At 46.7% G+C, this 72089-nt stretch overlaps 1 long non-coding RNA gene across 1 annotated transcript; it reads left to right on the top strand.

Moving 5' to 3' along the window:
- The first annotated feature begins 19765 nt into the window (after positions 1 to 19765).
- Positions 19766 to 41254, top strand: LOC122231693. Its single transcript, XR_006208915.1, has 3 exons — positions 19766 to 20104; positions 20885 to 21043; positions 40795 to 41254. It is a non-coding gene; the product is annotated as an uncharacterized LOC122231693 (long non-coding RNA).
- The last annotated feature ends 30835 nt before the right edge of the window (positions 41255 to 72089 follow it).

Here is a 72089-nt window from a genome sequence, read left to right as displayed (position 1 = left end):
CCCGAAGACACTATCGTCCTGTGTTACAAATGGCCCCCACCCGTCACCCAAGTGCCCGTACCCAGGATGGTCCTCAACTGTCTCCAAACTTCCTTCTGCTCCTGGTTCCCCAGGTATCCTGGACTCCTCTCAGTCATTGTCAAGGGAGGTCAGTTACAGCCCTTTGAATCTATTATCACTTTGCTTCATCTCTGTTCCCACCATTCACTATCCCCCTTGTGAACCAGCTGCCTCCCTGGTGTTCCTGCCTCCAGTCCCTCCTCCTCCAACACCCTTCATGCCCATCATCCTAAAACACAAGGCTCCCCATGTCATTTCCTGTCTCATCTTCAGCTTGGCATCACGTCCTGGGCCCTGTTCTGTTCTAGGCCTTCCTCCATCCTCTGTACCAGATGCACCAGGATCTCATGCCACGGTGTCTTTGCACATCATCTTCTCTCCAAACGTACCCTGGACCTCACCCCTGCTGGGACACTTCCCTTGCACCCCCCACATGCACCCAGTATCCCAAGCCCCAAATGCTTCCCTCCTTTGGAACACCTGTCTCACTGTTACAGGGGCCTATGAACAGGCTGGCCTCCCCCTCTGGAAGGTGTGAGCCCCTGAGAGCAGAGACAATGTCTTCTGCCACGTTATATTGTGGTACCTTAGAGTCTGGTACATGTTCGGTACTAAAAAACCTTCATGAATGGGGCGTCTGGGTGGCTCAGTCAATTGAGCGTCCGACTTCGGCTCAGGTCATGATCTCGCAGCTCGTGAGTCCGAGCCCCGCGTCGGGCTCTGTGCTGATAGCTTGGAACCTGGGGCCTTCTTCAGATTCTGTGTCTCCCTCTCTCTCTGCCCCTCCGCCACTCGCACTCTCTCTCTCTCTCTCCTTCAAAAATAAATAAACATTAAAAAAAAATTGAAAAAACCTTCATGAATGAATGAATGAACGAACGCACGAACGAATGGAGTCCGACACCCCAGTAAGCTCTACGATGAGGAAACCCTCCTACATATCTTGTCCCCACCAACCCCAACCACGAGATCTTATCTAAAAGTCTGCCTCTGTCGCTGTGTCAATCTTCCAGCGCGGCCTGAGCCTCGGGGACCCATGGGTAAATCATTCGCAGCAGCCAGAAGCGCCCTTTAGAGAATGAGTCATGTGGTCATTGCAGGCACAGGCTGGTGACCCGCAGAGAGTTTGTCTGCAAACACCCTTGCGGGCAGCCATTCGATTTCCTGAGCCCGAGGAGGCTTTTATTTCAGATTCCAAACTTTATTGCAACTTCTGAGTGACTGCCTGACCTCATTTGTAACCTTGCAGCGCTTACCATGATTCATCTCTCCAGGAAACCAGGTCTCCCCTGGGTTTGCCCAGTGCTATTGGGACAGGCATGCCGGCTGGGAGTGGGACTGCAGCGAGGGGAAAGGCCCTTCGCCATTTGCTGCCTCCTGAGTGGCCTCTGAGGAAAAGCCTGGTGTCCGCAGCCACAGAGCAGAGTAAAGGTCGAGGAGGTGGACCCTGGACCCAGCCCAGCGGGTAATCAAATGCAACAGCGAAGCTCATGGCTGCGGTCCCCATGGCCCCTTTCCAGTCATCCGGTGGTTCCAAACCGTTTTGGTTCAAATCTTTCCATCTTCTGAACCCAACACTTTGCGCCCTCAGCTCTCCCACGGTAATAGGAGGCAGACGATGCGCAGTGTCCTTTAAAAATGACAAATTCTGAAGCAAAGAGCTGTAATTTTTAAGACTGTTTGTGGAAGAATAACACACATACCACGAAGTACACAAATCATAAGTATGCAGCTTACTGAGTTGTCTCGAAGGCACATCTGAGGCTGAATTCCCACCTTAGCTGCCCAGACTTGCCAAGTCACATACCCTCTCCGAGCTTCGGTTTCCTTAATTCTCAAATGGAGTTAAAAACCAGTCTCGCAGAGAGTCAGGCTTTCATTACAAACAAATCTGAAATCCTATCCACTTGCGTCCCCCCCCAACCCCTGATCACGCTATCCCCTCACCCTGGCTTTATATTGTTCTTCGCAGAACATATCACCATCTGACAAGTTATTTGTTATTTGCTTAGATTTGCTTATTTTTTCACTCCCCATTAGAAAGTCAGTGGAGGGAACTCAGTTTGCTTGCTCCTCTGGCCCCACAATCACATCAGTGCCTGTGCGTTGGAAGTTCTAAATGAATTTTTGCTGAGTGCATGTAGACAGAGGTTTTGAGGACTGCTAGAGCGGTGCCTCAGCATCTGGGAAATGCCATTAGGACGGCTGTGGTAAAAGGAAAAACAAAAGCAGAAAATAACCAACGCTGGAGAACTCGTGTAGGAATTGGAACCCTTGGGCGTTTGTCGGTGGGGATGTAAAATGGTGCAGCCATTGTGGAAAGCAGTAGGGAGGTTCCCCCCACCCCAAATTAAACATAGACTTGCCATACGATCCAGCAACTCCACTTTGGGGTATATACCCGGAAGAATGGACAAAGAATGGAAAGAATGGAACACAACAAGTACACGCACACCCATGTTCATAAGCAGCGTTATTCACAATAACCCAAAGTAGAAGCAACTCGAGGGTCCACTGATGGATTCATGGGGACACAAAATGTGATGTATACATCCACCAGACTACCACTCAGCTGTAGAGAGGAAGGACATGTTGCCCCACGCTGTAAGATACGTGAACCTTGAGGATGTTGTGCTCGGTGAAATCAGCTAGACGTTAAAGAACAAAAACTGTACGATTCCACTGATAGAAGTTCCTAGAATAGTCACATTCATACTGATAGACAGTAGAGTGGTGGTTTCCAGGGGCTGGGCCTGGGGGCAGGATGGGGAGTGGGGAGTTATTGTTTGATGGGGCCAAAGTTTCAGTCTGAGATGAAAAAGTTCTGGAAATGGATAGAGATCATGGTTGCGTGTTACTGCCCTTGTACTCACTGCTACCGAACACTTCAAAATGGTTAAAATGGCAAATTTTAGGGGCACCGGGGTGGTTCAGTTGGTTATGCGTCCTGCTTCGATTTTGGCCCGGGTCGTGATCTCACAGTTCGTGAGATGGAACCCTGTGTTGGGCTCTGTGCTCTGACAGTATAGAGCCTGCTTGGGGTTCTCTCTCTCCCTTTCTCTCTGTCCTTGCTCCCCCTCTCTCAAAATAAATAAATAAACTTAAAAAAAGTTGAAAATGAAAATGGCAGATTTTATGTTATGTATATTTTGCTGCAGTAAAAAATAAAAAAATTTAAAAATGTGAGAAATGTGGAGTAGTAACCCAGTAGGCAACCCTAGTGATTTTGCACCCCTGCCCCAGGCCCAACTAATTTCAGAAAATCTTCCCTAAACCTCTTAGTATCAAGACTGCATGTGGGGGCTCCCGGGTGGCTCAGTCGGCTAAGTGTCCGACTTCGGCTCAGGTCATGATCTCACAGTTTGTGGGTTCGAGTCTCGTGTGGGACTCTGTACTGACAGCTCAGAGCCTGGAGCCTGCTTTGGATTCTGTGTGTCCCTTTCTCTGCCCCTCCCCACTGGTGCTCTGTTTCTCTCCCTCCCTCCCTCTCTTTCTCGGAAATAGACATTTAAAAAAATTAAAATATAATATAAAAAATAAAAAGACTGCACAATCTTCAGCGTGGCTTTCTCCTGTCTTGCATTCATATCACGTCAAGGAGTCTGGGCTCCCCAGCAAGAACTTAGGGGGAAAAGGAAAAGGGAAGAGACACGAGGACATGCTGAGCACCTACCTCATGTCAGGCGGGAAGCTGGTGGCTTCCCCTCATTTGTCCCCTCATTTCATCCCCACAACAGCCCTGGTTTTCCAGATGAGGAATCTAAATCCCAGAGGGAGATGAATCAGCCTGCTTAGGACCACATTTTATTAACCATTATTGAGCACCTACCATGAACTTGGCACTTTGCTAGGTGCTGAGGTTCTGGAAATGAACGAGGCCAGTCTCTTGGCCGTAAGGGGCTTCTTGTCTTGTGGAGAAGGCAGGCGATGAGGTAGGCAACCACTGTACCGTGTGATGAGAGGTGAGGTGGGGAGGCTAGGCGACATAAGCAGGGCACACACACAGGACAGGCTGGGAGCACCAGGAACCAGAGGGCCCGCACCTTGATCTTTGACTTCCAGCCTCCAGAAGGCTGATAAATATGTTTCTGTGGTGTGAACCACCCAGTCTGTGCTGTTTTGTTATCGCAGCGCTAGGTGACCAAGATGGGGGTCAAGATGGAATTCATTTGCCTCCAACATCCCTCATCTATTTTCACCATGGTGTAACGCCTCCTAGAATATAAGGAGTCAGGCTTATTTCCCTACCTTTTCGTATCATCAGTAATACTCAGTAAGGCCGAGCATTCAGTAGATGCTTTATGAGTCCTGTGGACCAGTCCTGGGGCTCCCCTGGAGGACCTGGGGGGCACAGCACACAGGCTCTGTGGGCACGTACGATGCACGGGCATTGTGTGTGGTACCACAAAGTATGAGAGAAAGGCCATTGTCACCTGTCTCTGGGAAAGGCTCTCCGTTAGTAAGTTTGCCAGTAAGTCTGGTGGCAGTTGCCACAGAATTATCACGTCACAGTTGTAGCTGAGGAGCTGAGGCGAGCAGAGCGGGAAAGGGAGGGTCAAAGCTGTTGTAACTTGATTTGGGGAGCTTAGGCGCTGATGGTCTGATTTGCATTTTGCAAAATTCTAACAGATCCTTACATGCCCACTGCACACTCCTTGCTTGGGTTTACACATTCTCCTCCCCTAAAGCGCTCCGTAAAGAATTTGGCCTAGAAGGTTCTATCTATCTATCTATCTATCTATCTATTTATCTATGTATTATCTATCTATTTGTCTATCTATTTAGTTAGTTGTTTAAATTTGGATTCAAGTTAGTTAACACATAGTGCAGTGTAGTATTGGGTTCGGGAGTAGAACCCAGTGATTCATCACTTACATATAACACCCAGTGCCCATCCCAACAAGCGCCCTCCTTAACGCCCATCACCCATTTAGCCCATCCCCCCCCCACCCATCTCCCCTCCAGTAGCCCTCAGTTTCTTCTCTATATTTAAGAGTCTCTTGGGACACCTGGGTGTCTCAGTTGGTTAAGCGTTGGACTTAGGCTCAGGTCATGATCTTGGCTCAGGCCCACTTCAGATCTTCTGTCTCCCTCTCTCTGTCCCTCCCTCCCCCCCCCCACACATATTCTCTCTCTGTCTCTCTCTCAAAAATAAATAAACATTTTTTTTTAAAAGAGTCTCTTATGGTTTGCCTCCCTCTCTGTTTTTACCTGATTTTCTTTTTCTAGAAGATTCCATTTAGAATCTAGTTGTTACCAGCATTAAGACCTGCATTTCAGAAGACCATGAACTACTTTCTGTTTTGTAGTTCACAGCTGTGAGAGAGGACTCCAGTGCTGAATTTTGTAATAGTCACACCGTAATTATCTGTACCTGTCCACCTACAGATTGGTCAAATCACTAGATCAAAGTCACTCAGGACAGAAGTCCTTACAGAGATCACCACCTTGCTGCAAGATGGGAAACAGGCTCACGCAGGAGATGGACAGGCCCGGGTTACTGGGAGAGCCAACTCTCCAAAATGCACTAAAGCTCCTACTATGTGCTAGGGCATCTGAGATACAAATGATAAGTAGAATACTATCTTCTTATTAACTAGGAATCCTACATGCTCCCACTTCTTGTTAAACAAGACTTGATTTGGATTTAGGTTTGTACCCCTTTGTGTCCTAGGGTAAGAATCCCACATTAGTTGACCACTTGGTCTGTGCCAGAGATCAGGCTGGGCTTTTTGCAACCATTAGCTTGTTCAAACCTTACCAAACTAAGAGCTAAATATTAACATAACCATTCTGTAGTAGATGAGAAAATTGAGGCTCAGAGAGGCACCTTATCTTGCCCAAGGTGGCATAGCTGGCAAGGGGCAAAGCCGGGATTAGAACCCATGTCTGCCTGTCTTCAAAGCCTTTGCATCCTAATCCTTTGTCTATGGCCAGCCATTCTTTCTAAACCCTCCATAGTGGATAATACTTGGCCCTTGGGGGGGAGTCCAGAAACTCTTCGCAGATGAGTCCATTCATGGGGTTCCCAGATCCCAAGAAAATTCTGCAGGAGGAGGCAGGAGCATCTTTTCCTTCGCTTCCCTTACCATTCCTCTATTTTATTTATTATTTTTTAAGGCAGCTCTACACCGGACGGAGGGCTGGAACTCATGACCCTGAGATCAAGAACTGCGTGCTCTGCGGACTGAGGCAGCCAGACGCCCCTCCTTACTATCACTTGATAAGCTCAAGAACTAGCCTCGTGCAACCAGCACCAGGCCAGGCCCAGGGTAGGTATATTGATGAGCGAGACAGCCCGGGTAGGTGAGCTCCAGGGAAGAGGAAGCCATTCTCGAGGCCAGCAGACAGACTGACTCTGAGAACTCTTGTGCTCCAGGGAGGAAGACGCCTGTGGTTAATTGCAGAGGCTGTCCAGTTTGCCTCCCCGGCTTCAGTTCTTTGATTCACAATAGTTTAGCTCATTCCTCTGCGCCCTTCCCTTGGGGTTATGTCACCCAGGTGAACAAAGCCTCTTTTCAAGGACCCTGAAGAAACCAGATTATGTTATGGGTCCCACAAATTAAAGGCCTGGAGAGGAGGCCTCTTATTTGGGGATAATCACCATTCGTTCTCTGTTTGACGACTCACTTGAAGATAATTAGAGCTTCACTTTCTTTACTTGAAACAACCTTTTCTGTCTTCCTTTGTCCTTGGCCTGCCAGCCCTGGAGCCGACTCTCATGGGTGCCGCAGTGAGGCAGGTGACGTCGGGAAATGCACGCCGGGTCCCCACCCTTCAGCAAGAGCTGTCCAAACAAATGCCGCGGAGACGGTCTTTAAAACTGAACCCGAGGGGTCTAGATAAGATACACGTTCAAAGCTTCACGAATTCAAATCTTTAGTGGACACTCGTTCCGCATCTTTAACACAACATAGCTCTAGAAAAAACAAACTAGGGCCCTGCCTCGCGGAGCTTACACTGTAGTCATGGAGACAGAGAAAGGACGCGAGGAGCTAGACTCGCCTGGAAATGAAAATAATTTTAACAACCAAAATAATTTTAGCAATAAACCTTTGTTCAGAAGGTAAACCCCTAAGAGTTGGCGGTTATTTTTCCCGGGTACCAGAGGAAGAGTGATAGTAGCAAAATCACCACCATAATAATAGTAATAATCAGATCTTGTTTAAGGAAGCAATAAATGAGCATGCCAAATCCATTCATTATTACACTGGAAGTTGCTGTGTAGATTCCTGCTAAAAGGAAGTGACCGATAGGCAGGACCTGGGACTATTTTTGGTAAACAGATTTGTTCTTTCGTTGTGTACGACATTGTTGCAGGAAAACAGAACATCTGTGGAATGGGGTTTTCATTAACTGAATTCTCTTTTCTTTTTTTTCTTGTATAACAATCACTATTCATAATACAATGATGATTCATTATCTTTCTGGGCCTTCAGACCATCGTTCCAGGCATTAATGATTCTTCAGTTCAAGTCAATTGATATTTATTTTTCTGAGGTTGGGGCTGGGGTAAGGAGCAAGTGAAAAAATTCATCTCTGTGGATAAGGAGAACTAAGACATTGGAATGCCATGTTCTCGCTCCAGATGATTTTGGGAGTGAGAGTTCTTTTTTTCTTCTATAATAAATCTCAGTCATGTCTAGACTTCTGTTTAACACAATGTTTAACTGTGTGTCCTTTTTTACGACCTCTAATTTGAGGGAATGAATACGTAGTTGTGCAATAAGGAAAAATTTTTAGAAATTCAATTAGGAATTGGCAAGTTCATAATCATCATGGAGATTTTAATATACTTCTCAGTGATGGAAAGGTCTAGAAAGAAAGAGGAAAATAAGAACCATATAGAAGCTTTGACCAACATGGACACACACAACCCCCATCTAATGAACATATATAAAATTTTGCAGCCAAGAAACAGAACATGTATGCATTTCCTGTTCACATGAAGTATATGCAAATATTGAGCAGATATTATGCTTAAAGTAGCTTCAGCAAATACTAAAGAATCAATGTCATAGGGATAACCCTCTAACCACAATGCAATGAAACTTAAAAACGAAAGCAAAAAGGTACAAGTAAACAACATACATTTAGAAATACCAACAAAAGATACTTGTAAATAACTTGTCAAAGAAGAAATTATAATGAACATTGCTAACTAATTACAGTGGATAATGAAAATTCTATTGCTGAAATATGTGAACTCTAGCTAAAGGGACCATTAGAGGGAAATTTATAGCCTTTAGGAGAAGTATTAGAAAACAGAAAGAGAAGTTAGTGAGATAATCTTTTAATTCAGAAGTTTGTAAAAACAGAACTCATTCTTTATGCCTGGAATATATACAGTTTTTAAACTGACTCACTGGTAGGCAGTCCCACATATAAATAAGCTTACACAAAGAAAGGAGGGATGAGTCTGAAGGAAAACTAGAATAGTTCTACAGGAAATCAGACCCTGCTAATATAAAAACAAAACAAAACAACACAAAACCAAAAAATGAAAACTACCTCTCACAACAGAGAGTATAGGAGGCGATTGTTGCATTACAAATTACTTCAAAATTTAGCAAATTAAAAAAACAAACAAACAATATTTCTTATCTTGCCGTGTCTGAAGGTCAGAAGTCCAGGTGTACCTTAGCCAAGTGGTTCTGACTCAGTCTCTCTTGGGTCACATGAAGCCATCAGCTGGGGCTATAGCCATTTGAAGGCTCAAGTACAACTACAGAATCTGCTTCCAAGTTCACCCACGTAATTTATTGCAGGCAATTATGTTCTTCACCGGGTTCTCCTCCCTGGCGATTAGATCCCTTGCCGCATGGGTCTCTCCAAAGATGTGCTTACAACATGGCACCTTGCTTCACCTAGAGAAAATGATTTCAGAACAGAAAGCCAGTCTCCAAGATGGAAGCCATAGTCTTCTACGACCTGATCTCGGAAGTGACGTGCCCTCTCCATCTTTTGTTTATCACACAGACCAACCCTGGTACAATGGGAGGTGGCACTACGCAGCATGGGAATACCAGGAGGGGGGATCATCAGGGACCATCGTGGAGGCTACCTACCACAGAGAAAGTCTCAAAACAATGGAATTTGTGCTTGGCTGCTAATCCTCACCACAGTGGAGAATAGGCGAGAAAAATCCATTCCAACCGGACAAAATCATTAGACTTCCCTTTGGGATTCAAACGATCTTGAAATTCAAAGAGGGACAGTGGCCTCTGGGTTGGGTTGCTTGGCATTTTGATTGGGACTTAGGTGAACTCTGTTATGCTTTGCTTTCATTACGAACCTTTAAATCTACTTTTCCCCCAAATAATTTTCGCCCCCCAAGCCCCTTAACACATTGTGCCAATCCACTCTCCCCATCATTTTCAAGTTGCTGTCTCCTCAAAGGGAAATTTGATTTAAATGTTTTTGATTCCTCTACACGAAAGTACTGAAATCCAAGTTAGCAAGAACTTTTGATAGCCAACAAATCCTCTGATTTCATTTGGAAGTCGCGAGGCTTCTTTTTCTCAAAAATATGAAATCAGGCTTTGCCAAAGAGTCAATAAAACCCTGACTCAATGAGAGTTAAGTTTAACCACCCACAAATCAAAACATCTTGCTAACTTGAGGCCAGACTGAAGGTTTTTGTTGTTGGTTTAAAATATTGAATTGACCACCCCACCCGCTCCTCCCTGTAACTGAATTGTGAAATGATTTTCTGTCTTGCGGACATGTAGACACGGAAAAAAGTAAAATGCTGAATTAAGATAATTCAATTTGTTTAAAGACCTCTCAGAGATATGAGCTCTTTGTCTCGAGTTTCTTCCTACTTCAATCATGCTACCCTGAGACTCGGGTGATTTTTATGGAGACTCCGAGCCAATCTCACTTGTGGCCCCCTGCCACTGCTCCCCCACTGGCTTTTTATTGTAACTTTTCACTACCTTCTCATTATCTTCAGATAGATCCTACCATGGCATTCATGGCCCAGTGTCAACCTCTTTTCCTCACGTCCTCTTCCTCTGTCCCACCTGGGCTGGTTCAACTCCAGTCCTACAAGAAAGCTCGCCATTTTCTCAATGGGGTCATGAACTTGCAGACCCAAAGTCTGTGCACTGGCTGTTCCCTTGGCTTAGATGTTTTTCCCTCACTCACTGCCTGGAACCATCCCATTCCCTCTTCGAGGTACCTTTCAAATGTCATCTTTTTTTTTTTTTTCCCCTGGGGAGTCTTCTCCGACACACCTCCTCCCTCGACACCCAGGAGCTCCACCAACTCGATGAGAAATTGTAAAAATCTTTATTCCATTGGGCAGAACTTGGTTCGAGGCCTCACCCAGCTGCAAGAGAAAATGAACACTACAATCTGTGGTGCACCCAGGAGGAAAACCAAGCAGGCGTAGTGAACAGATAACCAGTCTCATTGGTCATTGGCCTCAGTAAGTTCCGAATATCTAGAAGGAGGGGGCTGGGTCTTCCCTATTGTTGCAACTTTAACACCTAGATCTACGCGTAGCATGTACTTGGTAGGCACTTGTCAAACATGCACATTAATGGATGCCGCTGTGGTTGCTGACATTGCTTGAAAACTTCCTCGACCCTCCACTCTACCTCTGTGGACATAGAAATAGTCTTAGGCTGTAGCTCAAACAAAACGGAGAAATGAATCAATTACCTAGATCATCCAAACAATCCTTCTGACTGTAATGACTGGTTAAAGGGATTTGCCCACCTTCTCCCTAAATAACCGATTTGTCACTTCAAACCATAGCTTTGATGTCTAGTTTCTTTTCATTTGTTTGGGCAAAGTCGCAATAACAAACATGACTTCTCCCTAATGAGCAAAATTATTTTTCAGCATTTGTCTTGGGCATGGCAACAAAGCGTTTCCTATCCACAAGCAACCTGGTAACCAAAGCTTCTGTGCCTAAGCTTCCTTGGATTCTCAGATGGCAACTACTTCTGGAACTTGATTTTCTTATAGAAAAGTAGGAATGGAGGGCACCTGGGTGGCTCAGTCAGTTAAGTGTCTGACTTTGGCTCAGGTCATGACCTCATGGTTTGTGGGGTCAAGTCCCGCATCTGGCTCTGTGCTGACAGCTCAGAGCCTGGAGCCTGCTTCAGATTCTGTGTCTCCCTCTCTCTCTGCCCATTCCCCACTCACACTCTGTCTCTGTCTCTGTCTCTCTCTCTCTCTCCCCAAAATAAATAAACATTAAATTTTTTTTAAAAAAAAGTAAGAATGGGAGGTAGAAATGGGCAAGAGGGGAGGATAAAATGAGACTGCTTCACTCAAAGTCTACTGATCCAAATGTAAACTCCTCTAAAAAAATACCTTCACAGCAACATCTAAATTGGTGCTTAACCAGTTGGTGTTTGGCCAATGGGCATTTGACTATGGCATAGCCAAGTTAACAAATGAGGTTAACCACCATTGCTCCCTTGTCCTTATGCCTAAATACTCAGTTCAGTGGCTCCTCTGCTCAGAGACTTGCCAACTCCCCAGTTGGGCTTGGAGTCTCCTTTGATTGTCCCCAACAGGGCACTTGCTATCAAGTATTTTTGCTTTCTATTTATTCATCTGCTTCTCCCACTTGACTATGAGCTCCTCAACAGCAAGTATTTCCAATAAACGCATACCAAAAAGAGAGCAAAATAGGAGTGTCCTGGCAATACGTGAAGCTTTAGGTATAAAGCTTTGGGATTAAAACGAAAGAAATAAAAAAGAAAGTCCTCCCAAAGTCAGAAGATGAGACCAACTGTATTTTCCAAAGAACACATCCCACAGGTTCTTCTTCTGATGTACCAGTGACACTTGTGCCATTGAGTGGTGGAGTCTATGTTCCCTCCCCTTGAACCTGTGCAAGCTTTTGTGACTCTCTCAAAATATGTGATATGAATGATGTGGCTTTCAAGGCTGGGTATAAAAATGTAGTGCACTTCTGCCTTGTTCTCATGAGACTCTTGCTCTTGGAAACCAGTGCCTTCATGCAAGGCAGTTGGGTAGCCACACAGGCCAACACCAACCACTGGACAGAGACATGACTAATTAAGTCTTCAGATGATTCCAGCCCCCAGTCTCCGTGTCTCTGTAGCCTTCAAGCTGCCCCCTGCTGACACCAGGAGGAGTAGAAAAGAGCGGACCCCACTGAGCATTGTCCAAAATGGAAACTGTGAGAAAATGAATGTCTATTGCTGTCACATATTATTAAACTCCAACAGCAGATAAGTGGAATGGAGAGTCAAATGGAAAAACTGTAAGGAAGGTGGGAATTCAGGGGGAATTCAGAGAGATGTGTAGTCTTGGGGAAAAAAAATCACCAAATCCAGATAGGCTGGACCTCACGTTTCTTTGTAGCCTGGTTTGTTTGATTACTGCCTTCACTGTAACTTTTGTGTATTTCTTTTATGCCATTAACGTTGGTTTATTTGCTTTGCAAAAATATGTTTTCATGTTACCTTAAGTAGAATCTTATTTTTAATCTAATGGTCCATTCATTTCATTTTTAAAATTTTTTTTAAATATTTGTTTATTTTTGAGAGAGAGAGAGAGACAAAGCATGAGCAGGGGAGGGGCAGAGGGAGAGGGAGACACAGAACCTGAAGTAGGCTCCAGGCTCTGAGCTGTCAGCACAGAGCCCGACACGGGGCTCGAACTCATGAACCGTGAGATCATGACCTGAGCTGAAGTCGGATGCTTAACTGACTAAGCCACCCAGGTGTCCCGGTCCATTAATTTTAAATAAATAAATAGGTGATGATTTTTTTTTATAAGAATAGCCAAATCTTTCCTTGAGGCTCAACAAATGATAGACAGATAGATAGACAGACACATACAGACAGACAGGCTTATGTAGAGATAGACAGATCTGCACCTGTAATGCTATTTTGCAATATTTAGGGGGATAGTTTTAAACTTGAGGCTAGCTTCATGGAGCACCCGTTTTATATATGGCGAGCACTCCGTGGAGGCTTTACATGCACCGACTCATTTGTGTCCTCCCCAACATCTTTGCAAGCTTTACAGCCCCTTTTACAGATGAGGAAACTGAGGGTCATATTGCCCAGGCCACACGTCTCAGGGGTTAAGCTGTGTGAACCCCAGGCAGCGCGATTCCGGAGCCTTCCTCTTTAACCACTGTCCTCACTCCGTCCATCTGAAAGGCTGTCTGAACATTATCGGGGGCAGACGAGATGTCCGACCTAGGCCCCCGTCCCTTTCTTTCCTAATAAGCGGCCTGAAGCTCCTATAAACTAAGCCGGGGCAAGCCCGCCTGGGTTTACCTTCCCTTTCCATTCGCAGCAGAGTTTGCACACAGTAGGTACGCATAAATGTGTGTCGACCAACGCCTCCAGTGAGGTGGCCTTTTGCATTCGGGCACTCCCAGCGTACGTGGAGGAGGCAAGGTCAGCAGGAAGAGAGCCCAGAGCGTCAGAGAAGGGTTTTCTTTGTTGATGTGTTTTGGAGAGCCAGCAACATCTTGGACACATTAAGAAGTGGCATGAAAGCAAATGGCACCTTCACTCAGTCCTCTTTCGGGGGAGGAGGGGACCCCAGGGAAGAACCTTCCTTTTTAAATCGAAAGAGAAGTAGCTGAATGAAAGTGCGTGGTCAGCCCCTGAGAAGGGTGCCCCTCCGAGCGGGCTGAAAGGCATTTGCCACCGAGCTCTGGGACAGATGAGGCCGGCGTGAATGTCAATCCTCCCCTGGCCCCCCAGCCCCCTGGTAAAGGCGATATGAAACAGAGGCCTTCGGAGGACCGCACCGCAGCGCATTGCGCGTTCCGGCCACTGTTATAAAGCAGGCCAAAGCCACGTCAGGTCCAATTAGCGTCAACGAGGAACATCTGTATTTCGGCACCCACGTAGCCGAACTGCAAACATTTCGTAATTACAGCCCCTCGCACACACAGCGTGTTAGGCGATGCGGTGTCCCAGTGTGAATCACAGGCGCATTTTTTGAGAGCCGTCAGCAGTCTCGGTCTGGCCAGGCTGCCGTTAACGGACCGCCCATCGGAGCATTTCTCTAAAATATTGAATTAAGCACAGTCCGGCTTTTTCCTCTTATCTGTGAAATCTTGCGGTTGGGGCTTGACTGTTTTCATAAAATGAAATATCTAAAAATGTATAAAATGCAAATAAAGTTGAGGTTAGAGTGGTGTGGTTTCTCTTTCTCTCTCCCTCTCTCTTTTTTTGAGAAAGACATCTGGTTTCCCCGTCTCCCCCCCGCCCCCCTCCGCTTTTCCCTCCGGTGTTTTCAGCTGAAATGTAAAGGTTCAACTGTCAAGTGCAGTCTGAAAGGCTCCAATTCCAACTGGTTTTTCACCTCATCGAGAAGCAAGTCTGGTTATAAGGGACCCAACCGGTCTGGGACATTTTCTCATGCACGGTTTTCCCTGGGCAGACTGATGGATACTGGCTTTGCAGTCCAGGAAATCCAATAGCCCCAGGTTCAGAGTTGAAGATACTTTAGAATTCTTATGGTGCATTCAGTGGGGCCTCATAGAAATAGAAGGCGTGGACTTGAGGACGTTAGGACTCCGTTGATAAACTTGCAACAGTCTGGACAGATGTGACCATAAGTCACCATGCTCAAGGAATTTGAAACTTCCTCCGTTGCCGCTTTGTGGGGACACCCTGACCTATTTTGGATCCTTGTCTCCTGACCCCATTTCCGGATACAGCCCCAATTTTGTCAGCAGACAGGACCCCAGTGGCTGCTCTCCCAAGACTGATGTGCCCCTCTCCCGGTGTGTAATTTCTCTCTATCTTTAAGGTCGCCCCCGATGCAACTGATTGCTGGGAATTCATTCCCAGCACAGCTAAGGGTTCCATCTCCACATTTACCCTTGTCTTAAGGCAGGAAACAGAACAGGGCTGACATCAGAAGAGAGTAGCTGGCTGCTGGAATAGCTGAGCTTTTGGGCAAGCCAGCAATATCTTATTCGTTTACTGTTTCTTATTTTTTAAACTGACATTTAGTTTTATTGTGCCAAGGACACTACAGATAGCAGATCTTATCAATACCTATTTTAACCAAGTATATTAATAGGCAGAACCATTTCAATTAACCAATCCTCCCACGTCCTTTGGCTGGGTGTACGTGAAAGAAACCCAAGTCAAACTAATTAAACAAAACAGGACTTTATGGGCTTATAGAATCCAAGGAGTGATTGGAAGACTAAGTTTCAGTAAGGACAGAGGCACCAGGCTTGGGACACAGAGCCTGCTGGAAAAGACCCCTTTTCTCACTTGTTTTCATCCCTGTTTCTCTCTGTGAGTCAGCCTCCTTCTCACTGCCTACAAAGTGGCTTTCCTATTTTTTTAAAAAAACTTCCAGTCCAGCCAAGAGAATGTAGACCATTTTTCCCCTGCTCCCAACTATAAACCCTAGAAACGGTACAAGAGACAACAGCAATGGCTAATTTCATGAGTCACCTCGGCTGGGCCATGCTGCCTGAATATTTGGTTAACCATTATTCTAGATGTTTCCATGAAGTTGTTCTTTGAATGAGATTAACGTTTAGATCGGTGGACTTTGAGTAAAGTAGATTGTTCTCCATAATGTGTGGGACTCATGTAATCAGTTCAGGACCTTAAGAGAACAAAGATTGACCTTCCCCGATCAAGAAGGAATTCTGCCAGCAGATGGCCTTTGACCTTGAATTGCATCTCTTCCCTAAGACTTCAGCCTGCTCAGCTCCCGCATCGGACTTTGGATTTGCTAAGCTTCCACAAACACAGGAGCCAATGCCTTAAAAAAAATCACTCTCTGTCTCTTTCTCTCTCTCATTCATACATTATATAAATATGTATGCATGTTCTCGAGCGGCCAGAAGTAAGAGGCAGGCATATCTGGTCAAGAGTTAAGCAATGGCCTTCTCCACTAAGAGCCTTTCTCACCCTTTCTCCCCTTCTCCCAGGGATGAAACATGAACCACATTTATAGCGGGCCAGACCGCCATATGAGACCGGTATCAGTGTCTCTGATGAAGGTAGTACCACAGGGGAGCAGTGGAAACCAGATTTCAAGGAAGGAATGTTAGACCCCACGAGAGGATTCTCATAGAGGAGGAGGGAGCCTGAGGGGCAGAGGGTCTACGTTGCTCTGGCTGGCGAGGGGTGGCCAGTAGCTGAGCTGGCCCCAAGCAGGGACCCTGGATGAGTATGGAGCAAAGAACAGTCATCCTAAACTCCACGGCACTCGAGACCCCCAAGGAGCCTCTGTGCGGAGAGCTGCGGCACCTCGTGACCGTGTAAGGATCTGGAGTATCGGGGGCTGCAGGAGGTGACAGGAATCATCACCCCAACAGGGCAGAGGCCTGTGCAGATTGGCAGAGAGCAGGCGAAGCGCCTCTAGGAGCAGTCAAGGGAAAACAGAACCAGCATTAATGTGCTGCTATAAGAAGTTCCCTTTGGACCCTTGTATCGGGCACTTCCTTAAATGAAGGCGACTTCTTTTCCGGGATTTGCCTACTTTTGGTTCTTAGGATGTAAGTATTGAGGTCGAAGTTTCAACACATGGAGAGACCCAGAAAATGGTCAACGAATTATTGCCCTTTATTTTATGTCCGATATGGCCTTGCACAACATGCTGCTATTCCCCCCACAAGTTTTCGGTAGGGTGGCCAAATAATTTATCACCCAAGCCTATAATTCAGGGAACAGAGAGAGCACTATTAATGGTTACACTGGGATAGCAGGTGTAAAATGAGACTGTCCCGGGCAAATGAGACCTGTGGGCACTCGAGTTTTAGTCCTCTGCTTTACGGATTTCTTCTTTTTTCGTATTTCTGAACTTGTCTGAGCCCCATCTACTTTGGTGGGGGGAGAGGCAGTTGAACGGGAGTCTTTCTCGCACAATCAGGAGTCTGCTTCAAAATAGCGAGGTGTTCTGAACTTTCTTGTAACCTCTCCTGGGACAGGCATGGTTGGGAGTGAAGTCTCCTCATCTGTGGGCCATTACCACGTTTTAGGCACACTTCACAAGCACCGTCTTGGTGGACCACTCTGTTTTCTTTTTTGCCACATCCAATTCAAGAGCTTTGGGCTTTACCCTCTAGTCCAGGGTTCTCAGGATGTCGTGCTCGAGTCATCTGGGGAGCTGACCAGATGCCTGTTCCCAGGCACCTCCCACAGAGGGTCTGATCAGTGGGCCCGGGGAGTCGCTGAGCACTTTTTTTTTTTTTTAATATTTTTTTAACGTTTTATTTATTTTTGAGACAGGGAGAGACAGAGCATGAACAGGGGAGGGGCAGAGAGAGAGAGGGAGACACAGAATCTGAAACAGGCTCCAGGCTCTGAGCTGTCAGCACAGAGCCCGATGCGGGGCTCGAACTCACGGACCTCGAGATCATGACCTGAGCCGAAGTCGGCCGCTTAGCCGGCTGAGCCACCCAGGCGCCCCTCGCTGAGCACTTTTAAACAAGGAAGTGCCATATCTTTGCAAGATGTATAGATCTATTCCACTGTAGGTCATTCAAGGGCAGGGACGGATAGTTTCTTCTCCACCTCTGAAACCTAAGACCCCTGGTACACCGCAGGTCCTCAGTAGGTGTTTATTCAGTGACTGAATGGCCGTTCTGGTCAACAGGATAGGTTGTAGACTGGAGACAATAAGACTGGAGACCAGAGTGATGAGGACGCAGTCTAGCAAAGGGAGGATGTGGCCTCAACCAGGATTGTGGCAGATGGGACAAGGACAGCGGACTCTCTTGCCCAGTTCCCAAGAGGAAAAAGAGAGAGAACCAGTGATCAGTGCCAAGCAAGGTCAATGGCCTTACTAATAGCCAGTGGGTTTCAATCAGAGCTTCCCAGTAGGCAGTGCCCTTAGGGTGGGGAACCTTCAATGCAGACTCTACTCTTAAACCAGGGGTACCTGATGAGTCGGGGGCTAGGGCTCCCACGTCAGGCAGTTGAGAGGGTTATTGAATGAAAAGCAAGGCCTGATTCTGGGAGGCAGGAAGACACGGGAGGGGAGATGTAAAAGGGAGGAGAGTTTAACCATGGGAAACAAGCTCCAAAAAAAATGGTTGTCTTTAGAGGTTATAGCCGTAATGCAAAACAGGTGCGTTTTAGAATTAAACTCAACCTGGAAACCCAGCTACTAGCTCTGTTGGTCTTGGCAAGTCACGAAATGCCTCAAGACCTATTTCCTCATCTGTTAAATAAGGATAGGAATAATTGTCTCAAAGGCATTTTAGTTAAAGGCAAACGATACACATAATATAGCCTGATGCATAGCAGGGAATGAATTAAAGTTTCTACTTTCGATTCTGAAATATTTCAAGCATCCGTCGTAGTGTGGGCAATCTGTAGTAAATGCCCACTAGTCCCTGCCTAGCATTGTCAAGGCCAACGTTTTACCTCATTTGTTTCAGGTTTTTTTTTTTAACATTTATTTACTTTTGAGAGAGAGACAGAGCGTGAGCGGGGGAGGGGCAGAGAGAGAGGGAGACACAGAATCTGAAGCAGGCTCCAGGCTCCGAGCTGTCAGCACAGAGCCCGACACGGGGCTCGAACCCACAAACCGTGAGATCATGACCTGAGCCGAAGCCAGACGCTAAACCGACTGAGTCACCCAGGCGCCCCCTCAGACAGTTTTTGAGAGAAACAATTTCAGCTATGATTGGCTCTCCCTGTGTACCCCCTCCCTGGCCGGATTCCCACCTTTGTCAAAGGGGGATGTGCTGCTTGTCACTCCTAGACTATTTTAAATTATTCCTATTAGGAGAAAATTGCCAAGATGACCACTTTCCCCCATATGGCTTGGTACACGTGTATCATTTGGTGCAAATGAGAGGTTTTACTGCTTCACATCAGCAATGGTGTTCGCCAGTTTTCTCCATTTGTGCCAGTCTGTGTCATTGATTATTCTAAGGAAGGATAAGTGATAGCAGGATCTGCGCTTCTGGATTTTCTTGGACTGCTCTAATTCAAATATAATGAATGGCCTGTGGTCCCTGTAAGTGACAACCACACTGGTTAGAAAAGGTAGTGAATATTTAGATCAAGCCTGTGGCTGCAGTAAATAAAGAACCGGCAAACCCAAGGCTGTGGGGTGCCCTGGGCAGAAGGGGACCTTGAGGGAATGGCATTATCTCTTCCAAACTTGACCCTGCTTTCACATGGCCTCTTAAGGATCCCGATCATGCTGATTCTTGCGTCCTGGATATTTTTTTTCTTTTCCCCTGAGACGAATCACTGGGGAAGAGATAAATTTTTAAAAATTCAAAGGCTTTAGTCAATACACAAATAGGGGCTTATAGAGATGACTAAGACATCATCTTTGTGTTTGAGGAGCTCAGGGGCTGGAGGAGGGGATACGAGCAGGGTGAGGGATGCAGGGTGCAGGGGAGCGCAGAGGAGGGGAGACGCGTGGGGAGCCGCTCTATCTGACGGTGAGCTTCCCCAGAGTGAGAACAATGTCTTGGGCAAAACCGTGTCCTGGGATGGGGCACCTGGTCAGTCAGGGGCCACACAGGTGACAGGAGGGAGGGAGTCACCTGCCATGGACGTGGAGAGTGGGGAACCTGGCTGTACAGACCCCACCGTAAGGTGACTGTAACCAATCAGGGACCCGAAAGGAAGACAGGCCAGAATCCACCCTTGATGGTGGTCGTCATGGCGCATGGAATTAAGGATTAAGCTTCCCCTGTTTGATGAGGTTAACTCATTCTATTGTTAACCCATTCTATGGCTCACGACCTAGATGCTGCAGGTGTCCGTACGTGACCAGTTTATAGCCCTTGAACCACTCGAATGTCCTCTTTGGTATTCTCTAATAACTGCTGTCTGCTGAACGTGTACCTTGGGCCCCGGTGCTGCTAACCTCTTCCTACAGTATCTCATTATGCCTTCAGACCTGCCTCTCAGCAATGTGCCCGTGTTGTCCCCGTTTACAAAGGACAGAGAGATGGTCCGAGTCACGCGGCTGCTGGGTGACAGGGAAGACTGAGGCCCGTTCTGTTTGTCTCCATAGACTGGGCAACTTGATTTTCCCCACAACAGTGGGAACGAGAGATGAAGAGAAGCCTCCTCATAAATGTGACGTAAGTTGCACCTTGTTGAAAGATTAGGAGTCGGCCAGACAGAGAAAGACGGGGTCGCGGGGAGTATCCCAGACAGAAAGCGCACATTTGGGGGCCGAAGAGTGTTCTGTGTATCTCAGGGCATTATAGGCACAGGATACAGATGGTATAGTGACAGTTCTTGACATAAAGCCACTGTTGAGTCAGTGTCTGAGGAGTTAGCACGAGTGACTGGAGCGCCTTTGGGACGTCCCTGAACACGGCACAGGGTAGGCAGTGTGGCGATGTACCACGTGAGGGTCCTGTCGTGGGTTCACATGAGATGCTCCCTGGGGCTCCCTGAGACATCTCAGGAAGGTGTGGACAGGAGAAGGCTGGCAAATGGAGACGGGCCAGCCATATTTGACTTAGTATGACTTCATTTGTACACATACGCTGATGTGGAAACTTGGGGGTATATTTGCATTCACATCACTGACCAGAAATACATCAAAATACAGAGCCCGTCCCATGGCCGGTGCTCGGGAAACTATCCCTGCAAAAAAGACATGACCATTTATGAAATGCAGGTCAGGAGTTCTGGAAACAGTGTTAGAGAAGAGTTCCCGTTTGGAGCAGCTCATTTCTGGGTGTCGTTTCACTTCCTGGAACTCTCCTCTTGCATTTCAAGGATGACCAGTTCTGTCACAGAAAGTTTAGAATCAGTTGAATCATGACTTCCAATGTCAGGGTTGACTAACTTTTACCATATTTGAAGGTCATCGTTGCCTAGCAAGTAATAAGCTCATTTTCTGTACTCAGGGAATTATGTCCCCCTTGGGAGCAAATATCAGCACTGAACTCCAGGAATGCAGTGCAGGGCACTCTGAGAAGCTTCTGGGCTCCTGACAGGATATACTGCTCCCGTAATCAGTGAAAGAAGTCTCCTCCTGACTCCAGAGATCCAAGAGTCATCAAGAGGTAGAAGAGGGTCCCGGGAGGTCCTACAAGTCCACAGTTTATTGCTTGTGTCATAAAGAAGGCAAAGTCAAGGCCCTTTCCTTCCAGACCTCTCACAACCTCCCAGCTTCAGGAGGGCTGAGCTCCAAGGGAACAATGGCTTGGAGACATCCCAGCCATGAGCTCACACAGGAAACCAGCATCTCATGTCAGAATCGGTCTAACATGAGCTCAGGCTATTGGGCATTACAGCACCTGTGCTTTATCAATGAAAGCCTTCACTACAGGCTCCGAACACTCCAGGCTCAGGGACTTTGCAAACCTGTGACCGATGTTTGCTCTGCACAGAGGCCGTTAACTTAAATAGTCTTCCTTCCCTTTGTGCGAGCTCTCTTCAGACCAGTCCTTATGTAGATTTGGGATGGATGAGCCAGGTTCACAGTAAATGACTGGTGTTAAAACAAAAATATGTTAGGAGGCACCTGGGTGGCTCAGTCGGTTAAGCGTCCAACTTTGGCTCAGGTCAGCATCTTGCGGTTTGTGAGTTCGAGCCCCGAGTCTGGCTCTGTGCTGACAGCTCAGAGCCTGGAGCCTGCTTCGGATTCTGTCTCCCTCTCTCTCTCTCTCTCTCTCTCTCTGCCCCTCCCCTGCTTGTGCTCTGTCTCTCACTCAAGAATAAATAAACTTAAAAAATTAAAAAAAAATTTTAATCTTTATTTATTTTCGAGAGAGAGAGACAGACAGAGTGTGAGGGGGGGAGGAACAGAGAAGGGGAGAGACAGAATCCGAAGCAGGCTCCAGGCTCCGAGCTGTCGGCACAGAGCCCGACGCGGGGCTCAAACCCACGAACCGCGAGATCATGACCTGAGCCGAAGTCGGACGCTTAACCGACTGAGCCACCCAGGCGCCCCTAAAAAAATTTTTAAACAAAAATATGCTGACTGGTGGTGGGAGAGATGGTGATCAAGAGAAAAAGGAGATGACCTAGAAATTCCACATCTGGGTGTGCACCCAAAAGGATTGAAAGCCGGGACTTGGATATTTGCACACCCATTTGCATAGCCGCTTTACTCACGACAGCCGAAGGGTGGAAACAACCCAAATGTCCATCAGAGGATGAGTGGATAGGCAATGTATTATATACATCCAACAGAATATTATTCAGTCATAAAAAGGAAAGAGATTCTGCTTCATGCCTCAACACAGATGAGCCTTGAAGATGTTACGTTAAGAGAAATAAGCCAGACACGAAAGGACACATACTGGATGGTTCTACTTCGACGAGGCACCTAGAGTAGTCAAATTCCTAGAGACAGAAAGTAAAATAGAGGTTACCCGGTGCTGGAGAGGTGGAGGAAGAAGGCATTAGTGTTTAATGAACATAGAGCTTCCGTTTGGGAAGATGAGAAGTTCTGGAGGTGGACAAAAATGGCTAAAATGGGGCGGGGGCGCCTGGGTGGTTCAGTCAGTTGCGTCTGACTCTTGATTTCAGCTCAGGTCCTGACCTCACAGTTCGTGGGTTCGACCCCCACACGGGGTTCTGCACTGACAGTGAGGAGCCTGCTTGGGATTCCCTCGCTGCCTTCTCTCTCTGCCCCGCCTCCACTCGCACTCTGTCTCAAAATAAGTAAATAAACTTAAAAAATATATATTTACAAAATGGCTACAACGGTAAATTTTAAGTTGTGTATATTTCACCACCAGAAAAAAGAAGAGAGAAGGGAAGCCAGAATCTCACCGGGATTTATGCCTGACTGCCCGGTTTGAGTAATCCTGATGCCCTCGCTACACCCGAGATGAATTGCATCAGCATCTGGGTTTTTTTTGTTTTTTAATTTTTTTTTTTAACGTTTATTTATTTTTGAGACAGAGAGAGACAGAGCATGAACGGGGGAAGGGCAGAGAGAGAGGGAGACACAGAATCGGAAGCAGGCTCCAGGCTCTGAGCCATCAGCCCAGAGCCCGACGCGGGGCTCGAACTCACGGACCGCGAGATGGTGACCTGAGCTGAAGTCGGCCGCTTAACCGACTGAGCCACCCAGGCGCCCCAGCATCTGGGGTTTTTTAAGCACCTGGGTAATTCCCAAGGGCAGCCAAGGTTGAGAAGCACGACTCTAGAACTTTGATACCCAAAGTACAGCCTAGAGAAGCACTGGGGTAAAACTCTCGCTCACTGAGCTCCAGCTGCACGCCAGCTCCTTAGTTCATAGGAAGCAGACAGCTGGCTTACCAGTAAGGTTAAGTACACATCCTGGATCCCGTCCTAGGACAGTCTCATTCATGCCTGTCCCGGTCGCGTTATTAATTGAGCCCTCTTTCACTCTCAAAGCTATCCCAAATTAAATGATAAATTATCTGAGCCCCTGCCTGTGAGGTAATCATCACTCTGCCCTCTAAGTATGAGACACATACTACACCTGAAGAGATTTGGAAATTTATCCAAGGTCACACAGCTATTAACAGGTAAAAATGGGACTTGATCTGGGTTTCTCAATTATCCACGCTCCTGTTCTCTGCCCTGTGACCATCTGTCCCAGGAGCTAGATCCAAAAATCATTTTCAGAGACATTCAGAAGGATGACATTTTTTCTTAGAGAATTTAAAAATGGAATTTCTCCCTTGTTTCTTCTAAAGGTAGGGAAATGGGGCGGCAGGGAGTGAATAAAATGCCCAATTGTTTTTGCTGTCAGTATTTATCGATCACCTACTATGTGCCGGGTGATTTTCTAAATGCGATACCACAGTGATAAAATGATCCTTATGCCGATCGAGTATGAAACCAACAGAGTAGAATCACCTATCCATCATGAGGAGGGCTGTGGGGGAAAAACGGTGCTCTGGCCAAGAAAAATGGATAAAAGTGAGGGTGATGGTCAGAGAAAATTCTCTGGGGAGGTGACGTTTAACACAGGACCCGAAAGAGCAGAAAGAAACCAGTTAAGCGATCTCTCTTTATCAGCGACTTGTTTTGCCTTAACAATAGAACTAGTTTTCTGGTTGCTAAGCCCAGTTCTTTGAACATGTGGCTCACGTCTCATAGACAGTTCTGGTAAAAAGCCTAACTCCATATTGGCATGGAGATTCGGTTCAAGATGCCTGGGACAGAGAGACGAGATGCAAACGTACCCAGCTTGGGTCTGGAGCTCTGTTATCAACGGTTTCAGCAGTACCTGCTTCTACCTGCCACGAAAGGAGGATTTCTGCGTCAAATGAGAGATGCTACTATTTTTTTTAAAGGTTTGTTTTAAGTGTATTTATTTTGAAAGAGAGAGAGAGAGAGAGAGGAGGGGCAGAGAGAGAGGGAGAGAGACAGAATCCCAAGCAGGCTCCACGCTGTCAGCGGTGAGCCCGACACAGGGCTTGAACCCACAAACCATGAGATCACGACCTGAGCCAAGTCAGATGCTCAACTGACTGAGCCACCCAGGCGCCCCAAGGCACTATTATTTTTTAAATTTTGTATTGAAGTATAAACTACGTGCAGAAAAATGTCTCTCAGTGGATTGTCACATCCACTCCCAGGTACCACCACCCACATCAAGAAAGAGAAAGTTACCAGCACCCTCCACACTGACCTTTGTCATGAACACCTCCCTTTCCCCCGGGTAAGCACCATACATTTGTCGTGCAATTGACATATTTTTAAAGCTTTGCATCTTAGACCTGACTGCCTTGCAGTAAAGCTGGCTACTTATGTTCTTACCAACTATGCATGAGCGGCCTTTCTCCCCAAATACCACAAACCAGGCCATCGTCGTCATCCTCCTTTTATTTTGACCGACCTGATTGATGAAAATAAGCTCTCAGGATCCCTTTGGTTTGTATTTGTCTAATGATGAATGAGATGAAATAGTGCGTAGTATGTTTAATGGCTGTTTGAATTTCTGGTGAGAATCACCTGTTCGTGTCCTTTGCCCAGTTTTCCTTGGGAGTGTCTTACTCATTTAAAAGCATCCTGTGGGTGGCAAGCATTTTAATCCTTTGTTGACTTACACATGGCAAATATTTTCCCCAGTGTGTCATATGCTTTGTACCTTTATGATGCTCTAGCTGTTTCTCTCCTCCCATCCACTCTCACTCCCTTGGTCATCTCACCAGGTCTTATGGGTTTCAATACCACTTGTAACTGCTGTGGAATGAAATTGTGTCCCCCCAAAACTTACATGTTGAAGCCCTAACCCCCAATGTGATTGTATTTGGAGATAGGGGGCTTTAGTAGGTAATTAGGGTTAAACGAGATCATGAAGGTAGGGCCCTAATCCAACAGGACTGTAAGAAGAGGAAGATCTCTCCCTCTCTCTCTCTCTGCCCCCTGAGGACACAGAGAGAAGGTGGTCCTCTGTAAGCCAGAAAGACAGGTCTCATCAGAAATCAATCATGCTGGAGCTCTCTGATCTCAAACTTCCATCCTCCAGAACAAATAAATGTCTGTTAAGCCACCCACTCTGTGATATTTTCTTTTTTTTTTTAATTTTTTTTAATGTTTATTTATTTTTGAGACACAGAGAGACAGAGTATGAATGGGGGAGGGTCAGAGAGAGAGGGAGACACAGAATCCGAAACAGGCTCCAGGCTCTGAGCGGTCAGCACAGAGCCCGACGCGGGGCTCGAACCCACAGACTGCGAGATCATGACCTGAGCCGAAGTCGGACGCTTAACCGACAGAGCCACCCAGGCGCCCCTGTGATATTTTCTTATGGCAGCCCGAGCTGCCGTATGCTGAGCCTGCCCCAATCTCTGTTTCCAGCCAAGGCCTTTATCGTGAACTTCACACTCTTCCTTCTAGCGGCCTCTTGAGTCCTGGCCTTGATGTCTAAAGCACACTCCAAACTCAGTCTGTCCAAAATGGGATCCTGATCTTCTCCCTACCTGCTGAGCTCACAGCCTTACCCAGTTTTCTAGGGGCTCCAGTTGCTTAGACGAACGTATCTGGAAGGCATCCTGGCGATTTCCCACTGCTCATTCCCCATCCAACCTCTCTGGAAATCCCATTGACTCTGCCTTTAGACCGTATCCGGACTCTGACCATGTCCACTGGGTTCACCTGATACAAGCTGCCTTCATCGCTTACCTAGGTGGCCACAGTAGCTTCCTGGTGGATCTCCTTCCAGCTCTGGACCACCTGCAGTCTATTCTCAACATAGTAGCACAGTGATCCAGTTCAAACACAACAGATCCTGTCTTTCCTCTGCTCAAACCACTCCAGTGCCTCCTGCCTCTCTTGGAGTTAAGCCAATGACCTTGCCATGACTTCTCCTACCCTGTTGACTCCCTGGCCTCCCAAGCGCTCTGTCTTTACCTAGCTCACCTCCAGCCACAAGTTCCCATTTGCTACTCCCTGAATGGTCCAGACATGTTCCCGCCTTGGGGCCTTTGCACGGCTGCTGATTCTGCCCAGAACGTTCTTCTCTGGCACAGGCACATGGTCCCTCCCTACCTCTTTCCAAATCGTCACTGCTGTTGCCTTCACAGTGAAACCTACACTGACCAGATTATGTACAATTGCAACCCACCCTCTGCAGCCTCAGCCCCCTTAGAGAAAATAAAAAGTGCGGTATGTGTATTTATCTTATCACTCTCTATACAATGTACAGTTTATCACCTTCTAACAAACTGTGAAGTTCACTTACATATTAATTTATTATTGCTTATTATCTATCTTCTCATGCACTGGGGGGACCATGAGCTCTCTTGGTTTTATTCACCGCTGTTCCCCAAGTGCCTTTACCAGCACTGGGACGTTGGAGCCATTCATTCTTGATTGAATACATACACAGATAAATTCATTTTTTATTTATTTATTTTTGAGACAGAGAGAGACAGAGCATGAACTGGGGAAGGTCAGAGAGAGAGGGAGACACAGAATCGGAAGCAGGCTCCAGGCTCCGAGCAGTCAGCACAGAGCCCGACACGGGGCTCGAACTCACGGACCGCGAGATCATGACCTGAGCCGAAGTCGGACGCTTAACCGACTGAGCCACCCAGGCGCCCCATACACAGATAAATTTAAACCCAGATGCCAAGTATATCAGTCTTGAACTTCCTGCTGTGGTGGTCATGCCCAGGAGGCCCTCTCAAGTCATGAGTATGGGAGCACCGGAAGGAAGAACCATTGCCTGGCCACCCATATATCCTTCCAGGCTGTATTTTATACACTTAGAATTTTCATCTGTTTTGGAATTTGTTTATTGTATGGCGGGAGGTAGGGAAATAATTTTTGTAAATCCATGATTTGTCTGTTTTCTAACATCTTTTATTTTTTCTATTTCAGAGCTTAGATTAATTTGTTTACCTTTAATGTTTAGTATACCTAATTTGGTTTCTGGACCTTTTATTACATTTCATTGACCTAATTATGGACAGCTATATAAAATTTATATAGTTTTATAAAATTATAAAACTTTCTTTTTTTGATCTTTTAAATAACTGGTTCTCAGGCTTATCAGTTCTACTGGGTATTTTTTCCTTTTGTATCTAATTGATTTGCACTTTTGTTTTTAGCAATGTCTACTTTTTTTTTAATTTTTAAAAAAAATTTTTTTTAATGTTTATTTATTTTTGAGACAGAGAGAGACAGAGCATGAACAGGGGAGGGGCAGAGAGAGAGAGGGATACACAGAATCTGAAACAGGCTCCAGGCTCTGAGCTGTGAGCACAGAGCCCGACACGGGGCTCGAACTCACGGACCGTGAGATCATGAACCTGAGCCGAAGTCGGACGCTTAACCGACTGAGCCACCCAGGTGCCCCTAGCAATGTCTACTTTTTAAAGGCTTACTTTATTATTTTCTTTTTAAGTTTTTGTTTGTTTGTGTTTGGTGGGATGTTCTGCTCATTTATTTTCATTCATACAAGAATCCAAGGCTATGTCTTTTCTCTGAGTGCAAGTTTGACCAGATCTCTTAAGGTTTGATATATTTCCATTGTTGTCCTCTAAATAACCCATAATTACCCTTCTAATTTTCTCCATTTTTCAAGAGTTATTTAGCTTAATGTTTTTAATTTCCCATGAATATACTTCTATTGTTATTTTAGGGTTATTATTTTTGTTTCAAATACCTATTATTGCGGCCAAAGGATATTTCTATAAATTTTCTAATTTGGAAGGGTTTTTTTATTTTTGAGATTTTTCTTTAGAGACTTGTTGTTTCCTCAAAGAAATGTGAGAAGAATGCATATTCTTTGTTTGTAATTACTAAGTTTAATATATATCCATTAAGTTGAGCTAAATAATAATTTTGTTCATTTTTTTTCCAGTTTCTTTTGTTGTTTGCTTTCTCAAAGGGAAGAAACATTGGTTAATGATCTCTTCTCCGCTGGTGTTCCTATGGATTTCTCCTTGCTTTTCTAGCTTTTTCTCTTTATGTATTTTGAGACTATCTTTTGGGGAATGCCGTTGATACATGAATACGTGTGAGTTTATTTTTGTTGGTGAGCTCCCAGTCGTGTATTTCGCCAGTTTCTCTGCTGAGGTGTCCACCTTTTTATGGATTGGAAAAAGCTTTTTTTCTATATGAAACATATTAGCTTCCTATTCTGTGTGTTCCAAATACTCTCCCAACTCCCAACTTTTTGTGTGTTTTCTTAAAATGCTATTAATGTATTTAATACATAGGTACTTTTCATCTTTCTCCGGTCAAATATGCTTTTGATTGTGTTCTTAAAACGCTGATGGGATTTTAAGTGAGGAGCAAATGTCCTGGTTTGCTCTCATTGCTCAACTTTGAACTTCTCTGCCTATTCGATTCAGAGTCTCTTAACCCAGTCCCTCCCTATTTTCAAGCTAAGGTACCTTGTTATCGCCTTCTTCTGATGTTCCAGAATGTTCCAGGGTCAACATTTTTCTTAGGAAAAGAGGGAACTCCTTTTATCTTTAAAAAAAAAAATTAAAAAAAAATTCTTTTTAATGTTTATTCATTTTTGAGACAGAGAGAACCAGAGCACGAGGGGGGAAGGGCAGAGAGAGAGGGAGGCACAGAATCCGAAACAGGCTCCAGGCTCTGAGCTCTCAGTGCAGCCACCCAGGCGCCACAGAAAAGCAGGTTACTTCGTAAGAGAAATTCTGATGTCAACTACTAATATATTTTTTCATCTGACAATAATTATAAAAGTAATACTATAAGGATGTTTATGATTATGTTTTAAAAAAAAAAAAACGAAACGATTCCCAGGGCACCCGGGTGGCTCAGTCGGCTAAGCATCTGACTTTGGCTCAGGTCACGATCTCTTGGTTTGTGGGTTCCAGGCCCTTGACAGGCTTTGGGCTGACAGCTCAGAGCCTGGAGCCTGCTTCGGATTCTATGTCTCCCTCTCTCAATCTTTCTCTCTCTCTCTGCCCCTCCCCTGCTCATGCTCTGTCTCTCTTTCTTTCTCAAAAATAAATAAACATTAAAATAAATAAATAATAAATAAATAAATAAATAAACATTAAAATTAAAAAAAAAAAAAACCAAAAAACCTATTCCCTGTAATAAAAGGTTGAAGAAAATACAGTGCTAGGAGAGGATGGGTTGGAGCGGTATTGCCTTGGGCACATCATTTGATCTCTTAGGATCTCTGTCTTGTAGCCTGACAGGCCCCGCCCGGTGTCATTGGATGTGGGCTGAATCTAAGAAAGTACAGGCCATGTGACTTTGTCATTAATCACTAGTACCTACCTCATGACTCAGCTGACCGGTGGCTGACTTGAAAATCCACACTCTGGCGTTCCCTGACACAATAGCGACTTTTAAGTCAGAATTTTGTCTACACTGATCTCTCAGGTCTTACTGACCCCTTATTTCCTTCCACATTCATCAAGTACCTACCTTTTGCCAGACACACTATAAACGTTTTTGCCCATTTAAGGTGGTGTCCCCAGCATCCAGTTTCCTTCTTCCTTTCTAGAAGCCCAATTGTGTCCAAGTATCTGCACAATCCCAAGCAGCCAAGTAAGTCAGGGAGAGCGGACTCCACCTCTCCCATCTGGGTTGGGTCCAAGAATGGTTCCATGTTGCTTACCGGCAACTGGAGAAGGAAAGGTTATGTGAACAAGCTCGGGCTCATGAGCTGACAGTCTGTTAAGGCACTGCTGGGGAAAGTTCTTTATTCCTAAGAGAAAGCCCTTTGGAAGGAAACAGTCCTTTGTCTTCCTGTGAGTGTTGTCACATCTGGAGATGAGGCTTAGCGTTGCAACTGTCTTAGTACCGGTCTGAGGTTGGAGACAATGATGAAGAGGGGGGAACAGGGAAACAAAAAGAACCTGGGGCCTTGGTGATATCATTAAGCCACTGAATCAGTCAGCCCTGAAGCTTGCCCTCTGTCAGGCAGAGCTCCTCTTTTTGAAGAATAATAATTATCCTCGTGGCTGAAGGCAGTTTAGGGACAAGATCATTGTTACTTGCAGCTGACAGCATTCTAACCGAAAAGCCTGCATGGCTTTCTTTAATTATTTCATAACCCTTTCCTCCAGGAGCTCCCAGTGTGGTTGGTAGGTGTTAGGTTTGATACATTTCCACTAAATTGAACTAATCATCATTTCATCCATTTTCCACCTCCATTTCCTGTGAGAGAAGCAGATGTCTAAATGGGTTATTACCAAAAAAAAGGCACCATCCAGGGGGAGGGATGATCGACCAGTGTTCTAAGAGAACACAGAAGGAACCATTGCTTTTCCCAGGGGGGCATTGCAGGCTATGGAGCCAATGCTGGGGTGGGTTTCGAAGGCTGAATAGGAATTTACAAGAATAAGAAAGGAAAAAAAAAAAAATGAGACAGACAATCCTGATAGAAAACTAGCACGTGCAAAGGCATGAGATGCTTCAATCTGGTAATCATAGACACTTGCTGTTTTTCATGGAGTAGCGTTCTCTCACAGAAAGAAGAGAGGAGACCTTGTGCTCACTCGCTCACTCAGTCGTTCATTGGACCCATATTTAGGAGCATCCGCCGGTCGCCAGGCATTGTTTTAGCTGCTGTGGTTAGAGCATTGAGCAAAACTGGCAGAGAGCTGCCCTCGTGGAGAAACATTGTCATATCTCCTCCTACTCCCACCGAGTCCCGCACGCCCACTTTTGACTTGGAATTCGTGGGTCTTCCTTTGCTGAGCTTGCCGACTCTCCGTAAAATTATCAAGCGGAGCATTGGTCTGAAGCGCCTCCACGTTTCTTCTTTCAAACCCTTTCCTGCGTTGACCGTGCCCCTTTCCCAAGGCCCACTTTGCCCCTTCCCACCCATTCCTACCAGTGGCCCATATGTTATATACTTTGTCCATTTGTCTTTGGGATTTTCATTTTACCTAAGTTCAAATGATAAGGCTCAATTAATGAAGTTCTACTGGTGGATTGTGCGAAGTCAGCCCGTAAATAGGGGTCGCGTTCTTTGGAAAACCGGAGACGTGGTCAGTAGGGCAGCTCAGGCTGCAATCTCTAGGCTGGTGTCTACAAGACTGGCCTCACTGGGACAATGGATCACAGCAAAATAATCTCAGAGAAGCTGACTGTGACTCTTTGGTCCTTTGTAGATGGAGCTTTAATCCTCGAGAGAGACTCCTGCAGCCAGGGAGCGTAGGGCAAAGGGCTCTGAAGACAGGTCGCCTAAATTCAAATTCTCCCTCACTTGTGATCCGAGCAAACTGCAAAACCCCTCTGAGCTTCAAATTCCTCATCTCTAATATGGAACGCATGACGCCCCCCCTCTGCAAAGTTGATACAGGGGTGAGAATAATTTGCATGCCGGAAACAGTGAATGCTGCATTCATGGCCATTGCAGTTTATTTATTATAATAGTAGTCATGGCTGTACCCTGCATGTGGAAGGTCTTCAGCTGGAATCAGGTTTGCATTATTGGGAGAGAAAGCATCGTCCACCAAACAAAACCAACTACCCATTCATTAAGTCCATTTGGTTATTAAAGGCCAATAGGATTAAAGAGCTAATTACAGCGTCCTAGGTTTGGCATTATCCATTGTTACCGGGACCCAGTCACGCCCCGTCCCTGGCTTTTTAAGAACCAGCGCGATATAGCACTTGGTTCACCTGAGTACGTTTTAATTTCCCTGGAGTAATTAAGCACGGTTATCAGCGCTCGCGAACTTCAACCAGACAAGCAATTCATGTTTAAGATAGAAACAGGCCGATACGGTGCCCTTCCGGGTCTCCTCTTCCTTGCCGCTTGCCCCTCCGGGTCCGGGCTATGCCCAGCCTCCCCCGTCGGGCAGAATGCATACAGCATATATTAAGGGAAGTTTGGACACTTAATGAGGTAATTGCAGGCTAAATATATTCCTGGAGAATCAGAGATATAAAGTTTCCCACCATTCTTTTCCCCTTGTAGCCTTTTTCCTTTTTTTTTTTTTTTTTTTTTTTAAGGTCTTATTAATTTGCAAACCGGTTAATTATGACTCCTCCGGGCTAAATAACTGTGCAGTTGGCGCTGTAATAGATGAGTGGTTGGGGCTGAGAGAGAGGTCCTGTTTTTTCTTTGCCTATTACACACATTGTTTTAGGTAATTAACATCCACTTTGTAGTGGCAACTCTGACGCCTCCCTGTCTGAACAGTGTCTTGGCTGACAGCCTTTGAAACAGCCCTGGTGAACTTCTTGCAAAACCATACGATATTATTATATAATTCTCCCCGATGAAAGCTCACAGAGAATGTGCACGCATAGCTACGTGTGAACTTTTGGATCCGGACACCCTCGCACGAAGCGCCTTTTTGAAGGATGGTTTTCTTCCAGCCGGGCAGAAACTGCGGCGGGAGCAAAGGAAAGACCCGGGTTTGAATTCCGGCACTGCGGCCACCAGATAGGACAAAGTCATGCTGACTTCCCGGGGCTTTGGTGGGCATTCGGTGAGCTTTTTTAACAGTACGTGGCAAAGAGAAGGCTCACCTTCTAAGCTGTTCTCCAAAGGTAATGAAAACTAACAAAGAGGCTTTCAAAAGGATCTTTGATTCTTTTTTCCTTTTTTGTTTTTGCCTTTAAGCACCCTTTGGAATCATAATCTAGAGCTTTGGATTAGAGTTACACGGGCCAAAGGAAGCCCTCAGAGATCACCCAATGCCCTTGAATTAGGCAAGTTACTGGTCCTGAACGTGTTTCTTCCTCTCTCCTCTGCTCACTGTTTCTCCATATTCTGGCTGGCTTCTTCAGCCCTGCTTGGTCTTTGAGGCACATGGAGTATTCACTTTCACGGTCTTTTCCAAGATCAGTCAACAGTGGGGGTTGGATGGAAAGTGTTTCTAAAACATTTTGCAGCTCTTTGCTTTCAGGAAATGCTGAACCCCAGAAGAAACGGTGAGGGGGCATTTCTCAACACTTTATCATCTATTTCACTGTGTTTTGTTTGTTTAAAACAACTACAACAGCAAGAACAATAAAATATATGGCCAGCATTGCGTAATTGGAAGCAGCTTGACGCCCAGTATTTCCTTGCACTTGTGACATCTAGAAGCCTCCACCAATTAACAAATCACTATGCTCTCTTTCTTCAGAAGTTGGGGAAAGTTGAGAAAACTCATGAGTCCGGAGTGACACTGGATGACTCTATCATTTCCTCTTTATTTAAAAAAAAAAAAAATTGTGTGGAATTAACGCATAAACGTTCCCTCCCCCCCACCCCTCCCCCACCCCGAACCTGGAGTCTTCCCAGAAATAAGTCTCGCAGCCCAGGGTGGAGTTTTGCTGCCCTGATGGCCTGTGGGCCGGAGCTTGCTGACTCCGACGGTGGATATATTACAATGAATAAGTGTGGGGAATAAACTAGGGCTGCCTCTCTGTCTCCTTTTGGAAAGACCAAAGGACCTGGGGTTGAAACCACAGCAGATCAAAGGAACTGCAGGTCTGAACAGGGGCAAGAGGAAAAAAGGCCAAGGAGAGGAGGATTCCCGGGGAGGTGGGACCTGTTTTCAAAATGACACGTATTGAATATCTGCCACACACCCAGCAGAGTCACATAACTATTTCGTGTAATCCCCACATTGGAATTCTATGAGGAGACTATTAATACCACCCAGAGAAACTTAGACTCAAAGCAGGTGGGGTGACTTACGTGAAGTTACGCAACAAATTGGTGGCAGAGTCAGGCTTCAAACCCACATCCGTCTGACTCCAGGTCCGGTGCCTGTTCCACAGACCTTGTGCGACCACATTTCCCTTCCAGGAAGTCAAGAGCGGAATACCACTTTGGCATTGGATGGGCATGAAGGAGGGCGCTTGTTGGAAGGAGCACTGGCTGTTATACACAAGAGATGAATCACGGGGTTCTACTCCTGAAACCAACACTATGCTGTTATGTTACCTAACTTGAATTTAAATAAGTTAAGATCTTTTAAAAAAAAAAAAAAAAAAAAAGAAAGAAAACCAATTTGGTATGGCGAAGGGAATTGGGGTGGTAGGCAGGGGGAGAAAAGGAAAAGGTAGATTCATTGTCTGTCCCCTGGTGGCCGGCCAAAGGTTGCCCGACGGGCTCCGTTCTTCAGACTCCACTTACCCTACAAAGCTCAGTCAGAGCCCAGCCGAGCGGAGGCCTTCGTATAGCGTAGCTCTCGCTCGCTTGCATTCCGATACCCCAGAGGTCACAAATTGGCAGCCTGCAGGCCAAAACTGGCCTAAGGATGTGTTTTGTTTGGCTCGTAAGAGTTGGATCACACAATATATTTTGAGAACTAGGTCTGTTGCCAACACTTAAAAATCGGGGGTTGTATCTTCCACGTCCAGCTGTAATGGACTGGGTCATCTCGGACCAACCGTCCCACTATGAGGAAAGCTGGGCTTGCAAAGCTCTCTGTGGGATGCCAATGAAGAACAACCAAGGATGCCAGGGCTTGAGGGTCTGTATTCCCAGAGAGAAGGAAAATGCTTCGGAAGGCAGTCAAAGAGCTTAAGCCTTCTGCCGGTTCCTAAGCCGCGCAGTCCTGGAGTCCAAAGAGCCATGGGGACGGCGGCGAGAGGGAGGACAGAAGCTGAGCGGAGCTTTTGGGGGCCCCATGGGCCAGAGAGCCAAGGTAACGTTCAGGGCTGGCGAGGCAGCCAGGACCTCGGGAGCCAAAGGAAATACAGAGAAGTGAGCCCAACATTTGAGGGTGGCCCTTCCCTGCAAGGGGGGTACTGAACGGAGTTTCTAGGCGTCTCACGGATGTGAGGAGATTAAAAAATAGAACTCAAGACCCATGAAGAAGGAGGAGACTTGGTGAATAGCCAGGACTCTCAGCTGGGATCCCAGGAGGGTGATATCCCAGGAGTCAGGGCAAACAAAAATAGACAGTGTCTCGCAAGGACTAAAAGCCAGCCTCACAAAAGCTCAATCCCTGAATGGGAAGATGTGACTCGCCCCCACTTTGCCTTCTAGAAGCAATAGCGATCCTCTCTGGAGGGAGATAACATCATCCAGAGATGCTAACGTGCTTTGTCTTTGTCCCACGGGCATTTGTGTTTACAAGACCCAGATATTATGAGTGAAAGATGAAGGAGGCACGGATGGAGGACCAGGAACCATGGATGTAACCGTCTCTGGAATGTGTAGGTCCCAGGAGATAAAGGGCAATGGTGTTCTCCAAGTTTCCCCCAGGGCAGGTGTTTGCTCTGCAGAATCCCTTGTGAAGCTTCTACGCAGCTGCTCAGTAGAGCCAAGCCTTCTCTGAGTATCTCCTGGGATGTAGCACCCCATCGTGAGCGTAGCAGGTGCTCAGGAAACGCCTGTTGGATTGAGTTGTATCACACGGCCAAGCGTGGACGCTGATGCCCACTTGTAGGGAGTTCACAACCAGTGGGGTACCGGAGCTGACTCACTCCTACTCAAGAGAGCCGACTGTGAGCACCTCTTCCCAAACAGCATTCAGCGATCTCACATAGGTAGCTTTGAAATCAGCGACAGTGGGAGTATCTGCCCCATGGAAATTGGCTACGCTACAAATCAGGGACTTTTCCCCCCTGCAGGTGGCCCATTGCCAAACGTTTACTAGCACAGCGCTTCTCACAGCCATTTTGAGATGAGACAGTCTTAAGGGGCACATGGGTGTTCAGTCGGTTAAAAGTCCGACTTCCGCTCAGGTCATGATCTCACGGTTGGTGAGTTCGAGCCCCGCGTGGGGCTCTGTGCTGACAGCTCAGGGCCTGGAGTCAGCTTCGGATTCTGTGTCTCCCTCTCTCTCTGTCCCTCCCCTACTCGCGCTCTGTCTCTCTGTGTCTCTCTCTCTCTCTCTCCCTCTCTCTCAAAAATAAATAAACATTAAAAAAAAAAGACTATCTTCAAAGCAGAGATTGCTTTGAAGGGTTGCTCATTTACACACACATGCGCATATGCCTGTAGATTCTTTATCCATGACTGATTGAAGCTTCCTTGTGAACCTCACTTTGCTGAATATCAGTGGAGATATTCATTGATAAAAGAGATAAGCAATACATTTTGTTTAATCCAGTAAACTCAGTCTGAACCAATAATTTAGATCTCTTTCTTGGGGGTAAAATGCTCAGGTATTCAGATTTCTTTCTTTCTTTCTTTCTTTCTTTCTTTCTTTCTTTCTTTCCTTCCTTCCTTCTTTCTTTCTTTCTTTCTTTCTTTCTTTCTTTCTTTCTTTCTTTCTTTCTTTCGCCTTCTTTTGTACAACAGCCCGAGTGCCAGAAAAAGAAAACAAAAACAAAAACAGGCTGAGGGATAGAGAATTAAGTACATAATTTTATCGGGAAGTGCTCTCAAAGTCGACACTGTCGGAGAGGGAAGAAAGAAGGCCTGAGTAGGTGGGCGGAACTGAGAGTCACAACAAAGACCTCAACGGGTCCCACGGACCCGATGGCTCATATATGCCTGCGTGGGGTTTAAAATTGTTTTCCACGAAGCACCAACATTTTAGTATCTTTCCATCAAAAGCAGGCTTCCCAGTTTCTATGGAAAAATTGGAAGACACGGCAGTGCCAGACTGGAGCTGGGGCCCTGGCTTGGCCTTCCCAAGTTCAGGGTTCAGCTACTGTGGGCTGCACCCGGACAACGTCATAATGATTAAGAAATACGGCTTCGGGCATTGAGGAGGGCACTTGTTGGGATGAGCCCTGGGTGTTGTACATAAGTGATGAATCACGGGAATCTACCCCCAAAGCCAAGAGCACGCTGCGTAGACCGTATGTTAGCCAACCTGACGATAAATTATATGAAAATAAATAAATAGATAAATATTTTAAAAAATTACAAAAAAAAAAATTTGTCTTCAGAATCAAATAGCACAATCTAGAACTCCACGTCTACAACTTAGTAGCTGTGTGACCTTATTGGGCTACTTGATTAGAAAAGATCATGTTTTGAAAGTTCTTGGCACAAAGCGAGTGCGTCATAAAGGGTGCCTAGTTATGCTTCGCTGACCCGCATTGTCTCCGAATCCTCTCGGGATTTTGACTGATTCCTGGAAAATATAAGAAGTAGCTGGCACTTGAGCTTTTACAGCCTGATGAAGGCTGCATGTTACAGATGCAAACCGATCAGCCTTTCGTTTTCTGGAATCCCAACCACAGACATGAACCAGTTTTAAAAATGCAGTCCGCCTTTTGGGTATGTCATCAACCATCTACGAGTGGGAAGAGAAAATCTTGCCTTGGGGAAAAAAAAAAACAAAAACAAAATTCAACAAACCCTGAAGAGATACAACTCCCTAAAAATGAAAGCTTTCTTTGGACTGATGTGTCCGTCACATTTTGGCAAAAGCAATTTTCTTGGAGCAGGTATTCTGTCACACTCATGTTGCCAAGGGAGCACCATGCTGAGTGAAACCACAAGTTAGCGGGAGAAATGCACTAGCTGGGAGTAGAATCGTGTCATGAATGAGCTTCTGGTGACTATTAGGTTCGCGAGTTTCCTTTTACGTTCTTGTGCCTTTTTAGCCTAAACCAAAACCTGAAAACAAAGGTCTTCGACATTTTTTTCTGCCCTCGCACCATGCACAGGCCAATGGAATCCCAACAGTAATAGCTCTCATAATGCGCACTGCTTCAGTCACAGTGAGGAAGGAGGGGACGCCCCTCCTCAAAGTTTGTATTGGGACGGGAGTGGTGATGTGCGTGCAGCGTGGAGGGCTTTCCTCCAGCTGGGACGTCTCTAACTTGGGGCTGCTGGTGGTGGTGGTGATGGCAGATAACTTGCCCTGATGGTAAACTCTGCCATTAAACACTTTCGGAGTCTCTCCTTACTTTGGGTTCCTTGCTCATTCACAAAATTTTATTGAGCATTTATTATGTGTCAGGCACTGATCATAACGAATAACAGAAGGCCCCAGGTATTAAAGAGCAGAACACAGTCTTATGGGAAAGACAGAGATACAGATAAAGAATGATATACCCCAATATGATACTTAACTGAAAGTCAGTGTATGTGCATTCAATGCCTTCAATGGGGTGGAAGTTAAATGGGGCCAACTCTGCCTGGGGGAATTAAAAAGAGCTCACAGTCAATTGGCCTCTGAGCTGGGCCCTTGATGGAGGCAGAGGAGCTGGCATGAATTGAGGGACAGTGGAGAAAGGACATGGAACAGAGGCAGAGCATTTGGGGCACAGTGGGTGGTTTGTCTAGACTTCAACAGAAAAACCTGTGAGGGGGAGTAAGGAACCAGGCCTAGCGAGGCAGGTTAAGGACCAACTTGTACAGACCTTGAAAACCAGGCTAAGGCGTCTGGACCTTTCCTCCAAGCAGAGACGAGCCACTGATATTTCCAGCTGGGGAACGCCACCCTCAGCTTCCCTTCTAGAGCTCTTGGTATTTGTCACTTCTGTTGTGTCAAAATTATTTAAAGCGATCCTCTGAAGTCAGCAAATCTGGTGAAAAGGGAGAAATTGGAGGGGAAAATGCTGCAGACTCAGAACAACTTTCCCGAGATAGGTATGGTCCAATTTTTATGGGCCAGAAATGGACAGAAGCAAGTGTACATAATTCAAAATGGCAGCAACTCCAAGAGCCTCCTTTATAGTTTACTTGGTACGTCTTCATGTTTAAAGATGATGTGTGTCGCAAATTCTGGGGACTCGTTCCAACCAAAATGGTGGCTCTTTATTCCAGGATACTTAGAAAGCTGTTTGAGAAATTTTCCACTTCCAAGCTCAGCATCACTTCAGACCATTCCAAACTGGACAACATAAATATACATAAGAAAGTGTCAAGCAAGGTACATGATTCATAATGGGTCCCTTTCCATTTTTCCCTTAAAATGATGGGACTTCTGCACACAATCAGACTTACCTGGAGGGCTACAGACTGGTGGGCCCTATCTCCAAAATCTGTGATGCATCGATAGTGGGAGGACCATCAAGAATTTGTATTTCTAGAAAGTTCTAGAAAGCTCCTGGCTGATGCTAAATCTGTTAATCAGGAGACTAAAGTTTGAGAACCATTGCCTTAAAACATGGGTAATATTCTAGAGACACTGTTCAGGTTCAGGGGTCTTTCTTGTATAGTCAGCCCAAAGAGACAACAGGTAACTTGTCGAAAGCATATGGTGCAATATTCTAAATGCCAACTGTTTATGATCTTGCTGGCAAAATTTGCTGGGCATAGTGTGGGGTTGGCTCTGTTGGAATGGCTGAAGCTGGAGGTCCTTTACCATTTTCTCCGGACCCCTTCGTTACCATTCCAGCCTGGATGGGGGGTGGGTGGTCAGAAGTTATGAGACCCGACTAGCAAATTCAGGACAGAGAGTCTGAACCAATGTCAGGGGCTGGATGCCCAATCCTGGCCCTTGAAGCAAAAGCAGAACCTGCATGACTGGGGTCAGCTGCAGTCAAACAGCTGGAGATCAAGGTGCAGGAATGGGCATGGGGCAGTACTGGGGTCCTGGAAATGACCCCCCGTTTCCCTTCTCTTCTCTTAAATGGTGCCTCTCTGGACTCGGCATTCCTACTCTCCCCACCCCTGGCAGGCACAGGGCAGACCAGAGACCCTGGTGCCCAGGCTTCTCCACAAAGAAGAACCAGGCTTGGCTTCAGTAAAGAAAGAGCTAAAAGAAATCTGGGGGTCCCCTGGACCCTTCTGGAGAATTGTTATGCCAGGTTGTGGTTGCTGATTTATTGGCTCATGGGGGGTCTGTATGATCCCCTCACTGTTTTGTATGAGACAGGTGTGAGATCTCCCACACTGCCTACCGCTTCCTCCATTTGGAGGGAAGAAGATTGGGGCTGATGTTCAATCCTCCTTGCTGACTTCACGCATCCGCTTGCACAGCCCGGCAGAAGCCGACTGGACACCAGAGGGCGCTGCAGCACCAGCTCATTCATGAAGGCTCCGTCCACCAAGGGCTCCAGGCCCCAGAGCAATCCAAGAGTTCTGAGCGCCCTGGCTCCCATATCCAACGAACTCGGAGAGGGGAGCGATCCAGAAATGGGAACTTCGTGTTTTTTGCTCGGTCGCAGTTGCCGCTGATGGTTCACCAGATTTTCTGGAGGAAAGGAAACAAAAAGTTTTACTAAGATTTTAAAACTGGTTGTGATTTCAGACAAGTTCAAAAATCGGAAAAAAAAAAAATTACTGCGTACCTTGAAAACAAGAAAATGAGGTAGCAATCACCGGGAAAAATCCCGTGGGGACCCGCGCAGATGGCCATTTGCAGGTTTCACTGTGGCAGGAGTTTGTGTAGGCGTCAGGAAAATTCCAAGAGTCCAGGAAATAGCCACAGACACAATCTGACTGGACTTCAGGCTGGTTCCCTACCTGGGGGGAAGCTCAAGTGATAAGTGTTACCACCTATCGAGCTGTTAACTATTACCATTAGCTAAGTAGGCTAGAAATTTTTTTTACATGGATTATCTCTTTTTCTCTTCACAGAAGATAAAGACGATCTTACTGGTAAAGAAACTTGGCTCAGAAAAACTGAGTGGAGCAGAACCAGCTGGTGAGCGGTGGCCCAGGATTCAAGCCCAGGTTTTTGTGGAGGTGTTGAGGCACACACCTGTGACCTGCGTGTGCACAGCTTCATGCATCAGGTCTCACCCCCTGTCCTTGCCGTCTCACCTCTCAGCCGTGTCCCCCAGCAGGTGCCCTGGGCACCAGTCTGGGCTATAACCCCCGAAGGACAGTGGGGATCACAAATCAGCACAGGTGGTCAGCTGTGAACCCACTGGGGGGCTCACGGGGACATGGGTGGGGATGTTTACAAGCAGATGAAATACCTCTGTGCAGACACCAAATAAAACAAGTTTTCCAGGACAGTCTAATTTCAGATACTCTGTGACATCCGCTGTCCGATGATGCATGCATGATGGCTCAAATGATATGCCCTGATGTTCAGTCTGCAAATTATGAAACCGGGTGTTTTCGGAAGAAAGGAGACTCTAGAAAGAGGAGCCTCAAGGAGAATCCAGGTTTGGCAGTGGCCGCATTTTATGAGAAAATGAATGAAAAGGCTATTGCAATCCGAAAGCGCTGTATGAAAGAAAGAGATGATTTTACGTGATCCCGTTCAGGACGACCTTCCTCTCCTCTCTCTCTTGTAGGAACACCTCCTCCCTTCCCAGAGAGAGACATCACGCGCACTGCAAACAAGCACGAGTTAGAAGTGGATTCAAATCTCTGCCCTGCTGCTTCTTAGTTGCATAGCCCTGAACGAGTGGTTTCACTTCTCTGAGACTCAGTTTCTTCATATCTTAAGTGGGAATAATAATCACACCTCACAGAGCAGATGACACTCTTGACTGCACATGTCATGAAAGTCAGGCCCTTTTCCCCCCTGCTTTATATAGTTCAGCTCCTTGCATCTTTCCGACGACTTCTATTATCTTCCAACCTATCGCAGAGGAGGGAGCAACCCAGAGGGGTCGAGCAGCTTGCCCAAGGACATACCACCGCTGAGGCACAGAGTTCGAGCTCAAACTCAGGCTTATCAGACCCTAGGGCACAGAATTTAGCCACCCACCGATTGGTCACAGAAGGTGCCGGGGATTAAATCTGAGCCGGGACTGTGACACGTTGGCGTTGGCACATGTAGCAATGAGACCTGTGACGAGTTAAGTGACATCTTAGGTCCTCACCAATAATCTAATGGCACAGGATGAATTTTGTTAGAGAGCAGAGGAGGCAGAGACAGAGAACTTCCTGGTGTTCTTTTTCTTCTTTCTTTCTCTTTGTGCAGGACCTTATATTTTCCAAGATACTTTACGTACACAATCTCTTTTAATCCCGATGCTAATCCAGTGAGGTGCACAAGGCAGATGTCATTATCTTCACTTCACTGAGGATTAAATGGGCTTTGGGAGCTACATGCCTGGCCGAAGACCCCCCCTCCCCCCCAGTAACCAGGGTGCACTTAAAATTTCACAGGGTTGCCACAGGATTAAAAGAGACAGTTCATGAGCACATCATGCCTGGCACGTCAGCTGGCACACAGCAAGTGCTCAATAAATGCCTACAGGACCTGAAAGAGTTTGAAAAGGCTTCCTGGACCATTCTCATTCACACGGATCTGCCACTATGTGGCCCGAGGGCGGTTCTCGCCTGGGGTGCAGAGAGAAAGTTTCGGACAACATGGACCATTTGGTGAACAGCTCGGGGCCGTGTTATGAGCGCTGTTGGAGCCAGTGCACAGGGCTGCCGGTCCCTTCAGGGAATCGTAGAGCTGGGAATAATCTAGAGAAAATCTGGTCCAGCATTTTCCACGTATGGTCCACCAGTCATCGCGGGCCACTCCGCAATGCTCTTGACTTACAGTTTACTCTAAATCAACTCACTTTTTACCTCCGATGAATGCCTTTCAATATATATTCATCAAATCACGAATTTGATTTGCTGGGTGCCGATTTTTCTAATATATGCGTCTGTTCTATTTCATGTATTTCTAACAAACAACTAGAACTTATAAATAGAAAGTTAAAGTGCTTGTCAGATCACAGTATCGTACAACTGAAACTAATAGAAAATTGTGCATCGACTGTACTTCAATTAAAAAAAGAAATTCAGGGGCCCCTGGGTGGCTCCGTTGGTTGAGCGTCCGACTTCGGTTCAGGTCATGATGTCGCGGTTTGTGGGTTCGAGCCCCACATCAGGCTCTGTGCTGACAGCTCGGAGCCTGGAGCCTGCTTCGGATTCTGTGTCTCCCTCTGTCTCTGCCCTTCCCTGCTTGCGCTCTGTCTCTCTCTCTCTCTCTCTCAAAAATAAATAAACATTAAAAAACTTTTTTTTTAATCAAAAGTGTCCATGCTCCACACTTCTGGAAATTCTGTCGAATGTCTTCCTAGTCTAAAAGAGAAATCTCAGCACCAAAGAACGCATGGCACAGATATTTAGTGGCACAGGGAGGCTTAGACTCAAGTTTCGTCCCTTAGAAACCAGGGCTCTTTGCCACTAAGTGTTCCCTTTTTGCCCTTGTGATCTGCAACATTGGCAAGCAAGCCTTGTGAAGGACCGAAGTGCCTGAACGTGGGGGATACACATTCCCACAAGGCTTCTCAGTGGGTACCCCAGGCAGGGGAACTGTGGACAGCTTAGGCTTGTCCTTTGTGGGCTATCTTCTCACTGGGTGTGGGTTCCTTCCATAATTTCATTTGCTCTGTAAAAAAGAAGGTAGAGTTATTTTTATATTTTTTATAATGTGTATGCTTCAAACATCTAGAAAGATGCGCATTGCCCTTAAATTTTTTTTAAATGCTTATTTATTTTTGAGAGAGACAGAATACAAGCAGAGGAGGGGCAGAAGGAGAGAGAGAGGCACAGAATCCGTAGCAGGCTCCAGGCTCCGAGCTGTCAGCACAGAGCCCGACACGGGGCTCGAACCCCCGAACCTTGAGAACCTGAACCGAAGTCTGACCCTTAACCGACTGAGCCACCCAGGCGTCCCTCATTGCCCCTTACATTAAGGGGAAAAAATCGTGTTTGCTGTTCATCAAGTGCTTCCTCTCTGATAGTAATGCCCGTCAGTTGGCTGAGCATATGCTTGGGGCCGGGCACCGGCTTAAGGATTCATCCAAATTATTTCCTTCTCACAATCCTGGAAGAAAGATATTATTGTCTGTGCCTTCCAGCAGCACCAGGAAGGGGTAGAAGTGGGATCTGAGCTCAAGGATTACCCTCCCCTGATTTCTTGTTGCAGACAGGACGACGGCTGTGATTAGCCCCCGCAGAGGGCTATATCCTCTGAGCCCAGCACCGAGGTGGGTGAGATGATGTTGGTTCCCATTATCCAAGCGCAGAAGCCGACGGGCAAAGAGTTCCCACGATTTGCCAATAAAATCACACAGCCGAGGCCAAGGACCGAGGCATTTCCGCCCCCAATTCTTTCTAATGACTGAGAACGTGACCTGCGCTCGGCCGGGCACATTTGTATCTAAAGATGGAACAAAAGCAGCAACAGCTAAGCACACCCAGCGCAGACCGTGCCTGTCCGGGCGAGGGTGGCCTTGTTGAAGGAAATACCTGTCCGCCAGCCTCCCTGCAAAGGGCGACATCAGAGCGGCCTGTCATCTGATAGTTAACTGCTCTTCCCACTGCCTTGCCAGGTGGAAGTCAAAACATAGTTAAAGTTTCGTGGACTTAATCTATTTAATAATAAAAATAATAATGGCTCAATTAATAGCAATCCTAGGCACTTTTATGGACGCTTTCATCTGAGAATCAAAGTGGTTTGGAAAAGAAGCCATCATTAGGCTGATTTTACAGATGAGGAGAATCGGCATAAAGAAGTTAAATGACTTGCCCAAGGTCAGGGCCTGAGTCAGCACCGGAGCCACGGGGAGAATGCCAGGCTCCGTCGGGGCTCTTGCCTCCTCCCTGCTTCCCTCCCCCTCTCTTTGTGCCTGATGCTTTGGTAGGATCCTTCATCCGAGAATCTGAAATTAATCTCCCAACAATTATCATCATTCATCAGAGGCCAACAACAACAGCAAAACCTCCACCTGGCTTGCCAAGCAGGGGCGCCTCGATCCTGTGCTGCCTCTCCTGGACCTGCAGGGAGGGGTCGGCACTGAGCACCCTCCGGTCCAGGCTCAGGGTGCTGGGTCTCGCCACTCAGAGGGGCTGGGGCCCCGCACTGCCAGGAGAGCGGAGTGGAAAAGGCAGCGGGCCCAGTATTTAAAACTATTTCCCATATAATAATTCTGAAAGCCATCTTGGTGATGCTGGCTTCGAGTGTCTGTTTCTCTGTTTATGCCAACTGACATAAATCCAGAGATTATGGCATGGGAGAAAAAAAAATAGATTTTGGAGTCAGATACCTGAATCGTGAGTTTGTTATTTATTAGCTGTGTGCCCTTAGACAAATTGCTTGACCTCTCTGAACGTCAGCGTCTTCATCCACAAAATCAGTATGGCTGTATCTTAGGGGTCTTGGATTCCTACAAAATCAGCTACATGTGCTCTGTCTCTTTCTTTAATGGAAAACACTGTAAAATGATATTTTGCATATTTTAATGTACTATACTTTGCTGTATATATTATATATGTACATCCCCAATGTACATATATATATCCTAAACCAGATGTACCAAAATTTATGGGTGATTTTTTTTTTTTAGCTTTTAAAGGCTTTTCAAGAAAATTTTATTTTTTAAAAATTTTTTTAAATTTTTTTTTAAATTTATTTTTGAAGGAGAGAGAGAGAGACAGAGCATGAGCAGGGGAGGAGCAGAGAGAGAGGGAGACACAGAATTCGAAGCAGGCTCCAGGCTCTAAGCTGTCAGCACAGAGCCTGATGCGGGGCTCGAACTCACAAACTGTGAGATCATGATCGAGCTGAAGTCGGACGCTTAACAGACTGAACCACCCAGGCACCCCAAGAATATTTTAAACAACATTCAATTTTTACCTCATACTCTGATTAAGAGCTATAATGTCCTTCTGCCATAAAGGCCATTTGTGATTCTTGGGAGGTTCAAAAGAATGTTCGTGAGCTACTGGGCACTCTTTCATTGGGAGCAATATTTCTTAGGCACAGTCTAACAAAACGAAAACAGCTAAAAAAGAAAATAAAGTAAGAGAAAATAAAATTAAGGTAAAATAAATAAAAGAAGATAAAATAAAACAAAGATAAAGTAAGATAAAATGAAACAAAGGTAAAATAAAATAAAATAAGATACACTAAAGTAAGATACAATAAAATAAGGTAAGGGGTGCCTGGGTGGCTCAGTCGGTTCAGCAACCGGCTCTGGCTCAGGTCATGATCTCACAGTTTGTGGTTCCAGCCCCGAATCGGGCTCTGTGCTGACAGCTCGGAGCCTGGAGCCTGCTTTGGATTCTGTGTCTCCCCTCTCTCTGCCCCTCCCCTGCTCACACTCTGTGTCTGTCTCTTAATAATAAACATTTAAAAAAATTAATAAAAAAATAAAATAGGGTAAGATAAAATAAAGATAAAATAAAATAAGGTAAGATAAAATAAAGATAAAATAGAGTGAGATAAAATAAAATATGGTAAGATAAAATAAAATAAAGATAAAATAAAATAAAGATAAAGATAAAATAAAGTGAGATAAAATAAGGTAAGATAAAATAAAATAAAGATAAAATAAAATAAAGTGAGATAAAATAAAATAAGGTAAGATAAAATAGAATAAAGATAAAATAAAATAAAGTAAGATAAAATAAAATAAGGTAAGATAAAATAAAGATAAACTAAAATAAAATATCTTGCCTATAAGGGAAAAAGAGCTGAAAGAATAAAGAGGTAGCAGAAGGCATAGAAAAGGCTCCCCGTGGGGCGCCTGGGTGGCTCAGTCGGTTGAGCGTCCGACTTCGGCTCAGGTCACGATCTCACGGTCCGTGAGTTCGAGCCCCGAGTCGGGCTCTGGGCTGATGGCTCAGAGCCTGGAGCCTGCTTCGGATTCTGTGTCTCCCTCTCTCTCTGCCCCTCCCCCGTTCACGATCTGTCTCTCTCTGTCTCAAAAATAAATAAACGTTTAAAAAAATTAAAAAAAAAAAAAAGAAAGAAAGAAAAGCCTCCCCGAGCAGCCATGGCCAGCAGAGATGGTGTAGGGCAGCCCAGACAGCCCAGCTCAACCCCACCAGTGTACTGGAAGATACTGGGGGGAATCTCGCCCCCACAGATCTTCGCCCCACCAGGGGGAAGTAGGTCGGAGTCACGACAGGACTCGTGCAAGTTCACAGAGCCAGTAAGCGGCTCACAGGGATCTGAGCTGCAGCCCGTCTGCCCCCCAAGCCTGGGTTCTCTGACGGGGCACTCTGAGGTCTCCTTCATCTGAGAGTGCATTTTTCACAGATCGGAAGGTAAGGAGCATTTCCTGTTACAGCCCTCGGGGTCCCCGCAGGAAACAGCTGGTACCCTCATCTGAGGCCCTGAGGGTCAATCGGAATCAAAGGTGTGGGCAGGGTGACGTGCAGTACCTGGGGTGGCTAGTGCCCTAGACCCAAAAGAATAAGGGGAGGCAGAAGTTCCTGGAACCTGGGAATAGAGTTATGTAGAAAGGGCCCCCTTCTGCAAAATGGGGCAGGAGTATGGAGAATCAATGCTGTAACCTTCTCCAGCCAGGCTCCCCATGACGAAATCATACCGCAAGGCAAAGGGCAAGGGAGCGTGTGTTCCGCGTCAGCCTGCTGGGGCAAAGAGCAGAAGAGAGAGGTGTAGACAGTGATGTGGGGCGGGGCGATGGAGGGGCCAGTCCTCCTTCAGTTCAGTTATGAACAATCCCCAGGGTAAGATTGCCTCCCTTCCCGGAGTCGAGTGGTTGAGTCCCTGCTGGTCAGCCCTAACCTTGGCTCAGAGCCCCCAAGAGGTCCCGTCAGGAGACAGGAAAGCAGCCTTGAGAGCTGGCTAGAGAAGGACACCCCGACCATTTAACAATGAAAAAGTGGAAGCCCAAAGAGACTAAGCAATGAGCTCAAACACTACAGGGGACATTGCCAGAAAGAAGATGGTGCATTAATTGCTCATTCTGGCCTGTAGCTGGCATCTTCATTCATTCATTCATTCATTCATTCATTCATCGATCCAGCAATTATCTGATTATCTGTAGCGTAGCTACTGAATTCCAGGCATCCTATTTGACCGCAAGCAAGTCAGGGACAATGATATTTAATCGCCCTCCTATGGCTCATTTATAAATCATTGTAATCACTGACATTTATTTAGTGCTTACTGTCTGCCAAAGACTGAAAGAACTTGCCTTACGCCCGGCATCATCTCATTTCATCCCCACGGTAACTCTCGGAGGGAGGTACAATTGTTATCAGTCTCCTTTTTACAAACAGGACGTTGAGACCCAGAGAGATGAAACAGCTTGTCCGCAGTCAACCAGCTGGTAAGAGATGGAGCTGAGCTCAGAACCCAGATCTTTCTGACTCCAGAAGCTAGTGTTTCACCCCCCGTGCTATATGTCAGAGGCTCAAACGGGTGGCCACAAGGCCAGCTGCAGCCTGAAGACGTACTTTATTTTCATTGAAATCAAGCCAATGTTCAAAAACTGAGAGATTTCCTTTTTAAAGAATTCAGATGTTCTTACTTTCCTTTTTAGAGTCCGGGCTATTTGGCTACACGGGGCCTGCATTTCTTCCTGGGACAGCTGCCTGCCTGTGAGCCTTACTCAGAAACACCCCCCCTCCCCCTCCCCCACCCCCTCCCCACCAGCCTCCATACATGGCTGGGTGGGTGGGCCTTCCTCGTCTGTCCCTTTATGCCCAATGCGATACCGTGATACGGGGTGACTGCCCCCAGGATGGGGACTGGAGCTCTCTCCCTACAGAGGGTCCCTTTTCCTTTCCACCCGGCCACGTCGGCAGGAAACCTGCAAACAAAAAGCTCAGGGCAGTGAGCAACCAACATTGTACCTTTCCTCCACTCCTCCTGGCCCACCACAGCGACGGAGCACAAAAGGCAACCCCGCAATGCCAGGAAAATGCCCGACCAAAGACGCCTGTCTCCAAACGCAGCCCATGGCAACCCCACTGAAGGCAGAGAAAACACGTTCAATAATATCACCTTTTATCTTTGCTTTGTGGGCCAAAGGAATAAAACACAGTTGCCAAACACAAATTAATGTATAATTATTTTCCTTGCCTGAATCATTTGCTTTCATGTGTCAGAGCATGCTGAGCAAATAGCACCACACCTTGGGCTTTAATTGTGGTAATCAGGGCTCTGAGCCACAAGAAAGGCTTTTCTAATGCCTCCTTTAGCACTGACTTTCAAGTCGAAGCAACTGATTTTTTTCCTCCTCCTCGTCTCTTCTTTTTAAGGAAAAAAGACATATACTGGGGAGGTCTCAAGGCTGCTGGGAACAATATCCCGCCCGCTTGGCCACAGGAAAGTGCCCACCCTCCCCGGGTAGAAACACAACCACCTTTGACAGGTGACTGTCGTGCTAACGACTGTTCTTTTCTTATTCATTTGGTGACTAATTATTTGCTTTGTAAGTTGAAGACCACCTATCTTTGTATTAACGCTACAATGGGATACGCCGTTACATTGTTTATCCGCTAACATGGTCTTGAAGTTTGAGTCCCGTGAAACCAGTAAGGGGAAGAGAGACGTGAGGGTTTCCCACGGGCCTCTGTCGAAAGGGAAATCGGTAGTGCCTTCTGATCTCTGAGCCTCGTGTTGTAAGTTCTTTTGAGCTGTTCTTTCTTCTGGCTGCCCCTGCAGACACAAGGCGACACTCCTAGGTACACAGTGATGGTTTGGACAACAGAAACCAGCTCTTCCATCATAGGAAAATCACCTCCCTCTTGTCCTTGGGGACGGTTGTTTTCGAAGACATTGGTGGGGCATCAGAGCACAACGGTGGGGTTCCGTGCCTCTAGCTCCTCAGGGACGGGCATGACGATGTCACTGCACAAGGGTCCTCTCCGCTTTTCCTGAGACTCATCTGGGGTCCTGGCGGGTGAGGGGAGGTGATGAAGTTGATGATCTTTGCTTTCCTTGAAGTGCTAAATGAATGCGGAGGCTGTTCTGAACACGAGACAGACAAGTCCCCGAGTTTGGAAATTTTTCAGCGTTTCCACTTTTGGTGTTTGTCGTCACATTGGGAGTTAGTATCAACACAACCGGCACATAGTAGGTACTCAGCAATGTATGATACGTACAGGAATACTATAAGCATGCATGAGTACCTTAAGACAGTTTTTCCTGAGGGGGGATTGCCTGGGGATATTCGTTCCGTCACACAGGCATGCATTCATTTATTCGGCAATTTTTTTTTTAATTTTTTTTTAACGTTTTATTTATTTTTGAGACAGAGAGAGACAGAGCATGAACGGGGGAGGGGCAGAGAGAGAGGGAGACACAGAATTGGAAGCAGGCTCCAGGCTCTGAGCCATCAGCCCAGAGCCCGACTCGGGGCTCGAACTCACGGACTGTGAGATCATGACCTGAGCCGAAGTCAGACGCTTAACCGACTGAGCCACCCAGGCGCCCCCATTTATTTGGCAATTATTGAGTGCCTATCCCAAGAGCTGAAAAGAAAAAGGAAAAGGAAAAGGAAAAGACTCAACCCTCGCTCTCAAGAAGAGCAAGGAAGAAGGAGACACGGGTGGAAAGTTTCAGAGCCCCGAGGCAAGGGTTACTATGGAGAGAAAGCCAGGTGGCTCTGGAAGCACTGAGGGCGCACCCCGCCCACCAAATGTTGCTCGGTGTTTAACAATGGATTCTTGAAGTGTAGTTCTATTTTCGTTGACATTAACAAATAGGCTGAAAGCAAAACAACAAAGATCACTTTGGAACCCTATGCGTTTGTCTACAATGCCAGCATTTTCTCTGCTAAGTTGGTTGCTAGTTCTCAAATCCTGGCGGGACCTTTCTTCAATTTGGGGGGCTACTCACGACGTAAGTCTCCAGACGTGCTACGCTTGTAAGTTGAAGCTGCATTACTGGTATTTTCTCCATCACTTTCTTCAGTCTAGGCAATCAACACGATAAACCAAGCCCTGATTGGTAGCGTTTGCCAATTTCCCTGGTGTAAATACTCCAGCCATGCTGATTTCAAAGCTATCTGCATGACATCACTGAGGGATGCCCAGTAGGGCACCATTATGTCGAATTTCCACCACACAGATGAGACGGGTAGAAATAACCTTAAGAGCATAGATAATAGTAAAATGTAATAAAATAATTAGGAAGTGATGAGTTTTGACTATTTATGACCTTTGTTTTTAATATAATTTATTTAATTATAAAGTGCTTATAATTTAATCCTTAATAATTGCTGTGTTTAACAACCGGCTTGCAAAATTCCCAACAATTTCATAATTGGCTCTCGCAGGCCCGTAAGGGCAGGCTCCGGCACATTCCTGTGCCTAATCCAACAGAAGGCAAGGAGAGCTTCCCAGAGAAGGAGATCCCGAACTCAGGAGAAACACCGTGGGGTAGAAAAGACATCCGCCTACAAGTACAACTTCTGTGACCTTGTTGCCCTTTGCTTTGTCATTCTGTGCCTCAGTGTCCTGTGCCTTAAAATCAGTGTGCCCAGGCCTAGTCACAGGGGTGTTTTGTAGATGAAGTGCCAGGGCCCCAGGAGGTGCTAACTTTTTGAAAAGCAAGTTGGCACCCAGGGGAGGGGACAGGGAGCACGGGCCGGGGGCCGGGTCCGGACAGGGAAAGCTAACACACGGAGCGGGAGAAAGCCAGCCAGGCACTTGTGGGAACGGCTAGTTCTGCAGACACAGCATTCGTGACAATACAAATAAGGTCGGAAGAGTGCGCAGAGCCTTGAATGTCATGTTCAGAAAAGTCACCTTGATCACGGGGGTTGGAACCTAGGCACTGGAGTGGGGCAAGGGTGTCGCTCGGGGCTTGTTTCCTCATCTTATAAAATAGAGCTCACTCAGCCATACCGTCATTTGGGGATGACTGGGGGGACTACAGGGACTAGGGGACTTTGGATTGTAAAGTGCTCGGTGCCTTGACCAACAATAAAAGTTATTTTGTTACCAGTGTTTTCTATTATTGGCAGAGCCGTGCTGGGTGCCAAGGAATGACAGGGGATAATGTTTGTTAGTTCCCTCAGGCAAAGGCACTCCCCCACTCCATTCTGTCCCTACCCCTGTGCCCTTGGTGCACAGGGAGAGCGGGTCAGGCCCCTGGAAGGGATTTACCTGCTGCGGTGCAGGTGTGACCAGAAGTGGCTTTCCCCCACCTCCAGAGCCGGAGGGCGCAGGAGATCGACGACACCGTTGACTCGTTGACTCGACACCCGTCGGGGATTCTCTTACGGTCCCTTTTGAAAGAGCAGTCACCCCAGGTGGTGTCCCCACAGCCCAAGCCTCCATCAAGCTCCCAGTTGGCTGCCAGCTGCTTCTGGAGAGTGCATGGTGCCCCTTGCTCCCTCACGGCTGCCTGGAGACCTGCCCCCAGGATGGCCCTTTCTTCCTGCGCCAGGTAGATGTGGGTTTAGTCTCGGGCAACACAAACCCAGGGCAACGGCCATCCAGGACGATTCTCTGGATAATTTCGGGCCCTCAGTGCTGTTGCTGAGGAAACAATCAGAGACATTTGCTTATTTGTTCTGCATGAAATAACCGGTTTGCCTGTTTATAGAAAGCTATTCAGAGCTCTGCCGTTTATCTGGCCCAAAGAGACACAGCCAAGAACTTGCTGGTGCCTTTTTAATTAAATACCTACTGTGTGCCAGGGGCTTTCACAGGGCTAGTCCCAGACTACCACCCACAGCTGGAGGAGATTTCTGGAGATAAGCCTAGTCAACAGAAGAGAAATTTTGTGTTTACAAAGCATCTAGGCAGTTACTGGCTCATCCAAGCCTTAGGACAACTCAGAGGGGCAGGCATTACTAACACCATTTCAGAGATAAGGAAAATGAGCCGCAGAGAAGTTAAGTGAATAATGGTAACCATGATTATTTTGGAGTGTCTAGGACCGTGAAATAGTTTTGCATGCATTAACCCATTCCTGAGTTGCTGCAACTCGGTGAGTAGGTGCTATGATTATTGCCCTCATTTTACAGATGAAGGCTCTGAAGCTTAGACAGATCTTAGCTGCTAAGTGGTGGAACAAGGATTCCAGCCCTGGTATCATTCCAGACTCCAGGCTCTTGACCAAGACTGGCAAAGGGCCCAAGGGCGGGAAGGCGGAGTCTGGGTTTGCGACCAGCCTGCTGCGTCTCCAGGGGGCTGTGTTCTCTCCATTCCCCCATCACTACCCCCACCCCGAAGAGCTTCACCCTCTGACATGACCCGGGGCTAAGCTTCAAATGCCAACACGTGCACTGTGGGGGTGGGTTCAAGTGCATCCCCTCTCTCTGGGTCCACTGGAGCCAGTTCTCACTCATTTCTAGATTTCAGTCCAGAAAATTGGAGTGAAAATACAGCCCATCCTTTGTCCTCCCTCAAGCTCCTCCTCTCCCCCGGGGGGAGGGGGGGGATGCATCCCCAGGGGTGAATGAGGGCTTGCCCAGTGTCCGGGGAGGGCTGGAGAGACGCGTTTGCTCCACGCCCGGACCAGACATCTCATAACATACACCTCCCCGCAAACAGCGTCTCCTGTCTTGTTTTGTTTTCCTCCTCCTTTCATTTCGGCCAAGTTTACACCAAGTTTAAGGCCTCTCGTTCGGCCTCCCGGAGGAAAGCAAACAGAGAAAATGAGAGGGGACCGGGCTGGAGGAACATGATGCATCAGAGACCAAATATATACCTTGAGCTAAATGCCGCTGAGAGACAGGCTTCGCCATTATGTTCTGCTGGCCTCAGCGGAATCCGGTTTTCATGATAAATATCTGGCCAAAAACAACTGGTGGGCCTCTCGTTTCTGAGGAGGGTGGGGGCACTGCGCGAGGAGTCATTTGGAATCGCAGCTCTTATCTGTGGCTGGGGGACCTTGGACAAGTAGCTTCACCTCTCTGAGCCCTTGCAGCCTCTTAGGTGAAGTGGGAGGATACAGCCCGGAGCTGGTTGAGTCTTCCCTGAGCCTCACAGAGCTCTGCGGTGGCAACTGTTATCATGCCCATTTTATAGATGAGAAAACTGAGGGACAGAGAGGTTAAGAAATTGCCCTGAGTCACAGAACCAGAAAACAGCAGAGGCAGGCTGGCCACACATGCCGTCTGCCTCAAAATACGCATTTTATGCCCCCTTCTTGTGCTTGAATCTGGACGTGGTAGCTTTTCAATGTCATCCCTTTGCTTCTGAGGGTCTTAGAGGTAGAAGGTCTGAGAAAAGACTGGCTCATCCACACGAGCCATGGAGGACAATCACTCCGTTGGCAGGCCACCCCAACTCTGCCATCATATAACCAACATTCCTCCGCTGTAAACCGTTTTCAAAATACAGTTAGGCCAAAATAATAAATTATAGATGAGCCACAATCCCACCCACGCCAAGGTGACAACTCCTGACTCCTCGTGAGCTTTATTTCCGACCTCTTTCTACGTATACAAATACATACTCTTAAATATCTAACAAAAAAATAGTATTATACAACACATAAGCTCTCATTTTGATTTTTGGTCCTGATGTAGACATTGCTTTATGAATGTATATGATTTTTCATATATACGTTGTAAAAGCCATGTAGGTGTTATGTGAAATGCTGAAGAATTATTGAAAAACCGCCCTAACCCCACCAGCCCGAAGTGATCACTGTTTACTTGGTGATATATATCCTTCTCAGCCTTTGTCCATGTGGGACCTTAAACTAAAGTCTAAGGATTAGCATGACTGCATTTAAAGGTCCGTATGCTTTAAAAGGTCATGGACTTAAGGGGTGCCTGGACGGTTCAGTTGGTTGAGTGTCAGCTTTGGCTCAGGTCATGATCTTGGCGATTCACAAGTTTGAGCCCCACGTCAGGCTCTGTGTTGACAGCTCAGAGCCTGGAGCCTGCTTCAGATTTTGTGTCTCCCTCTCTCTCTGCCCCTCCGCCACTCGTTCTCTCTCTCTCTCTCTCTCTCTCTCTCTCTGTCTCTCTCTCAAAAATAAATGAAACATTAAGAAAAAAACGTCGTGGACTTAAATAAGAATTCTGCTCCTGGGACACTCAAATGCAAAGATTTTCAGTTAGAGCTCAGGAATCGTGGGAGTGGTGAGCCTACCATATCCTACCCAAAGTGAGGACTCCTCACGGTGAATTTGAACCACTGGTGTTTGTTTTTTGCCTCCTCCGAAAAGAGAATCCTATTTCTCAGTTGGACTCAGTTTCCCCCTTGTTCTAATGTTCGCATCACACAGGTTTATACTTGTAGTTCAGATGCCAGCTGCTCGTTCCAGCTCTTGAGATCCAAACAGTTCAAACGCTCAGCATCGTGTCTTTCTGAACCGTGCAGATTTCCAGGGGTTATGCCCTCCCCCTATGTCACTCTGGGCACATCTTAGCCAGTTTCCATGGCAAAGCATTGAACATCAAGCATTTCCCCCATTCCTGTAGAATTTCCTGGGGATTCTGACAAGGAAAAATGTTCACCCTCAGTCATTAGTCATCCCCACTTGTCCAGGGTCCTTCTTCCTCAAACTTCCATTCCCCATGAGGAGGTCTCTTTCTTTGCCTTATATCATGGACCGCACCCAATTAGCTCTCTATTTTCTTTCCTCCTTAGCGTCCACCCAGGGACTTCACATTTGTTACTTGGATATTCCCCTAGAGTCTCACTTTCTACCCTAAACAAGATATCAAGTTATTTCTTCCAAATGAAGGCAATGTTCTTCCAGAAGAAAATTTTTGTTGTATAAACTTTTCAACATCTGCCTGACATACCTCCATTTTACTGATAATAAATCTATGAGACTGTGTCAATTTAAAATATTTGGTCCAATTGTACCCATCAACCTAACATATGTCCTTAGAAATTTCAACACTAATTTGGTATTTACTCTGCCTCTCCCAATCAGAATGAGCGTAGCTATCATTTATGTGTTCTGATTTGGGGTCTGAAATTAGGCTTAGCACACATCACACAAATAAAATAAAATACAATTGATAGAATTTCAGTTCTTTTCTTAACATTCTGCCTTGCATTAAGATCACTGGTCTACATTCATATTTCCACCTTCTTCCTCCATCGGGTGGTAAATTTCTTTAAGGCAAAGATGTAATTACTCAATTTTGGACCCTCCAATTCCATCTCCCCAGGCCCGAGCATGGTGTCTAAAATAAAGTTGTCCTCTAGTAAATGCCTACAGATGTAATTGGCTGTGATGTCCTTGGTCCTCAGGGCGATCCCAAAACTTCTCGGGTGGACCCCTCTGAACAATAACACTGACATTAACATATACAAAGTTACACAGACTATGCCAACAATGAGCTGCGCAAACGTTTTTGTTTGTGTTTTTCCATCTCGGGAGTTGCTTCCTTCTGGTCCAGTCAGGGAATAAATAGAGATCGGTCTCTGAAGACCAGTAGGTTTGGGTGTTCTAGATGAGGCTTTCTTCCCAGATGGTTCACATTCGGATTTGGATGTTTTCTAGTTACGGATTACAAGGGTGCCTGGAAGGTAAGAACGTTGAGCTGAATCAGGGCCCCGTTCTCTGGGCCAAAGAGGGCCACATCCCCTCACCCCCTTCTCCATGGTCTTTCATTTTACATAAGATTTCTCATATTGTATCCTAGCGTCTTAAATTTGGAGGGGGATAAAAGGGGCTATCTAAAACCTTATATAAAACTCTATGTAAAATGAGATCTATGCTACTACACCTGGAAAATGATTCTTTTATCCGTCAAAGATGAGAAACTTTCTTTCTAACACAGAAGCTCCATTTTCCCTGAATCTGTCATTCGGAAAGTGCTGTCAGGTACCCTCACATGGCTTAGCCCATTTATTGCCTACGATGATTGTAATGCCTATTTCAAAGATCTGGGAACAGGAGCTCAGGAAGGCAAAGTGACTTGGACCCTTGGGACCAGCTGTTAGTACAAGACAAGGCCTTGGACACACTTGTTCATGTGAACGTGTAATCACTCTCTAGATGTTGCTGTGTATATGCCTTGGGTCTCCCAGCCCCCATTTTTATCTCCTCCAGGGATATGGCCATGTATTCAAACTTCGTGTCCCTCACCAAACCTAGAACCAGGTTGAATTCACTGTGGAGTTCATAAAGCACAACTTGGGGTCCATTACCACCTTGCTCTAAAGCTGGGTTTTTCATTTCTTGCTGACGAAAACCCAACCCAAATTCTCTGGTTAGATACCAAAGGACCTCTACAACTGGTGCCAATCTCTTTCGAATGCTTTTTCTCAGAACTCCCTTAAACAAAATTTGTATTCCAGTCAAACTGATGTGTTAAGGATTCCTCAAGCCTGTCTTGTACCTTCCGCCCCAGTGCCTTTGCACACACTGGTCCCTCAGCTTAATCCGTCCTCTCCTCTCTTGCTCCCTCCCTCCACTCCTCTCTACCTCCTGACCTTCTCATTTTGGAAACAAAAGCATAACCAGATTCCGAATTCAGAAGATCCATTTCTGGGGATGGACCTGGAGGACGTATGGCTATACCATCGATAGGTACATAAGTAAACAAAACTAACGTTTTACCCTCTATCTTTTTTCCTGTGCATATCACAGTCTGACCACTGACAGACCAGTACACATATTAGACATTTCTTCCGCTAATATCTTGTCATTATGGTGTGAATAATAATTTTGTCAATAAATATTACCTTTAAGCATGATAAAAATGACCATTTTGGAGACTCCGTTTGGGAAGAGTATGTGTTTCACGGTCCCTCCCCAAATGTGTTTCCGCTTGGATGTTGTCACTTCCCCTGGGCCGTTTTCTCTGCCTTCCCGGCACTGGGGTCGGAGCCCTCCCGGAGCCCTTCATAGCCCGTGGCCTTCCCTTTCACAGTACTTACTACGCTGAATTGTAATAGGACTTTCATAGTCTATCTTTTCAACTAGATTATGAACTTTTCAAGGGCGGGGGGGGGGGGTTGTGAATATGCATCCTCATGGCCCCAAGAACCAGCCCGGGTCTGACACAGGTGACTAGCAGAAAATGTTTTATGAAATCGTCATTAGCCAGACTGACCCCTTGCCATCGGACCCTCCCATTCCTGAAGCTGTCACCTCCCCTTTCCTGGATGGGCAGTGGCTCCCTGCGAGAGCTGCTTTGCAGTTTTATCTGGGTCAAAGGCCACTGCCCGGGGCTCTGTGAAGGATGCTCCGGCCTGACCAGAACAGATGACATGCCAGTGAAACCTGATCGCGCCCTCCGGCTGCCGCCCTGACTCGTGTTCCGTATCACGTCTTGCGAAGAGGTGTCTCGATTTGCCAGCGGCCTTGTTTGCTTGAGTCGTGCCCCTCTCTGGGGTGGGCCTGAAGTGGGACAGCCAGAAAGGAGCTCTTTTCATCCAAATAGGCTGTCGAATTACTGATGACTTCACATGCCAAGAGGCTTTGATCAAGATTTCCGCACCAGGCCCTGTATCACCACCAACACTGCAACCAGACTGCTTTTCATTATTATGCGAGCTCAACGGGGGCTGCTCTGGGTTTCTTTCTTTCTGTTTCTTTTTTCTTTTCCTTCTTTTTTTAAAACGTTTAGCTGGTAATGGCTTGCACAGAAAGAGATGGTCCATTTAGCTCTGCTTCTTGTCTGGTTTTCTAAATGGGAAGCAAGTAGGCACGATGGGAGTGGGTTTTGATATATTTCATGTTTTCTGGGTGCTACTGCAATAGACCGTGCTGTCCCCACCTGTTTCGAATCTATTAGGAAACTTGTAAGGGGTTTTGATTGTCAAAGTTTGATTGGGTGCTAGGGTTGGAGTTGACGAGGTAGGAGCAAAACAAGACCAATTCGGTTCCCAACAGCCAGCCTCTAACAAGCTGGTATTTGTTAGAAGATAGTTTTGTATGACAAATGCTGGAAATTGTAATGGCTTTTAATAAAGTGTAATCAACCATCCATCAAGTGTAAAGCCAGCTGCTTCGCAACGTGGACGGCTATGATCCTTTGCAAAGGAACCCTTCTCCCTCTGCCAATAATAAATAATAGTGATAAAAATCCTGGAAGCCTCTAGAATGAGTTAATAAGCTGGCTCCAGGTCACCTTCCTCTCCCCTTCCCCTCCCCCGAAGAAAGAGAGCTCAGAAGCTTCTAGAAGTGAGCTTGATTTTTTTCAGATGGCATGCCAAGATTATAGATGATTCTGGCAAAGAATGGACCACGAGATTCAGGGCAAATCATTTACGGTATCGGGGCCCCCGTTCCACCAGCAGTAAATTAAAAGAGAGAAGATTATGAAAAGGGGTCTGGGTAACCCCCAGTCTTATGACTCCGAGGCCCTCCTCCTGTTGGGATCCGTGGTGATTCCTTAGAAAGGGCTCTGGTCGTGGGTGCCTGGATTTGGTGCTTGATCTGCTAACTCCTGGAGATGTGAGAGTAGGGGGGTCGAGGGGTGGCCCCCCACAAGTTGTGTCTACATCCTAATCCTGGGACCCACAGAACATACAATGGCAAGAGCCAACAGGAATGTGAACTCTGGGCTCTAAGTGATTATGACGTATCAGTGTGAGTTCATTGGTTGTGACAAGTGTGAGACACGGGGGTGGGGGTGCTGGTGGCAGAGGAAGCTAAGCTTGTGTAAGGGAGGGGTGAAAGGGAACTCTCCGTACCTTCCTTTCAATTTTCCTGTGAACGGAAAACTGCTCACAACCAATCAAATCTTTGAAAAAGTAAATTAAAATAAAATAAGCAAATCAAACCAGAGACTTTAGGGGTGTCTGGGTGGCTCAGTCAGTTGAACGTCCAGCTCTCGATTTCGTCTCAGGTCACAGTCCCAGGGTCATTGGATCAAACCTGGCATGGAGCCTGCTTGGGATTCTTTTCTCTCTCTCTCCCTCTGCCCCTCTCCCCCTCTTGTGCTCGCTCTCCCTCAAAAGAAAAAAATTAAATTAAACTGAAAAACTAGAGACTTGAATGTCTCCAGAACTCTCTCTGGGCCTCTCTCTGAGGGCAGATGGCATCATTTCTCCCTGCAGACCAGCTTTCTCAACCAAGGGACGGCTCAGAGTTCCCTACAGCTTCAGGCTTACGTTTTCCTAAAAATGTTCCTCTTGGTACTCCTTCAAAATCTCCCAACAGCCGTCAACAATACAAAAAAGCAAACGCACAAGTTATTCACTGCAGTATTATTGAGAGCGAAGCAGGGAAGCATTTAAACGTCCAACCAGAAGTAAGCGGGTCAGTAAACACAATTTATGGGGAAAACCTGTATAATCTGATATGTAGGGACTTGTGGGATATATTGCTCAACAAAAACACTCATAGGCTTATTTTTGAAAAAGAGACACAAGGGGCACCTGCGTGGCTAGTCCGTTAAGCGTCATGATCTTCCGGTTTGTGAGTTCGAGCCCCGCGTCGGGCTCTGTGCCGACAGCTCGGAGCCTGGAACCTGCTTCGGGTTCTGGGTCTCGCTCTCTCTCTGCCCCTCTCCTGCTGGCGGTCTGTGCCTCTCTGACTCTCAAAAATGAATAAGCATTTAAAAAAAAAATTAAAGAGAGACACGAGAAGACGAGCCAGAAACTAAAATTAAAAACAAAACAAAACACACAGCTGTTTGACTCTAAGAGGTGGGTGTGACCAGTAAAGTGAAGGGATGGAAAAGGGAAACTGAGTGAACCTTTTAATAACCCATGTTGACGCTTTACTCGCAAAGACAAAACTACATCAGAAAAGATGACATAATACCCTACAATTGCACACAAACGAAAACGATGAGCCTAACTGCATGTGAGATTGCTAGCCACTCAGAAAAAAAGGAAAAAGCCCAAGTCCAGATTCTGGGACTAGGGTTTTACGATACAGAGACCCAGGAAGGCAAGAGCATTGAAAAAACCCAGTGGAGGTTCAAAAGGCAATGGCGAACAATTTGGCATGCTTTCCTGAAAGTACAGCACCAAGATACTAGTTTCTGGAGTTTTGGGGGAAAAAAATCTCCCAGGACAGATTCTGATTGGTCCCTGGGTCAGGGTTCCACCTGCGCTGGGGGCGGTTAAGTGAAAGGTGAATGGGGGGCCTGCACTAGACGTGGTCAGGCTGTCCTTGCCCCGAGGAGAGGAGAGAACAGGGCAGTTGAGGCAGTAGATGCCTCCCTCCTTGCATCTGGCAATGTTTAGAGAATTGCTTTCATCAACCAACCGCCATCCTTCCGAATCTGATTCAATTATGTGGTGGAAATGTTCAGAGCTGGAAAAGTTCAAACTTTTACGGTATTTGTCATCTTTAAAATGGAGCATTTAATTGGACGATGCAGTAGATTTGGGCTCCCTTTCCGCAGACCCTTCTGCAGGAAACTTGTTGCCAGTAGGCAGACTGGAGAGAGGAGGAGGGAGGAAGACTGAATTGTAGAGCCAAGATTACGGGGCCGGGCTTGGGGGATTTAAACCCAAGCCCTGGCTTTGCTTCCAGCTCTCTGGGCTCCCGTCTGCTCCTCTGTAGAATAAGAGTTGGATTTACCTTTGCGTTTTCTGAGGCTGCACCACATCCCAAAAGGTCTTCGAAAGAAAGGAGGAGAGTCCCAGTGGCAGCTGTACATGTCCCCATGGTCACGACATTGTCAAGAGTCTTCATTTATGGGCTGGATTGTAACTCAGGGTAGTCACTCTGGTTATCTTATTTTTACCATGAAGTATAAAAATCTGTGCTTCATAAAATTTTAGAAGATAGTAATTGTTTCACTAGGAACAAAAGGATTTTTTTTTTAAACTAAGATTGAGGGGAAGAGATAGGTGTGGGGGAGGGGGCGAGAGAGGCTCCGCGAGGTGCAGAGATTTGCCCGGGGTCACTCAGCAAACAGGAGGCACTGAGCCTGGTCAGGGCGCCTCCCAGCCTGTGGTCCTACTGGCTCCCACCCAGACCTGAACCAAGCCCCCACCCACATGTTCTGGCAAGAGTCACATTCGAGACCCTCTGACACCCCCGCCTTCCTCCTCCCCAACCTCCTCTGTCCAGTGCAGGATCAGCACACTCTGACCCAAGTCACCAGCCAGGAAGCTTGTAAATGGCCAGCCCTGGGGGCAGTGTGACTAACACATAAGGCATTGTCAGGTAATCGACCTCAAGGGTTCTCCTAATGGTGCAAGATGTCCTGCTGCACAGAACGTGGTCTCTTTAGAAACCACAGAGGACAGGGGGCCTGATCTAAGTTGAGTGGGCACGAGCAGACCCCACCTCCCGGGGAAGGAGCCAGATGAGTGGCAGAAGTTTGCGTCATCTCCACGTCTGAATTCAAATACAATCTTCTTTGGCGTTCCCCACTCTCCCGCCCGGGCATTTATTTGCCCTTCTCTCTAGGGTTCCCAGGGCTCCTTGCTTGTCTCTATCAAAGTAGCGATTACACTGTGTTGCCATCATTTTATTTTCCTGTCCCCACCAGACTGAGCCTCCGGCATAGGGGACCAAGTGGACACCCAGGGAATAGCGACGGAATGACGGCATGATGAAGTGAATGGAAAAATAGGCCTGTTTCTTCCCGTCCTCTTTTGCCTGTGTGTTTCAGTGACAGGGCGTGAGACGAAGTGAGCCCAGCCTTGTGAACAAACCTCCTCCTACCTGCACATGGCGGGACCCGACTCTAAAATGTTTTCCTTCCCCTCAGAGAATGACCGTGTCATGAAGAGTCCTATGACTTTCGTCATAAGCGAAGTCAGATCGTCCCAGGATCTTTTGGGGTTGCAAGAGCTGAGACAAAGGCTAGTCTAGCTTCGTTACAGAAGACCTTGTAGGGTATAGGATTGTGAGTCACTATGTTGTAAACCTGAAACTAATATAACGCTGTATGTTAACTATAATTCCGAACAAACAGAACAAGGAAAACGCGCCATTCCAGGTATCAGTAAAATATAAAGCTTACCAAAAAATACTTTGCCGATCTTGTCAAAGAAGCGGGAAGTGGTCTTTGTCACTGAATTCACTGCCCTGCGGAGGCTAAAGTTACCTTCCTTAGTTGTTGCTATAATTCCGGGGCTCTCACCCCAAAACGTGGTGCGCAGAATGTCCTATTGGACATTGAGGAGTTGAGGGCTGAACGTGAGGTCATAGGCCTCGATGAGAACACACGTTCTCGAGGGGGTCTCGAACCCTTGCTTCAGCAGGAGAATTTCTGTGTTTATCCGCATAACATATCAGGCATCTGAATGAGCCTGTTTGAAAAAAAGGGTTCCATCGCCAAATAAGTCTGACAACCCATCAGGAGAGTAGATGTGCTTCCTGTCCCTTCTGGCCCTGACAGTCAGCAAATTAACACCTGGTCCATTAACAGAGTTGGAGGATCCCCCGAGGACAGATTCATGGTAATTTGTTCTATGTGTTCCCTTGTGATGCTCATTTTCAACTCTCAAGGAATCCCAACAAACGGACAAAACCCTAATTGTATTTGGTTTTCACTCGTCTCTTGAGCGGCTGTGCTCGGAACCCACCCACGTGATGATGAACAGAATTTTTCACAAATTCTCCGGTGACGCCGTTCTCGTACAGACTTCCTGTTTGTTCGAGCCTTTTGCTTTGTTTTGTTTTTCTGAGGAGTGCGAGCATTTTGGCCGGGAAGGAAGTAGCCCAGAATGGCGAGAGCACCCAAAGAGATAAAAGCTCCAGGAAATGGATGCCCAGAAGGAGAGAAAAGTGTAAGCCCTTCGAGGTAGAGCTTTGGTCTTTGACAGGTGCTGGAAGGACAGAAATTAGAACAAGATTTACTGTGAAAACCAGACAGCGAGGGGACCTGGCTGACTTCTGGATTGACTGTTCTGAAAACACTTCCTTCTCCCCACGTGTCCAGGAAACAGCTAGAGATGTGCTACGAGGAACACTGGGGCCTCGTTTGAAGCCACATCTTCAGGCAAGCGCATTGCTTTTCCTTAGACTAAATTTCTCTGGTGTGGCTGGAGGGGCTGATAGAGATGAGGAGGCTCACCCATCAATCCAGCCAAGCCAACACTTGCTGCTTCTGGTCAGTAAGGCCCTCAGACCCAGGGAAGGCTGTGTCCTGCTCTGGGCCCTGCCCTTCGGAGGATGCGTTGCTATCAGAATTACAAAAAAAAGTACACGAGCTAAATATCACATAAGGGTTCAGTCACACGACACAATCCACAGCCCTAAACATCCACTGCATGACCGACACCATTCAGGCCCCTGGAAGATGCTTCTCCACATCTTTTGTCTCCTGTCCACGAAACAGGCATGGGCACGTTCAAGTGCTGGGAAGATTTGTGCCTCGGACTGTTCGGACACCGGAGACGTTGCTGCTTCAGCCAGAGCGGAGAGTTTGGGGGCCCCAGGGAGGGAAACTAGCTCAGTCCCGAAACAGGGCGCAGTCGAAAAAAACCACCAGACGCCGAATAGAAGCGAGGCAAGATTTTCTTCACGGCCGGGCCAAACCTGATCTCCTGATCTTAAGGGGAAAAGTGCAGAGCACGCCCCGAACAAAGGTAGCCGTGAGCTTATATGGATTTTAGCAAGTCAGAATACGTCATTATTTGGTTAACCAATTACGATTTATAGCATTTCTTGGTAGCCAATTATATTGTGACACACAGATGTTAGTGTTGGCGGGAACCTATCAATTTAAAGTTCTTTGTCCTAAGAGGGTTTAAAATGACCAATCATAGTGAGACACCTAAGATACCGTGGGGCAGTGAGTTCGTGACTTGTTACATGTTGGTCTTTGCCTGGGCCAGATCTTGGTAGAAGGGATGGGGGAGTGTTTTGCAACCTAAGTTATCCATTTAGCAAGCAGGCGAAGTTTCGGAAGCGAGATAGTGCGGTTAGTAATTTCCGATAACCCTAATAGAGAACTACCTAAGCTTTTATCTCAATTATTCCTGAAAGGTGAGTTTAAGACGAACTTACATACAATAAGCTTTCTGATATCTTGTAAGTTGACCTATTACAAGTCCTTCTTCTCAGAGAGCGTCCGTGGGTGGTTTCACAAGGACGCTGGGTTTCCCCTTTGAGGACCTCTCTTCAGTTTCCCAAGCAGGGTTCTAGAACAACTCATGAACTGACCCTGAGTTTACCACCATTGCACACAGAGGCTGAGGAACACCAGCGTATCAGCAATGGAGCCTGCTGTCCAATCTGTACACGTGGGGGTCCAGACGGACCATGCCTGAAACATGCTACTATTTAATTTTTTTAAACGTTTATTTATTTTTGAGACAGAGAGAGACAGATCGTGAACGGGGGAGGGGCAGAGAGAGAGGGAGACACAGAATCCGAAGCAGGCTCCAGGCTCCGAGCCGTCAGCCCCGAGCCCGACGCGGGGCTCGAACCCACGGACCGCGAGATCACGACCTGAGCCGAAGTCGGACCCTCAACTGACCGAGCCACCCAGGCACCCCTGCTACTGACTCTTTAAGCAGCTGGATGGACATGGAAACGTTTTTGGAAAATGTTTCAAATGTGGGCATATTTGAAATGTGTAAAAAATCCTGCTTTTTAAGGAAGGAAATTCCGATACATGCAGCAATAGGGTGGACCTTGACGTTCTGCTCCCTCGAAGTGTCAGTCACGGAAGGACACGTGCTGTGTGACTCCTGTGGCCTTACATGAGGCTCCATAGAGACAGAAAGCAGAATGCGACTCCCAGGGGCTGAGGTTACGGTTTTGTGAAGACAGGGTTCTGCTTTACAAGACGGAAAGAGTTCTGACGAAGGACGGTGGTGATGGTTGCACAGGACGTGAACGTGCTTCAATGCCACTGAACGGGACGCTTCGTGGTGGTTAACATGGCCGCCTTTCGGTTATGTGAATTTTACTCCAGTTTTTCAAAATTAGATAAACTTACCATTAAGTAAACGTTTTTAATCCACTTTAAAAATAATTTCTGGGGCGCCTGGGTGGCTCAGTCGGTTAAGCATCCGACTTCAGCTCAGGTCACGATCTCACAGTCCGTGAGTTCGAGCCCCGCGTCAGGCTCTGGGCTGATGGCTCAGAGCCTGGAGCCTGCTTCCGATTCTGTGTCTCCCTCTCTCTCTGCCCCTCCCCCGTTCATGCTCTGTCTCTCTCTGTCCCAAAAATAAATAAACGTTAAAAAAAAAAATTTTAATAAAAAGAAATAATTTCTGGGGGGTGCCTCGGTGGCTCAGTCGGTTGAGTGTCTGACTCTTGATTCAGCTCACGTCATGATCCCCAGGCCGTGGGATCGAGCCCGGCATCAGGCTCCATGCTGAGTGTGGAGCCTGCTTGGGATTCTCTCTCTCTCCCTCTGCCCCCTCCCTTGCTTGCACACTTTCTCTGTCTCTAAAACATAAAATATAAAATAAAATAAAATAAAATAAAATAAAATAAAATAAAATAATAAAATAGTTACTGTTCAAGTGTTTGACATTCATTAACTGTAATTTATATTTTGCCTTTTACCTTTAATAGGTAACTTTGAATATCTTAGAAGAATTTTTTTCAGAAAAATATATATAAGAAAAAAATTTTTTTTGTTTGATTTTCTCCATTTGCTTTACATTTCTGATAAAATATGCTCAGATTTTGTATACTTGGGATGGAAGTATTTTATTCAATAGTCAGCCAGCTTGACTGATAAGCTTTTTAAACCTTCAGATACACCGTAAGGTGTCCTCAATTCGTCTCATGTTCCAGATCCTGCGAACAGAAGGGCCTTCCACTGGTGATGACGAGTCTTTCCCAAGTAAATTTGTCTTCTCACTCTCGCTGCTTGCTCTGCCCAAGGACCCCTTCTGCCCTTTCTTTGCCGCCAGAATGCGTAACTGTGCCTCAAAGCACAGGTCCGATGTCACCTCCTCCGAGAAGCCCTCAGTTGCACCAGGTGGGATAAATGTGCCTCTGTTGGCATTGCTATGCTCACCCCCCTGTTACTACACATTATTTCACTGCTTTATTGTTATGTATTCTTACTGGTTTTCTGCCCCAGGCTATCAGCTCCTTGAGGACAGGTTCTGTGACTTACTTATCCTTACATCTGAGCCGCTAGCCCAATGAAGATAATCAGCAAAAGGCTGTTGAATAAATTGACATTTTCTTGATGAAGAAAGTCATCATTTTATTTTATTTTTTTTTAAATTTTTTTTAACGTTTATTTATTTTTGGGACAGAGAGAGACAGAGCATGAACGGGGGAGGGGCAGAGAGAGAGGGAGACACAGATTCGGAAGCAGGCTCCAGGCTCTGAGCCCGACGCGGGGCTCGAACTCACGAACCGTGAGATCGTGACCTGAGCCGAAGTCGGACGCTCAACCGACTGAGCCACCCAGGCGCCCCAGAAAGTCACCATTTTAAATTCAAGAACCCAAGGATGCCTCCTGGGTGGCGCAGTTGGTTGGGCACCCAACTCTCGGCTTCAGCTCGGGTCCCGATCCCAGGGTCGTGGGATCGAGCCCCACGTCAGGCTCCACACTGAGCCTGGAGTCTGCTCAGGTTTCTCTCTCTCTCCCTCTGCCCGTGCACTTTCTGCCTGCGTGCACTTTCTCTAGATAGATATCTAGATAGGTAGATAGAAGAATCTATTGAGCTAAATAACTGGAGCATTTGTCCCAAGCATGGTAAGTTCTCTCTAGACTTTGTTTTGGGGGGCAAAGCTTAGACTGTCCTTCGTCACGGCTGGCTGCCTGGCCCGGCACGTTTCATCATCTTTCTGATTTGCTACTGGAGCAAATGAAGAACAAATAGGTTCTGAGGAAAGAGGAACTAACTATGGCTCACTTCCAAGCATGACGCACAGACTTCAGTGCACGATGAGCTTTGGGACGGCGGGTACGGCTCCCTGCAAGACCACTGCGCGTTCCAGCTATGCAAAGATGCCGGCTATGCGGGGTGACCTTGCGTCCTTGGTTTCCAGGCATACCCCAAGCTTATACCTCCCGTCCCAACGTAATTACTAATATCATCCACTTTCACTCTCAAATGTGTCCCAGTTTCCCCAGAAGTGAGCTGCCGTGAGTAACCTTTGAAAAAATGTGATGTTGTGACATTGCCTTCCCTAGGGCAGTTGATTATCATAAAAGAAGGAGGAGGAGGAGGAGGGGAATTGGAGAAATGGGAAATATGTTCGAATCCAACTTCTGAATGGTGACTAGGTCTTTCCTGCCCTCTTAGGTCAATCATGTTCACCATCTTGAGAGAACCGAGGGGGTTGAGCTTCCCAAATAACTCCACTCTTCCTCCACTTGACTCCCCTGCACACGCAGAAGTGTTTGTGAAACGCGGGAAACTCTACTCCTAGAAGCTTCTCGAATGTAAGCTGTTGCAAGGCAAGTAGTATGCTGTTCCCCTTTGCCAAGGATCTTGACTCCCCTGCACACACAGAAGTGTTTGTGAAACGCGGGAAACTCTACTCCTAGAAGCTTCTCGAATGTAAGCTGTTGCAAGGCAAAGTAGTATGCTGTTCCCCTTTGCCAAGGATAATATAGGCTGGAATGAATATGGGTCTGAAAAAGAGGCTCAGTTTGTAACCTGGGTGGACACATGGCTGTTGAGGAATCTTTCACTGCTTAACTAGTCGGCCATGCGAGATCCATGGCCCAGAGCTCATTCAGGGACTACAACCTGGCACATGGCCTCAGAGGCCCCCTGGATGGATCCTGTCTGCAGTACACTTTTGTCACATCAGGAGTCTACCGTGGGCTGAGTGATACTCAACGTTTTGATTCATTTGTCCTTTCAAGGAGTGAGGAGGAGGGAGTTCAGAGGAAAATGCCAATTCATACTGAATCTTTAGAAGAGAAGAGGAAGAAGAAGAAGGAGAAAAAGAAGAAGAAGAAGAAGAAGAAGAAGAAGAAGAAGAAGGTGACAGAGGAGGAGGAGGAGAGAGAGGAGGGGGAGGAGGAGGAAGGAGGAAGGAAGGGGAAGGTGGGAGGAGGAGGGGGGAGAGGAGGAGGAGGAGAAGAGAAAAAGAGAAGGGAAGAGAAGAAAAGAAAAGAAAAATTGAAAAGAAAAGAAAAAAGAAAAAAGAAGAGAAGAGAAAAGAAAAAAAAGAAAAGAAAAAAGAAAAAAGAAGGAGGTAAGAGGGAGTGATAATTACTCTGTGCCCCCAGGTCCTGATGGAGTGTTGAGTCTCTCAGACACTTTAAATAGGCGCCATGAGTTGTGTAAGTGCTGCCCAGCTGGCGGCCTGCCTAGTTCACATGACGGCAATATCTGATGGTTTGGGCAAGGCGGGGTGGGGTGGAAAGGGGCCCGGGATCCAGAAGACAAAGAGTGGGGGAAGGGACAGGACCATAAGTCTTAAAAAATGAGAGATACAGAGCTCAGAGAAGTATTGATGCTAATGGCAGCCCTTTATTCCATGGATCTGGAACATTCCCTGCCTTGTGCTGAAGGCCATACCCCATGGTACCTGAGCCCACATCCCTCCTTACTCCTGACCTTCACCTCAGGACTCTAGTCTTTGTGTTCAGCCTAGGAAGAACCATAAAATGCCCCCCTCTTGGGGCGCCTGGGTGGTTAAGCATCCGACTCTTGATTTGGGCTCAAGTGATGTTCTCAAGGTTGTGAGATCAAGCCCAGCGTCGGGCTCTGTGCTGGGCATGGAGCCTACTTGGGATTCTCTCTCTCCCTCTCCCTCTGCCCCTTTCCTGATCGCACTAAATAGATAGATAGCTGGATAGATAGATAGATAGATAGATAGATGATAGATTGATAGATAGATGATAGATAGATAGATAGATGATAGATAGATAGATAGATAGATAGATAGATGATAGATAGATAGATAGATAATAGATAGATTGATAGATGATAGATAGATAGATAGATAGATAACGAAATGTCCCCCCTAACTTCCTGCTGGGGTGGCTACCTCCCTCCTAAAGCTCAGCCTCCTACACTGGGATTTTGAAGATACCTGCTTACTGAGCTGGGGGCGGGGGGTGGGGAGGGGCAGGTGAAGTCAAAATGGAAAGGATTCTAACACAAAGCTCCCACCTCCTGTGTCAGACCCTGTCCTGGGCGCAGTTGCCCATTTTTTCCCGCGTAATCCCTGCCATAAGCAAAAGTAACTATCTCTATTCCCATCGTACACAGAAAGACCAAACGCAAAGGACGTGAAATGGTTAGTTGTGCCTGACCAACAAGCAGCAGGACTGAGATTTGAACTCAGGGATTTCTGACTTTCTCCAGAGTGTTTGACACCTCTGTGACCACAGGTGCCCAGAACATCCCACACCAACAACCACTGTCCCCTAGCTGCATTTCTTTGCCACTTCTCGCTTCCAGGCCTGGACTCAAGCTGTCCCCTCTCCCACCCACTGCCCCCTTCTGTATCTACTGATTTCTGAGCTGCCCTGCAAGTTCCCGTGCAGAGGTCCTGTGCTCTGACAGTTCCCCACCTCAGAGTTGCAAGCTTTTTCTTCCATATTTTATCCTCTCTGATATCAGAATACGAATATGTATTATAGGCATACAGTTTCCATAAAATGTTGCTTTTAAGTCAGTAGCACTTGCCGTCACTACACTTGCTTTTAAGTCACTACAACTTGCCGTAGTTGGTGGGTCATAGAACTAACCGTAAACGGCCCTGCTTCTGGCCGGCGTAAGAATCAGCCCTCTGTACGCCCGTCTCCCTCCCCACTCAGCCGGTTTCTGGGCAGTGGCCCGCGTTGGGCCATCTTTGCATCTCAGCACAGCCCAGGATCAGGCCACCAGGGCCTCTTAGTAAAGGCAATTGGCAAGGAAACGTGTTTTTATGTGTTACTCAGAGAAGGGTCTTATTTAATCCTTGGACAGAATCTATGAAATATCTGTTACTGTTCCCGCCTTGCAGGGGAGGAAACAAAGTGGCCTCAAAGTCTGAGATCCAGTGGAGGGGAGAGGCTTGACGTGGACCCAAGTGTGTCCAGTGTCCCAGCTCTACTCCTGCCTCTCTCTGCTCTCCAACAGAACACCGCTCTTAATGAGGAAAGATACACTCGTGCAGATGAGTTAGGTTAGCAACATAAATGATCTGCTCTCTAGAATGCAACGTGCTATTCATTTGTGTTCTTACACCTGCAGTGCCCCTGAAGGCCATGACATCCATTACATGCCAGGTGAGCAGTATTCATTCACTCATTCATTCATTCACTCGTTCCTCTGTTAGGCAAGCCTGTCCGGGCCTCCTCCTTGGTTGCAAAGCCCCGCGGGAACGCAGAAACGGACCAAACGTGGTCCATGCCACAGACGCCCTAAAGGCTAGAACGGAGCTCCGTTTTATTTCAGGTGTCTGTTGAACATCCACTCTGCAGGAACCTGCACGAGAATCTGGGGAAAGAAAGCCGAACAACCACGGCCCCCGCCTCTGGAAATCATTAGAGTTGCAAGTAAGAGCACGGGTACGACCAGACTCCGTGACTTCTTCCTACCCTACTCTCAGCCTGGTTATACAACCCGGACAGCGGGCTATGCCATGGCTCCTACATGGCTAACTTTAAACCTGACCTGCTATCTTCTCGGCCGGGACACTGGGCGGCCCATTCGACATGATAATGGAAAAAGGAAGAGGTGAAAACACTCCAAGCAACGGTAAGTAACTATGCAAGGCCTATTGGAGCCCAATACGGGCTTCAAAGTCAATTTCTTGTCCTTGTTTATGTATTTAAGTGTCTTCCCGGATGACTCTGGCTTCAAACTGCAAGCATAAGGCCAGTCGGCTGGCTGCACCTCACTAGCCTAAATAAAAGGGGGACTAGAGCTTTTATCTGGCAAACTCAGACCCCGAAGTCAGCTACTAGGGGGGCAGAGGAGGAGAGTTTCCTCTACCTTGCTGTCTCCCCCGTCCACCCCAGGACTTGCCGTGGCTCAGCCTGGGACCAGACCTTCAGGGCAAATGTGCAGCTTCATTTAGAATCAATGGTTCACCGGGTGCAAACTGGGCCAGGCGCTCCTTCATATGTTATATGTATTTCAATTTCCTGATGCTCTATGACACCATGCATTTCACTAAGAGGACTTTGCCAGACTTTCAAACGACCCCGTAAGCATGTATACGGGGTAAATCGTCGTGCGGACTGGTTAGAATCCATGGGCTTCACATCCGATCCTCTCCGAGAGGCTATAGCCATGGAGAGCAGAACAGGTATTTCAAGCTTCCTGTTTCTCAGGACAGTGAAACGAACATGCTAATTTACAGCAGAGGGCCCACCGCAGAGGGGGGGCCAAACCCCTGCTGACCAAAGCAACGAAAGAAAGAAAGAAAGAAAGAAAGAAAGAAAGAAAGAAAGAAAGAAAGAAAGAAAGAAAGAAAGAAATATGTGGTTCTGCCAGTGTTTTATGCACCAGTCACAGGCTGTACTAAAAATGAGATGGTGGGG

The sequence above is a fragment of the Panthera tigris genome, chromosome A1 (assembly GCF_018350195.1).
Source record: "Panthera tigris isolate Pti1 chromosome A1, P.tigris_Pti1_mat1.1, whole genome shotgun sequence".
NCBI classification, from domain to species: domain Eukaryota; kingdom Metazoa; phylum Chordata; class Mammalia; order Carnivora; family Felidae; genus Panthera; species Panthera tigris.
The sequence above is the reverse complement of the archived record's forward strand: the minus strand, read 5'-3'. Positions and strand labels throughout refer to the sequence as shown.